Source organism: Pezoporus wallicus, unplaced genomic scaffold, assembly GCF_028554395.1.
Source record: "Pezoporus wallicus isolate ANWC-B61680 ecotype Strahan unplaced genomic scaffold, APGP_CSIRO_Pwel_v1 contig_10389, whole genome shotgun sequence".
Classification (NCBI taxonomy): Eukaryota; Metazoa; Chordata; class Aves; order Psittaciformes; family Psittacidae; genus Pezoporus; species Pezoporus wallicus.
The window spans coordinates 799157-865224 of NW_026637666.1; the positions used below are offsets into that span (position 1 = coordinate 799157).

At 48.8% G+C, this 66068-nt stretch overlaps 1 protein-coding gene across 1 annotated transcript; it reads left to right on the forward strand.

Annotated features, from left to right (window-relative positions):
- The first annotated feature begins 19858 nt into the window (after positions 1–19858).
- TBX4 (T-box transcription factor 4) lies at positions 19859–58147 on the forward strand. The gene is made up of 11 exons (XM_057407138.1): positions 19859–20129; positions 21458–21616; positions 22426–22520; positions 34295–34414; positions 36222–36369; positions 49278–49430; positions 53083–53171; positions 53739–53980; positions 55377–57308; positions 57341–57372; positions 57405–58147. Exons 2-9 carry the CDS (start codon positions 21461–21463, stop codon positions 55997–55999), a joined length of 1626 nt encoding a protein of 541 aa, XP_057263121.1. The 5' UTR covers positions 19859–20129; positions 21458–21460; the 3' UTR covers positions 56000–57308; positions 57341–57372; positions 57405–58147.
- The last annotated feature ends 7921 nt before the right edge of the window (positions 58148–66068 follow it).

A 66068-nucleotide genomic window follows, 5' to 3' on the forward strand; every position in this document is an offset into this window, starting at 1 on the left:
TCCAGTCACCCTTTAGATGTGTTTCCGGCTGCTTTTCATCTCACTCCGAGTTTAAAAGCCATCTCATTCCAGCGCTGCTGCTGCTGCCAGCTCCGGCATGGCTTCAAAGTAGGGCTGTGCTGGGACGGCCCCTGGGAGAGGCACAGGGAGGAGAGGGAAAGCTGCGTCCCAGCAGCACCTGCCAGCCCTGGGAGCTGCATCCTTGGCAGCTGGGAGGGTCTGGCCTCCAGCAACCCCACTGTGCACTGGGAGCATGTCTGTGGCTTCCCAGGAAAGCGTGGTGGGACAAGGCTGTCATCTCAAGGGTTCTCTTCCTCCAGCCCTTCTGTCCCACTTGCATGAAGCTCAGCCCTGCAGGGGCAAGTGGGGTCACCTCTAAGCCAGGGACTGATGGCCTCTCAGTTTTGCATCCCCTTTTTACATTCCCGCTTACCTAGATCTCCTTTTCTCCCCTGTGGAGCTCTGTGGTGTGGCCTGGGACCAGTGCCAGGAGCGGTTGGTGACACCCACTGTCACATATCCAGTTCTGGATGGATGCACTTCTTTCTTCTTCCCCCAAAGCTCATCTTGGAGGATGAGCAGCGAACTCCCCAGATGGAAACCTGCTGCCCAGACTATTCTCTTCTTGGGTTTTATCTGTTTGCCCAGCACCTGGGTATGATGTGATTCTCCATTTTTTTTATCAAGAGCTCTTGCTTCAGCAAATGCGTTGGGAGAAGTGCACTTACTGCTTGGTGACAAAATGCGTTCTTGAGATGGAAAAAGCTCTTTTCAGTAAAAACATGACATTTCAATGGAAAAGTAACTTTGCATGCTGTTTCTAATTTTAAAGCTCTGCCTTGGAATGCTCCCATGGACTTTGAAATCAGAGCTGGCTCTTATGCTTTCCAGGTTTTATCCACCTTTCCCATATAATTCCAAATTGCTGCCTTTGTTAACGAGACAGTCTTAATTCTGCCTTGCTGGATTTTGCATAGATTACTTCCAAAGTGCAGTTTCCCTTATGCCATCCCTTCTTTCTGGGAATTCCCCCCACACACACCTCCAAGCTCCAGGCTATAAATACCTTTAGACCAGACTATGGGAACTGCACAAAGCTCCGTACCTGGCTGATGACTCCTGAATGGATGAATGGATGAATGAATGCACTTCCTGGTACTGCTCCATACTAGGATTAACTCCTACAGCCACCTGCTTCGAATTAATACGTCTGCTCATTCGTAAAGCATTTCATCTCCATTAAACGTGCTAGCATTAATTTCTCCCCGTTAATCTGACCGGTGTCACGAGGGAGCAGTGCTGATATTTTTCCCCACCTCTATATTCTGTGTAGTTTAACTCTTCTAAAGCTGAGGAGCAAAACCGGTGCGAGTCAAGTGCTGCAGCTGGTTGGAGCCAGCAGAGGGGAGGCGAGAGCAGAGAGTCTCCTTTTCCCCACTTCTCAACGAGTATCCGGAGACGGGGAAAATGGGTACTGGCTTATTTTCACTATTCCAAAGGAAGAACGATCCAGTCAAGCTGTTAATAGGTGGTGTCAATAGCAATCGATCCAAGAGCAGGCCAGCAGTATCGGTTGGAGCAGTGGGGCAGGCAGAGTCTGGAGGGGTTTCCCCATTCCTTGTCCCCCAATTCAAAGGTCAGCCACAGCCGGCTGAGAGCTGCATTTCTCCTGCACCAGCCTGTGTCATCCCAACCACGGCTCCTGAATCCCAGCTGCCACCGCCTGCTCTTGGTGTGTGAACGGAGCAGAGGCGGCATGAACTCATTGCACCAGTGGCTGAACCTTCCTGGCTCAAGAGGGGACCAAAGCCACATCCTTCCCATTCCCTGTGGGACCACTGCCCCAGGCACCCTTCTCCTTGGCAGAGCTTCTGCTGGGGAGTGCCATGCTCTGGGAGAGCAGGGGAATATTTACACTGGAAGGTGCTATCATGGTGCTCCCATGGAATGCTTGTCCCATGGACAGCTCGAGCTGTCCTTTGAGGTGAAGCACAAACAGGTTTGTTTAAACAAGGTCACCCCTTTAACAAGTTTGAGTGGGTTTCACTGTAAAATGAATTTATTTCAACAGAACCTTTTTTGATAAATTAAACCAGCACCACTCTGTATATAATTTCTATAAACAATCTTCTCTAATGTTTACCTAACCTGGGCATGCAGAAAGTCTCACATGTTAAATATTAGATGAAAAGGAGCTATGAAAGCTTTAAATACTCTTTTTCTTTCTTTTAAGAAAGCCAGCATGCCATGGGAAAATACTTTGCTGCTTTTGAGCTGAGGCTGTCCAGGCTCTTGCCAAGGGTGAAGGGAAGCAAGCCCCTTGTGCTGCTATGGCTTTGTGTTGGGTTATTTTATGTCCAGGGCTGCAGCAGAGCTGCACCCTGATCAGCAGGACCTGCTTGGGTGCACGGTGCTGGCACCCAGCTGTGCTCAACACTGTGTAGCTGGAGGTTGGTAGTGCGACGGTTTTGTGATGTTTGCAGGGTCCTGGGAAGCCCAGCACTCGCATTAATTTGTGAATTAATGTTAAAGCATTAATTAAATTCATTAATTAAAGGGCATCAGCCCAGCCCTGCTGCGAGAGGTGAGAACTGTTTGTGATTTGAAGTACTGCAGTGTTTCAGGCCAGGTCTTTTGCCAAGTGATTTGGATGCTTTCCCTTGTTCACCCTGGTTGCAGAGTGCCACCGGAAAAGATGGATGTGACTTCAGTGAGGACAAACTGTCTGGCTCATAAAAGATAGCTGTGGTGAGTGAGAGATCTGCCTGCCATGAGAATAAAATTTCCTGATAGGGGATACGGAGGTTGGGAGAGTTTGGGTGATTTTGTGCTGTTTGCCTCCAGAAAGAAGGAAGGGGTGAGTGGGTTGGATATGTTCTTGTGGAAAGCCCCAGCTTGGATAAAGCAGCTCTCTTCCAGCTTTGCTCCTCAAAGGTAGATCGCGCCATTGCTTCAATTCCTTCATGGGCAAGGCTCCTGGGCCTGTGGGGAAAAAATCTTCATCTTAAAGGAAGTCCTTGCTGCAGCTGACTTTTCCCTAAGCCATCACCAAACCAAGTCCCAGGTGCCACTGTTAAGTGAAAATGAGGGGAATGTGCTTTGCAATGAAGCATATAGCTTAGGTGGCTTGGAGGGAGGAAAACAGAAGCATTTTTGCTGACTAATTCAGTATTTAGAGACGCCTTCACGACGCATGTCCTGCTCAGCTGCTCAGATCTTTATCTGGAGCCTGTTAAGCCAATGACTTTATGATGAGTTAAATTATTCAGTAATATATAGATTAAATTTGACCCCTTTAGGGTTGCCAGATATTAACAGAGAGAGCTGCACCACGAGGCTCTTTGCAGATCAATCAGCCACCGCAGCCACAGTGGCTCTTGCTGAGACTTGATGCTATCAGGGGATCACCCACTCCAAAAGCAACTCCTCTGCTTCCTGGCACCCAAGACCCAGTGACCCCTCTTACCTGGGACGCCCATGGCTCCATAGCTTTTTCTATTGCTTGTCACTAAAAGTTTCCAAAAATGTTTTTTGAGGTTATTTAGATGGTTTCCCAGTCTGCTCTGGCAGGTGACGAATAACCTGAAACACTTGGTGAGATGGGTGGGCTGCTCAGGGTATTAATGGTAGTGGCAAAGTGATGCACTGCGAAGCACAACTGCCTGCAGGAGAGAGAAATGATGTAAATGACACAGGAGATGGATAGAAACAATATAAAATGACACAGGAGGTAAGAATGATATAAAATGATACAGGAGATAGGACCGATATAAAGCAGACCTCAGCTGAAGGACTCATGAAACAGGGTGAGTCCCTGGCTGCTGGGGATGGGGTGGGAGCCTGCAGCCCCTAGCTGGCACTAGGACTTGGATGGGCTCAAAGTGGCTTTTATCACTGTCTTCAGTGCAAGTGCATAGAAACCCTTTCGCCTGCGGACAGGGAGAGCCTGAAATGAGTTCACATGTTTCTTTGGGGCTTTGTTGATACTGGGGTTGCAGGATCTGTCTAAAATGTGTGTTAAAATCATCTTGTCTTCCAAATAAGCCCCCAGAAATTCCAGTACCTCAAAGATATGCTTGGAAGCGATTTATTCTTTTTGCTTTTGGTGTTTCCCTGACACTTTTCAGCATTATTTTTAATGACACTGTGTTACCAGAGATCGTTTTGGTGGATAACACAGTATTTATGGAGAAACCAACAGCTAAATCTGGTTATCATTGACGTTGCTTATAAAATATACATAGCAATCAAGATACTGACCATGGCAGTAAATTGAAAATATATTGAAAACATAAAGCATTTTTTCAATTTATTAGCAACATAAAAAATATTTGGGCATTTTTTCCCTCTTGTTAAAAGGAAAGATATAGAAGCTGTGTTAAGGACATCTGCGGTAGTGTTGGTCCAAATGGTGGTGCGGTGCAAAGGGCAAGTGGTGTGCAGGGTTTTGTGGGCTCTCAGATAACACACAACCTTCTCAGGACACGCCACAGCAGCGCCTGGAGCATCTGCTGAAGGGCTTGTGGACAGAGCCCATCCTCCAGCAGGCGTTGTCTCGGGGTTAACATCAACTGCCCTGGCCCTAAGGGGTCTTGGGAGCAGCTTTAGGTGCTGCTGGAGGGCTGGTGGCCTTGCAGTGGTGGCATTAGAGTATGAGACTTTCCCCTGCTGGCTGCAGCCCCCCAGTGCCAGGCCAGGTCACTCCCCCTGCCCCACTGCACAGCACAGTTTGGGCACGTTGTTGAAGGGTTGAGGCCAGCAACTGCTGGGTAAGTGTAAAAATGTTAATAAGGCTGCCGTGGGTAGCCCTAACCGGGGAATTTATGGCGGTAGTCAAAGCTAATGTTTTGGATCAATGCAACATCCCTTCTCAGAATGAAAAAATAAATCAAACAGACTGTCATAGGGAGGATATGTAACCAAATCATTCATATTTATTGCATTTAATCAAAACTTGATTCTGTGAAATTTATTCCATATGATAGCTGGGGCAGGATGCACACCTAGCTGAGGTTGCTGGCGTGGCTCAGTGAGCTCTGAGCTGCTCACCGGAGGGAGGAATCAACCCCTGTGTCATTACATGTTAATAAGATTAGGGGTATTAATTTGTGTATGATGCTATAAGCAGTGGATGGGGTGTGCAAATATGTACCCAGGGAATCGGTCACAGGGGCTTTACTGGGGATAAATACGATGTATTTAGTCACCAATATAGCTCCTGCTCCTACTGCACTGCCCTGTCTCCTTGCTGCTCGCTGCATCGAAAGGGTGGGATGTGCTGCTGCTGTACAGCACGCTGGCCTTGCACCATACAGCCACCAGGCACCATTGATGGCCATGAAGCTAGCTGTGATGGGGCAAAACCTATCAGACACCCCGGCTGGGACCAGAGTGGGGCCAGTTTATAGTGGGCCAATATCCAGGCGATAGAAACAGAAGCCCAATGTGTGGCTGGTGTGGGACCCTGGCAAAGTCTCCTGGCCCACGTCATCCCTGCCCCAGCATGGCCTGGGCTGCTTTCAGCCTCACCACTAATTGAATCCACCCATTCTGGCCAGAGCCATCCATTCCTTCAGGAAGGGTCTTGCCACTGCCCAGCAGGAGCAGGTCCTCAGGAGCGAGGGATGTTTGCACCTCCCCTGCCTGCCTGCCTGCAGTGCTGCGTTCCCATCCTGGAAGGAGGATTCGATCACGCAAATCTTTCTTCTTCTTGAACTTACGTATTAGAGTTCTTCCTAGCTGCATATATAATTCACTACATTAATCTTCCCTTAAAACATGCTCCTTCCACAAAGCCCTTCTGTATTGATCCAACAAAGACAATTATATATTATGGGGAGAGGGGGAAACAGCTGAAATACTTGAGATTGGCCCTTCAGCAGGATTTATTACATGTCTGAACTATAGTGTCTGCCTATTTTTTATTCTAAGCCTCTATGACAGGGGTCATGTCTTCCTCCATATACCGTACAGTGCTGTGCACTCCGATGGGGCTATATTAAATACTCAGGATGATTAATCACACTGTATAAACATGCTTCTGTTGTGTTTGGAGGCATGCATGCGTGTGTACATCAGCGGTACTGCACAGCTGGAGCACCGTTTCCCGCGACAGGTATTGCTGCCCCATGCACAAGGCAGTCGTAGGGTCCTGAGCAATGTGGTCTGGCTTTGAAATGCTCCTTGATGTGTGCAGAAGGTTGAACTGGAGACCCCCAAGGTCATTTTCAACCTAGATTTGTTCTGGTTCTCTGTTTTTTCCCAGCCCAGCTGCTTGCAGTGACCTTTCCAAGCGGATGCAGTCCTAGGGCATCTTCCAAAGGTGATGCAGAACCTGGGGTCTTTTCTGGTACCCTGCTTCTGTGTAGGAGCTCATCATGCTCTGCCTTTTGGTGCATAGACCCAGGTTGTGAGGGTGCAGTGTGGATGCCCTTTAGGAGAGGGATCCTACTGTCTCCATCTGTACCCCAAAACAAGGAGGCAAAGCAGACAAGCTGAGAATGTCTGAGTCTGACTGGGAATGAGAAAATAATGAATGACCAGAACCGACTGTTTGTAAATGTGTGTGAGATTAATGAGCAAAGGCTCTCTATAACACAGAAGGCATGAAATCAATCCCTTGCTCCAAGAATAATGAGGGAATCAATAGGATTACGAGGTTAAGGCTGGAGTAAACCTGAATGACAGCTGCAAAATAAATTTTATTTGGAGGACGTGGCTGGGGTTAAATGAAATGTAATAAATAATGTAAAGTATTTAAGGGGTGGGGAAATGGTCCAGAGATGTAAGGAAGAACAGAAGGCCCCACAGTTGCTAAATCTGTCCAGTTTATATCCCCACTGTGTTTTTGCAGGCGTGTGACATACTCCATACCTGTAGCTAGGCTAGTGGCACTGTGAGCTTGTGCTCTCTCCCCTTGTTGTCCAGGACAGGGACAGGAGTGGAAGGTGGCAGTGGTGGCACCAAAGCAGGACCGGAATGTGCATGTCTGAGCCATATAACACAGACTGGGATGCATTCAGGGTGCGTTGCATGTGAGCCACAGGTTTGTGCATCCGTTTTTTGCTGGGTTTCTCCTCTGGTGTCTGATTCAAGAAAGCCACCATTGCTGCCATCCCATTTCCCACTGGCCTCAGACCCCCTGGAGACCTGCTGCAACGCACAGAGACCTCCATCTGCAGAGCCCACAGCTGCTCTTGGGGCTCACACACACCCCCATGCACCCATCCTTTGCACGCCATGGGCACTTGCAGGGACATGGACCCTTCTGGCAGCAAGTGCCTGAAGCTGCTCCACCTTTGCAACCGTGGTGGGCACAGCCTGTCCTGCTCTGTGCTCCACAGGGCAACAGGGAGCCCTGTGGCTGGAGGAGTTTGGTGTCCTGATGACCTTGGTTTTGGGGATAAAAGCTGTGCTGGTGGGTGTAGGGCCAGGATTTCAGGTGCTCAGGGCCTTCTCCTGTGTGGCTTTGAGGGGCTGGTTGTGGAAGAGCTCAGCGCCTGTCGATGCCTCAGTGAACCCTGAGCTGCTCCGTCAGGGTGTGTACCAAACCAGGCTGAGTGCTAGGTTGTGACAGTTGCATTGATTTTTCTTATGGGATTAATTCCTGGTCCTGCCCCTCCCTGCTAGGAGTTCTCAGGGAAGGAGATCTGGAATTCCCAGGATGTGGTCAGTGCTTTAGAGGCAGAGCCCAGCCCAGAGAGATGTCAGCTGCTTCTGCCTCCAAGAGAACACATATCCCATTCCAGGAGGAGCAGCTCTGAGCAGGGATGGGGAAGCAGAGGTTTTGTTCCTGAATCTCCATGGAAAAAAAACCCTGCTGCTTCCTTCTGTTGCTGGTTCCCAGGGGTCTCTGTGGGGCACTGCTTCCCGCGGATGCTTTTCCATCAGGTTATCCTGCGCTGCCAGGGCTTGTCCTCCCGGAGCAGACCGTGCGTGTGTGGATCAGCCCTGCTAATAAGGGTTGCATGTGTTTTTCCAGTCATTAAGCATATGACTAATATTGCTGTCCTGGCTGCTTAATGCACCCTGACAACAAGGAGCCTCAGAGGAGGGGAACAGAAACAGAGGAACATGAAGAAAATGTCTTAGATTCATCCCCGTGCCAGTAGATGGGTTTTCCCTATAGGTGTTGTGTCCACACCTTGCTGGGGCAGGAGCTTGGGGAGCCCTTTCCCATTACAGCTGCCTGCTGCCCTGTGTGTCTGTCTGTCCGTCCCAGGCCATTTGATGCAGCACAGTGGCTCTCTGTGCTGTGATCTACCCCTGGTGTGGGAAATGCTGTGTGTTCATCCCTGTAGGTGATGTCCCTGTGCACCCTGGCCCGCCGTGTGTTCGCTTCAGCTCTGGTGTCAGCAGGCTGCTAATGGCAATGCTGGGTGTCAGTAGTTTATCCCACTGTTGCATGCTGAGTGTGTGTGAGGAACGGTCTGCGAACCTCTGAATGCACAGGCAGGTCCCTGGTGTCCATGCATCTCTGCATGCCCCTGCACAAACATGCCTGGTCCAGGGGAGCACCTCCCCACGGGGGCCCTGCAGACCCACCTGCCTCCCACATGAGACCTCTCTGCAACGGCGTACAGAAAAATGCCTTCAAGTTTCCTTTTAATAGCTCCTGTAAATCTTATTCTATGCTAAAGACACATTTATTATTGTCATAAAGGAGGAAGAACTAGGGACTCCCTGCCTGGCCCCAAAGTGGGTGACTTGGGAAGAGCAAAGGCCATGGCGTTCCCTTGCCATTTGGCATATTTGGGGACATATCAATGACAGGAAGTGAAAACCTCCAGCTGCCCATATGGTGCAGACCCCCGTGCCTGGGATGGGCTCAATGAGTCAAGGAGCCCTGGGTGCAGAACATGGAGCTGTGGGTCAAGGCTCAAGGACCAGGCTGGAGATACATGTGTCCAAGCACCCAGGCTCTGTTTTAGCTCCAGCATCCTCCCTGCCATAAGGAGCCGTGCAGGATGTCTTTTTCTTTAATGTTTTTATTTAATATTTTTAAACCATTGCACATTCGATCTCAATCCCAAATCCCAGCCCAGAGGTCAGTGGAGAATTGGCCCTGCACCTGCAACCTGAAACCAGCTCTGCCTGGCTGGTGAGCCTCATGCTGCGCCTCTAATTAAGGGTTCAAGGGGTTGCTTTTCTTTTCTATTTTATTTTGAGACGCTGTTTTGAAGAGCACAGCCAAGAATGAGAATTTCATAGGGTAAACAGAAAAGCTGTTCTCAAGTTATTTATTGGTTCTGTTTTCCAGCACGTGGACTAGTATTGATCTATTTTGCAGCGTCTCTAGAGGCTTCTTCAAGGTTAAAATGTAGACATTGCATGTTAGGCTGGACTAAGTACTGGCAGGAAAACACATTTGGCTCTTTTAATTGGAAAAACATATTTCTTTTATCACCCTAAGGCCAAGACTCTACCACAGCAGCACAGGGAGGGCAGGGGAATGTATACAAGCACAAGATGCTCTGGTTCACACTTGCTCCAGGGGATTTGGTGGGAGCACAGAGCCCCTCACAACCACAGCTGGCTCTGGGGTCCCACTGGGTCTTGAAAGCAATTCCCTGGGGGATGTCCTGGGTGTGTGGGGGAGGCTGGGTATGAGTCTTCTGTTGACCAAACCTGTGTTGGTTTGAGGAGCTGCCATGGCCAAACTCAGTCCTGGCTCCATTTTTGCTTCTCTGAGCTCATCCCAATTGACTCTGGGGGCCAACCAGGCTCCTACAGCCTGGTGGGGACAACTCGGTGCTGGTCCCCCAGCCGCTGATGGCTGGGGTTCATTCCAAGTGGGGATGCTCTGCATCAAGAGCAGAAGAGACCCACACGTCAGCCTCAGACCTCACTATCCCCTGTTTTCAGTCCATACAGTTGGAACCATTATTCAGCTGGAGAAGGTGATGGAAAGAGAATTCCTCATCCCTAAGAAGCCCTTGACAGCCCCTTACACCCTCAAAGTGCTTTCCAATCCCCATACTGCTTCTGTTCTGCTTGTGTCCTCTTCTTTGGCAGGTTAAGGGACTCACCCAAGGCCGCAGAAGGAGGTGGTGTCAGAGGCGGGATGGCTGCTGCAGCTGTGGGTCCCCCTTCTCTGTTGCTTCCTTGCTGGTGGTGAGTGCACGCTGCCGGCGCGGAGGTGGGGAGCTCTGCTGGGAAGGTACAAGCTGAGGTTTAGGAATCATGATGTGTGAATTGAAATGGGAAGCAACGGATCTCGGGAATCACCGCAACTGCTACAAGGTGTTCCTGAAGCTGTCAGCAAGCCATCTGCCCGCTCGCCCTGGGTAAACACCGTGCTGCAACCAGCCCTCTTTAGAGAGCCACGAAGCCGAAGGGTCCCATGGGGTGAGCCCCGCTCGGGTGGCAGCGTGGGCTGGGTGGCAACAGGAGGGAGAGGGCCCCGCTGCGTGTGCGCGGAGGGAGCGGCGCCACCTCGCTTGCGCTGGGGCTCTGGAGCGAAGCCCTGGCTGCAGCGCTCGCTCCTCGTAACTCATCACGGGGACACCCGCGGTGGGGAGGCAGCGGCGACCGCGCGAGGACCGCCGGCCCCGGAGCGCAATTTATGGCTCCAGGAGAAGAAGAGCAGCTGGCCGGGGAGCAGAGCAGCGGCAGGAGGAGGAGGAGCGCGCCTGGGGCCGCGCTGCTGCCCAGTTTCTCTCGCACGGAGCTCGTTATTCAGCACTGACTCTGCCCTTTCACTCCCTTGCACATGCCGCAGCCACCCCGGCTGCGTGGTGGGTGCGGTGGGGAAGGTGAGGGGCATCCACGCAGCAGGGCACAGCTTAGGGCGCTGGGTGGAAAACCTTCCAAACTTCCATCCCACTGCACATGGCAGCTTGGGCAGTGGGGATGTCACGCTCCCCCCCCCCCCCCCAACAGGGACATCTGGATCCCTGATGCTCTTCACCATTAGGCTGCTACATGCACCGGTGCTCATGGTGAGCCAGCTCAGAGGCCACGTGGAGCAGTGAAATGGCCACGGGCTGGCCCCATCCGCAGCCCCAGCACAACGAGGCAGGCAGGCAGGCAGCCCTGAAGAGGCTGATTGGTAAAAGCTGGGTGACCTGGGATGAGTCAGTACGGCCCCAGGAATGGGCCCACTGGGTCAGGACTGCAGCATCGCTGCCAGCCCTGAGGGCAGGAGCAGGAAGAAGGGTCCATGGCTGAGGTAGACCCAGTGAGGGAAAGCTTGGGGGGCCATTCATGCTTCCTTGTGGGGTTGGGGTGCAGTCCTGGTTGATGCCCCCAGCCGCTTGCCTGCTGTATGCCCAGGACTGTTAGTCGCACCGTGCCTCAGTTTCCCCTCCCTGCAGGGAACAGTGGTGCTCCATGCCCAAGCATCCAGGGCAGTCTGCTGAGCTTTGGAAAGTTCTGGGACTGAGTGAGGTGCAGAAAAGCAAAACTGGGAAAGAACAAGTACATTTGTAAAACTGGTCAAACAGATGTCAATGTCCATCTGTGCCTGGCACAACCACATGGGGGGGGGGGGGGGGCACAGTTTTGGGGCTGAGCCCCCTTGCTGAGGATGCTGGGGTCTGTGTTAGCCCAAGGCTCCCCGCAGTGCCAGCCAGTGCTCTCAGACGTCCTGTTCACTCACAAATCAAAATAAATACAGGGAGTGAACACGACCCTGAGTGTAGTCAAAAGCTTTTAAAACTCTCCTCTAATTCTTTTAACTTCCCGCACATCTATCCTCTGCACCAGCCTCCTCATTTCTCTTCCTCTACAGTAAACTTATACTCTTTCTAAAGTGCCCAGCGAAGACGCTACAGATGAAATGTTGCTTTAGCTTGATTTCCTATTCCTAACATATGCTTTAATTAATGTCATTTGCTTTGATTTGCTGCCAGCATGCCAGTGCAGCACTTCCTTCGTTTCACAACCTTTGCTGTAACCTTGTGGGAATGAGTATCAGGTGTTCCCAGCTGATTTCATCTGGTTTAGGGCATTTATCTTGAGCTCTGTGGCTTTTCTGTGCTGTGTTGATGGCACCAGCACAAAGGCAAAACTGCAGAGTTGTTCTTCACTGTGTATGTGTGGTACAGAGGGAAGGATGCTTGCATGTAGAGCACTGATCAGAATTTCTTATCCATGTTTTTTAATACCTTGTAGAGCTGATAGCTCAATCCAGAGTGATAAGGGATAATGGCAAAACAGGGGAGAGGAGGGATGTCACTCCCAGCTCCTGATTGCTGTGCATCAGGATCACAGAGGTTTTCCTGCTGCTGGCCTGGGTGCATGCTTGTGGTGCAGCAGTGTTTGGGGTCTGGGGCAGAGCCCTTTTCACCCCCTCCCAGAGCTGGCTCCCAAATAAGTGTGAGGAATGGCAGGGACAGAAGCCCCAGGTCCCCCTCTGTAGCAGCAGTTGTGCTGAAGCTGAGTGGTGCAAACCTTCTCCATCCCACTACACCGAGCAACAGGGCTCCATGGGTGAGAGCAGCCTCTCCCCTCCTGCTGTGCCCACTGCTCTTGCTTCTCCCCAGGTCTCATCACATTGTTTTATGACAAGTGCAGATTGACCAAGAACCCCTCTCACTGTTCCCACTGCACGGCAAGAAGCTTGTGCCCACATCATTGAACACAGCTGTGGACATGAGATGCCCTCCCAATAGCTGGAGTTGCCCCGACCTCACTGCACCACCGGGTCAGTGCCCTGAGCTTCTGTGTAAGAAGGAAAACTGCTAATAGGGGGATCTTTTTCCTTCCCTTCTCCTGATGGAGCCAACTTGGTCTCCTGTTCCAGGCAGGAAAGCATCATTAAGCTCCCCACAACTTTCTGCAACTGGTACACTTGAGAGCAGCTCCCTGCACAGCAGAGCCTGGAGGAATATTTAGCAATTGTCTATTCTGGCCCCAGATCACTGGCACTTGCATACAGCAGGCCTGAAATGGCCCCTTTCCCAGACAGATCCTTAAGCAAGGTTTTCCTGTCTCTTTGTTTAATCAATCTCAGCCATCCTTTCTCTCCTCTCTGGAGCCAGGGACAGATGCTGCTCCAGCACTTCATCTCTCCCTTCTCTCCAGTTTCCCTCCTACCTGTGGTAAGGCTGGGGCCTCAGAGCAAGTCATGCCCCACAATAAGAAAATTCCCAGCTCCCAGTTGGCTATTGTTTCACTTCCCATTTGCTCCTGTTGAGAACCTCCCGCGGGGATGGGAGCGTGATGCTTTTTTGCAGCTCTTCTCCTCTTACTATGGAGGCAAACCCACACCAAAGGCTGATCCCTGCTCTCAGAGCAATCCCGCTTGCTGGATGAGAAGGAAAATGCCCAAAATGGAGAATGGCATTTGTCCCAGGCCTGGCCCTGCCCCACTGCAGCCTGCGGAATGCGTTTCATTGCCGTGTCCCAAGAGCAGGATGGAGGCGTGGGAGGGATGTGACTGAGCCGCCACATCCTGGAGGCTGCCTGGCAACGCAGCGTGGCCTCCTGGTGAACAGTTACCGGGAACCAACCCCAGCCCAAGGGTCTGCCTCTTTATGGGAGATGCTCAGCAGAAATCCCATCCCAGCGTCACGGTAGCAGAGGGATGCGATGGTGAATTTTGATGGGCTTTGCCTACCTGCTTCCTAGGAAGGACCTTTTATTCTGCCTTCCTTCCCTCCCTTCCTCTCTCCACACTGCCAGCTCCCCAGTGGCTCTGCAGCCTCCCAGGGCTGGAGCTGGCCCCACAGCTGCTCCCCCTCCATCTCTGGGGCAGAAACCCAAGGCCATCTTGCTGCCCTGCAAAGCAAAACCCCTCCCTGAGGTGGACAGCTTTGTACCGCAGCCTCCTGCTCCCCAGAGCCCGGAGCAGCTCCCTTCCTCCCCGCTTTCATCAGCCTCTCACCTCTCCTTCCTCCATCCTGTCTGGCCACCTCCTTGCTGCCAGCTCCACATCCGGACGCGTGTTTGTGCCTCTCCACTCCAGCCCAGGAGCCCCTATGCTCTGAGGCTGGCTGCTTTGCACTGCTCCCGCTCCCCTCCACCCTTTTAAATCACAGCTGCCTTCCCGTGTTCTGAAAGCCTTGCACTCCTTAAATCTGCCCTGGGTGATTTAGCAAGGCCCCAGGACATGGCTGACTCCCAGAAGCATGATACATGGCTATTGTAGGCATCTGGCAAGTACTTCAATCCCCAGGGTCCCTAAACTCCCATGAGCTCAAAAGAGAGCATGTCCCCTCACCCATCACCAGGGCTCCAAGCTCTGCTTTAATCCACTGCTGTGCTGCAGGGTCTGGTCCCAGCCCAAAGAGAAGATGTCCTCTTGGGCAACACCATAGGGGAAAGGGACTGGCCAAGAAGAGCCACAGGTTCTGTTGGGGAGCAGGGGCTTTTGTGTGAGAGCCTGGGAGGTGGTGGCTCTGCTGATGGCTGAGATGACCCTTTTGCCTAAATAGCGAATGAGACGCTAACACAAACAGCAGGAGCATGGGCTGCGGCATCCATCCCTAAGCACAGCAGTGCGCAGCAGGCACTACTGGTATACACTGGTGTGTTGTTGTGCTGCCTTGTTCAGGCTGTTGGTCAGTAGGGTTTGTCCCAGAGGTGAGGGTCCATGTTGGGGTTTAATGGTTAAATGTGGTTCTTTGACCCAGCTGGCCCTGGCTGCTGTGACAGGGCAGTGTGTTGTCGCACAGTGGGGACTCGGACAGGGTCTGCATCCAGCTTCAGGACAGACACAGTGCTGGCAGCTGGCTGCCTTCATCCTTCCTGCTGGAAATCTCCCACCCAGACCAGCATTTTGCTCTGTTCCCCCTGGGAGTCAGGGATTTCCCATAGCAACAACCCCAGCACAAATTAAACAATCACTTTGGGCAGGACTCAACCCGAACCCCTCATCCCCTGCACAGTGGTGTGTAGATGGTGCCAAGTACTCTGTGCAGAATCACAATGCGTTGATCAGGGTTCTGGTGTAGTTTTGTAATACCTTAAGGCAGTTTCTTGCTCTGATGCAAGGCTTCTGAGACAAGCTTCTCCTCTTTTCTTCCTGCCTGCTGAGAAGTGACTTGCAGTGTTGTCACTTGGTGGATTTATGTGTGTCTCATTTTTGCTCGTAGCGGGTGTGCTCAGGAGCAGCTTACCCAGGAGGTTCTTTGAGACCTCCTCCTGCTCCACTAAGGTCCCCACAGGATGCTGAGCTGCCCTGGGGCTGCTGTCCCCTCTCTGCACACACACCAGGCTGCCACCCTGATCCACACCGAGTCCCTTCTCTCCTAGCTTGTCCTCCAGGCCTTGGCCAAGGTTACTCGGTGGTGCTGGTGACCACGGTACGTCTGACTGGAGGCTTGTGCGACCAGAGGTGCTGACCTGCTGTAAAAAGGTGGTGGTGGCTGCCGCACGTGGAGCAACAATGGTAGGGCCTGCTCGGACCCTATCCTGGCAGCACCATTTTGGCTTGATGCAGGAAGCAGAGCAGAGCTGTGGCTGCTGTGGCGCTTGCAGCCCGGCTGTATAAAACACACAACGTGCTGAGCACTGGGTGTTACTCTGCTTTTATTCTTTAAACCATTATTTCCATCTTGGCGTGGCCCCGTTTGCCTGCTCCCATGCTCCAGCACGCTGTAGCTTCAGGGATCTTTCCGTTAAAAAAACAAAGAAGTAATTGCAAAGCAGATGGAGCAATTTCTTTTCTTTTTTTCCTTTTATTTTTTTTTAATATATGTTGAAGTTAAATCAGACCTTTGGCTAGGAAAGACCACTGGGGACTATCTCAGTCTGACGTTCACCAGGGCAGTGATCGCTGGACTATTCATTCTTACAAAGAGTTGCCAAGCTCACAGTCAAGTCTCTTCTGTACAAAATGTGCAGTGGAAATGACACGGTGTTTTTCTGGATGCTACTTCAAAAAAATACTGTCAGCATGCTAAAAAATTAAAATTAACGTTCGTTTTAAAGATTAAATCAATTTCACAACTGTTTGCTTTTATCTGTAAAATATTGCTTTTTAAAAATGTTTGGATACGTAAATATTCGTTGATAGTATAATTATTACTGGTTCCACAGCGAACATCGCCTGCTTGCGTCCTACACACAGCTTTGCTTGAAATAACCAGGGGTAAGTACACTGGCACAAAATGATAACATATCCCCCAGATATTTAAAATCCAATCGGAACATGGTTGTTCGTTCGATTTATCCGGTTTCGGTGGAGCTTGGTGCAAGGCTGAGTACCACATTCGTTTACAACCTTTAAAAGCATTCGTTAAAATATTTCCTTAATGATCTAAGACAAAGCCCCAGAGCTTGCAAACTTGCCCAGGTCGGGCAAATGCATGTGGGTAATTCGACAGAACGATTTAGAAGCAGAGAATCACTTGCAATTGAAACCGTGCATATTTTCAATACTCCCTTAGTGCATCTATTTAGGCAGATGCTTGAGATGAAAGGGCTGCGTGTCAGCCCGTATCTTACCCATGCTTCCTGTCATCGTTTCTTTGCGATTTAATTCTGTGTTTTTCTTTCAGCCTAGAAGTGTTTGGTACCAGTCTTTTGGCAAAAGAGCCTGAGGAATAGAAGGGTAAAGAAATATGACCCAGCTGCTATGCACAATGAGGTTTGTAAGTCCTTGTATGGTATAAATAAGCATACTACACAGTTATTAGAAATTTGGCACTGTCCCTGTTTAGAAGCCCAAGTCTGATGCTATGTAATTCCTCCCGAGCACATGCATAATTCAGTATTAGCACTCCATTCTTCCAGCCTTACTGCTGGCCAAATTCGGCAACTTTCTCTCAGTTTTCATCCATTCAAACTCTCCTCAGCAGTGTAAACCGGTGAGTTTCCGCTCAAGCCAATAAATCTATGCCAACCCACACGGCCGAGACTCGGTCTTGACTTCGCGGGGGCCGGGGTCGGACCCCGAACGGTTTCCCCTCCGCCCTCTGCGTCGCACGGGTGCTCCGAGCAGCGGCCGCCGTCGGGCAGCCCGGTACCGTCGGGTGTGGGTTCGGGGCTCGCTTCTGCCCTCGTCTCCGTCGTGGTCGGCAGGCTTTCCTTGGGGAAGTGGACAAGCGAAAGGGAGCAGCGCTGGCCCCAAAGGCTGGAGAAGCAGTGGAGCATCCCCGCAGGTCTGAGCCCGCTCGGTGTTTCCCGGCCCGCAGACTCAGTGTAAATATTGGAGAAAAACGACAGTAAACTTTTATTAATCGCCGGTGTTTAGGGCCAAGGCATGAGCGAGCTCGGTGACAGTGATGAGTGGTTTGGAGCGCTGGTCCCTGAAAGCAGGGCTTATCCTCCCCCTGCCTGCTCCTTTGACTCGGTGATGATGAGCCGTGAATAGGAGCCACCCTGCCGTCGGGGATCCGGCCGTTTATCTGCCGGGTGATGACAGTCGGGCTGGTTTCGAGCCTCGCCGTGCGTTGCCGAAGCCACCGGGAAAAGCTCAGAGCTGCCGCGGCAGGGGAGCTCCGTCCGGCAGAGCCGTTTCGCTCCGTCCCAAGCCGGGGATGATGAAATCGGCTGCGGCTAAGGGGCCCCGGGGGATCCCGCGGGCCAGAGCCCGCTGCGGGCAGGTGCTGCCCAGGGTTACGGCACGGCAGAGCCGAACGCGGACAGCGTCGGAAAGTGCTGGACACCGCAGCTCCGGCAGCCCCGTCCGCAGAGATGGGAAGGGGGTCGGGGCTGCTGGGAGGAGGGAAGGCTTTGGCTTTGCTTTAATTAAATCCTCCCCACCTGGGATGGCTTCCTCCACCTTTTCTTTCCATTATTATTATTATTATTATTATTATTATTATTATTATTATTATTATTATTATTATTATTATTATTATTATTTAAGAGGGGAGAAAATGCATTTAACGTAGGGAAGCGCGGGCAGCGTCCGTGACTCCCGCTGCCAAGGGCTGCGTAAGGAAAAGGTGGAGGGAGACTCACCCAAACAAAGCCGAGCGACCGGCACCAGCCGCAGAGTAAACACAAAAGTTCACCTTGCCGTGGAGCCCGGCCCTCGGCAGCCGCAGCGGGTGCGGGAGAGCCCAGCCCGCAGGTGGGAACCAGGGCGGGACCGAGAGGTCTAAGGGGGGCAACTGCGGTGCCCGGGTGCGCGCATCCTCCGCGGCTCGATGCGGGTTCTCTCCCCCCGCGGCGGTGGGGGTGCGGTACGGGGCCGGCTCGTGGCTTAGAGATAGCTGCTACCCGCGGAAACCACCTCGGCCGCCCAGAGGGCCAAGCGCAGCGGGTCAGTGGCAGGGAGTGGTGCTCTGGGAGACTCAAGCCGGGCTTTCCTGCTTCCCTTCCTCGCCCCTAGGCCCGCTTTAGCCTCTTCTCCATCCGTAAGGACGCGGGTTCCTCCTCGCCCCGGTGCCCCAGGCGCACGTCGGGGCCTGATGCCGGCGCGGTCTCACCTGCAAAGGGCCCCGGCCCGCCGGTTCCTGCTGGAATTGCTGCTCCCTCGCTCGCGTCCCCCCGCCTGCCCGGGCCTTTGGTTTCTTTCTTTCTGTTTTTTAGGAGTAGGGAAAAGGTTCATTAAGGGTTGACCCCAGTTTACTTTTTATTCTGCTCCTGTTCCCAATTTCGGCACCACGTGACGGTGGGAGTGAGTTTGGGTTTAAATTCACTTTCAAGAAAAACCTGATTAAAAATCCTGCCCCGTGAAGCCCCATGGCGGTGTCCCGGTGAGCCCGGCGCTGCCGGGAGCAAGCAGCACCTCGGCCCCCGGCCGGCTCGGGTAAGCGGCTCCTGCCTGCCGCCCTTCCGCGGGCGCGGAGTGAGGTGCAGCCCGGTCGAGGGGACGTGAAGGGGCACAACGCAGAGCTAAGCCAGGCGAGGCTGCGGCGATATACGGCCGTGTGTAGCAGTGGGGCTGTCGCGATAGGCATAGATAACTATAGGAGGAAGCAATGGTGGCTGGGCATGGTTTGGTCGCCGGTGGATGAGAGGGAGAACTCGGCACAGGGCGGGCAGCCCCGACAGCAGCACTGTGGAGGGGTGGAGGTGTGTGTATGTCTTGGTAATGGTGACAACAGAGCTGATGTGGCCCGGGTCAGTCGCGACAGAACTAAGAAATTCTCCTGGGGGGGGTCTCCTCCCGATCTGGGGGTTTAGCTTGAGGGTGGGAGCCCCGAGAAGGAGGTGTCCGTGGCCGAAGAGTGCAGGGGCTCCTGTCCGGGCTGTGCGGACCCGGGAGCTCCTCTGTGCCCGTCGAGCTCACCTCGGGCCGCCCCGGCAGCCCGGCCTCGCCGCGGCAGTGCCTGCGGCCTCCGAGCCCGCACAGCTCCTGGGTCAGTCTGTTGTGGCTGCGGGAGGACAAGGAGCGCTGGCTCTTTACCCGGGCTCTCGGGAAGACCCGCACTCGAAGGTCGGCCCTAGGCCGGCGGGACACGGGCAGTTCGGTTGCCGGTGCAGCGGGGCTGGGGAAGCCGCCGGAGACTGCGGACCCCTCCCGAAGCGTTGCCCCCGTCCGCACCCAGCTCTTCCCCATTTTCCCTTCCGGGAGGCCCCCGCTCCTGCTGCAGGGTCCAGCCGCCCGGTCCACCGAGTCAAGGGCGCTTCCAGCGCGGCCTGCGCCTACCGCGGCCCCTTCTGCCCTGCTGCAGCCCCGGGCCCGGCCCCGAGCCCGGCGAGCAGTGGGGAGCGCCGGGACCATCAGTGCTGGGAGGGGGCGGTGGGGCTGGGGGTGTCCTCCCCCACCGAGCTTCCCTCCGAGCAGCAAGAGGCTCCGATCGCTGCCGGGCCCGGCGCAACGCCGGGCAGGCCTGGGAAGGCCGCGGCTGGGCCCGGTGCGCAGGGACGGAGCGGTCGGTGCCCTCGGCCGGTGTCCCCGGGAGCGGGCCGTCGGACGGGAGCGGGGCTGGGGCGAGCGGGTCGGGCCGGGCGGAGCGGGCCAGAGCCGGTCTGTGGGGACGTGATTGACAGCGGCAACGTCAGCAACAGGAGGGGAAGGGAAAAGGGAGGGGGGAGACAAAGAGGGAGGGAGTCGAAAGGCCCCAAACTGGATCTTTATGGAACATTTTCCGCCAAGATCAAGGGAAAGTGAATCCGCGCAGCAGGGGATGCCCCGCAAGCCGCTGCCATCGGGGGCCGCGGAGCCGCGCCCGGCCTGAGCGCCCCGCGCAGCCGCCGCGCTGCCCCGCGGATGCCCTTCATGCCTCAGCCGCCCCAAGGCGAAGCCCGGAGCCCCCCGCTGCGCCTCCTGCCCCCCGGCCGGCAGTGTGAGTTCTGGGGTGCGGAGGGAAGGAAGGGAGGGAGGGAGGGAGGGAGTGCGGTTCGTGGGTACGGGGCTCCCTGCGGCCTGTGCCGGGGCGATCGCCGCAACCCTGCCCCGCTGCTCCCCGGCCCGCCACCCCTTCCGTCCCCGGGAGCACCGGAGTTCCCTTCCGCGGCCCTCGGGGACTCCCACCTGTGGTCCCCGGGGCACCCGGCCCCGCCGTGCAGGTCGGCCGCCGGCAGCATCCGTGCCTCGCCTTGGCTGGGGTTGCCCCATCCCTTCCCTCCAAGAGGGGTAGGGAACCGGTGAGCTCGGGGCACCGGGAGATCTGCTGCCGCCGGGGGCTGCGGGGCCCTGGCTGCCCCGGGATGTGCAGCGGTGCAGGGGGGCGTGTGCGTGCGCGCCCGCGCAGAACCGGGCCGGTGTCCGTCTCTGTGGCTGGAGCTGTCCTTGAAGCTCTGCTGCCACTGGAACTGCGGATCCCAGCCTCGCTCTTTCCCTCCACCGGCCCGGACTGGCGGCTGGACCTCAGCGGCACCGGGCAGGGAACAGGAGCAGAGCAGTGCTGTCGGGGCCACGGGTCCGGGTGCTGTTAGTATTTCCCCTTGGGGACCTTCGGTTTCCGTTCCCGGGGCTGGGACCCGCAGCATGCTCGGGATCGCTGCCCGTCCCTTTATCTGTCCGCCTGTCTGTCGAGCGGGGAGCAGGGCGGGCGTCCGCGTCCCTCCGCGCTGTAAAAGTCGGGGTTGATGCGCGGCAGCCCCGGTGGAGCTGTCAGCCCTTATCTTTATTGGCTTTTCCCAGTCTCCGTCCAAGTTTAAGAGGGGCCCTTTTATCTCGAAGACCAGCACTCTGCCTGTTTACGCCGCTCCACTCCGCCGCAGCTCTTCACCGCGGCACCGAGAGCTGGTGTGGAGCCTCCGGGAGCCCCGACGGGAAGGGACAGAGAGACCGGCCGGGTTGGGCTACCCTCCCTGAAGGGTAGCGGCTCCGAACGGTGGCAAAAAGCGGGGAGGAGAGGTTAAAGGCTGGGGGGGCTGCGGCCACATCTGAGATGAGCTGACCGGGCCTCAAGCGGGAGCGCAGCCACGCGGGGGCGGCTCCCCCCGGGACAGGCGGGCCCGGCCCCGCTCTCCCGGGCTCTGCGGCTTCCCCCGGGAAATGTCACGTCCCAGTGAGGCCGAGTGTCGCCGCCTGAGGAGGGATCGCGGCCCGGGCAGGGAGGGCCTGACCCCGCAGGTGGCAGTACCCAGGGCCGGGCGGGAGGGTGAGCAGGGGCTGGACGTGGCCCCCGGTGCTGCGAGCTAACGGTGCGCCTCTCTTCCCCCCAAGGAAATGCTCCAGGAGAAAAGCCTGTCTGAAACCGAGGAAGGGTTTCCAACAGCCCCCGCGCCCGGCCATGCGGACTCCTCCGCCGGTTCCCCCGTCCTCGGCGTAGCCGGGGGGAGCAGCACGCCGCTCAGCAGCCCACAGCTCCCCGATCCCGAGCAGGTACGCACTGCCCGGCCGCGTCCTGCCCGACGGCTTTGCCCCTCGCTCTCTCTGCCAGCCCGGCCTCCCGCGAGGAGATGGGGGGATGCGAGGGAATTCAGGTTTTTTTATTCTTCTTTAATTTTCTTTTTTAACCATTTTTTCGCCCTGCAAAGCAGCGCCTCAGAGCCGTGGCCACGGGGCCCTTCCTGTGGCGGGGCCGCGGCAGCTCCTCCCGAGCAGTGCCCGGCCAGGCCGTGGGTTTCATCGTATATTTTTTCCCCGCTAAATAAAAGGCCCGAGGCCTCTGAGCACATCGCGGCTTCCCTGCCCTCGCCCCCGAGCCCGGCGTGGGCCTCCACCGTGCCCCCAGCATCCGCGGAAAAGGAAGGGCTCCGCGTAGAAACCGCGGCCCCGGACGTGCGTATCGTTCAGCGGATCCCGTGTCCACAGGGATGATCCTGGCGCCGGTTTCTGGGAGTCACAGGGCGATAGCGGGACCCGTCTGCCCCGTTGGGGCACGGAAACCCCCACGGAAAAGAGAAAAGAAAGGGAAAAAAAAACCTTTTGGCCGCTGTGTCCAGCCCTGGTGTGAAAGTCGATTAAACCCGGCCTCAGTTTGTTTCTCTTATTTTTGGCAGAGGGCAGTGGAATTTTTGGGACTCCATCCTCCTCCCGCACAGGCAGGCCCGAGGATCGTGCAGATTCGCCCGGTGCCTGCCTGTGGCCCTCGTCCTGGGTGCACCGCCACGGAGCCCCTGCCCCTTTCAGCCCCTCTCCTGGGTTTTTTAAGTAATTTCTTACTGTTCTCATGATCTTTCTTTTTCCAGACCATAGAAAATATCAAAGTCTATCTCCATGAGAAGGAGCTATGGAAGAAATTCCATGAAGCTGGCACTGAAATGATCATAACCAAAGCAGGCAGGTTAGTGAAAATTCCTCACGGATGTGTATTGCTTCTGATCTGTACGAAATGTTCCTGTTTGCCAAGACTGGGTTCTGCAGAGCTGCAATCAGTGGCATTAAAAAGAAACGTTATTCATGTGATTGTAGATTGTGATATGATCGGGTTTTTTTCAGTGTAAGCTGTTCGTATGTTTGAGCATGGCAATGAGGTTATGGGCTGTGGAGTCCTTTGCTACGTTTAGTCCGATTTTCTTTGATAATTCTTCCTGTATTACACATATATTTTTTAAGATGTTGGCATGGTTGTGGCTCTGTTCAGACCCCACTCCCTTTCTCTGCACAGTGCACTAAGACCTGTGCTGGGATAGTTTGCACCAAAGGTTTAGCAATATGAAGGCTTAGGCTCTGGTTTTAATCTCAAAACTGAAAGAGAGGCAGGTAAAACTTTTATCCTGGTAGCTGTGGAAAAGAAAATCTGCCTTCCCTTGGAAACTAACGATGGTTTCACCAAATCGGAGCCCCCTCAGCGGGCACACCGAGGCCCGTGTGGGAAGGAGAGAGCGGCTTGCGAGGGCTTCTCTTCCCCGGAGAACCCATCTCTGTGCCCGCCCAGGGATCCCTTCCCACCCGGGCTGCTCTGGTGGGCGATGGGAGAATTAATGTCAGAAAGATAAACATCGGAATTAAACCTCAGCCCATCGCCAGCCCGGGAATCCCGACAAAACCAACGCAGCTCCCACTGCGGGCACCGGAGCAGCTGTCCTTGACTTCTGCGGCTGCTGAAAAGAAAAGTTGCCAGCCTTAGGTATTAAAATCCATTTAATTCTAACACAGCTCTGTGGCTCTGCCAGCGCTGATTTTATGCAGTGCTAGAGAGCTGTGGAGGAGCACACTCAAATAATGGGGAGAAAGCAGAAATAAGAAGTCTTTTTTTCACTGTGGTCCCTGATTGTTCGAGCAGGGCAGCTCGAAGCGGGGCTGGGTGTGTGTATGTGTCTTTTCTCCCCTGTTTGCTGCTCTCACTGCGAGATTCAGATCCCAGTCCCCCGCTTTGGGGGTTGATGAGCGGTTTCTCTATCTTTTCCCCTGTCCCCAGCTCTGCGCAGCAGCTGCCCAGAGTAGGGCAGCTTTACTCTAATAACCAAGATATTCTCATTAGTCCCCCTGGAGAGGGGGTGTATGTCCCGGGGATCTTCAATTTGTTTGCTGTTTGGCCTGTTTATGAAGTAATTGTGCAGGTAACTGTCCTTATCACACTACATTTTGGTGTATAAAACCTTAGGGCTTGTTCTGTAGCATTTACTGATGTGAAGAGCCGGATTCGTTTTGATAGGTCTGCTACCTAAGGCAGCTAAGACTAGGGGATCAAGACCTCAAATATTTCACCCTTAATTTATAGTATCTGAGTGTGTCTGTGCGGGATGTGTAATATCTTTACCAAATTCTAGACCCTAAGCATCCCAAATGTGCATGTTATCTCTTTGTAAGTCTTAACGTAGATTGTTTAAACAAATCCATATGTATAGGGCTCAGTCCCACATTCTTTGTCCGGTGGAGCTGGCAGCGCACACGTAGTCACCTTTCGTGAGCATGTGGTTGGGACCGAGGAGATTGAAGTGAAGATGTAAAAAACTTCGGTTTTTTTTTCAGTCGTCCAAGCCAAATTCTGTAGTTGTGAAAATCGGTGCAGCACCATCCAACCAACGGCGGTTTCTAAACATAGCTTTTAATTAGAAACAAAAACAAGCAAAGAAACAAACAAAAAATCATACAAAACCCCCCAAAAGGAAATAAAAATAGCTGAAATGCTAAGAATACCTGAAATGAAATGGCCACTCCATTTCTTTCCTCTATGTCCAGCTGCAAATGGTGGCAAAATACAGGGTAACGTTTTAATCGGTGTTAAAATGGAGCGAGATGGAACAAAGCCGGTACCGGGCCCCGGCAACACCGAAAGCAAACCATAAAAACCCAACTAAATGCACAAAGCGGTTAGAGTGAGGCTGGCAGAAAGCTCGAACAACTTCAACCCCGTCATCGCTTAAATTCTCCTCGTTCCCACAGAGTGCCAGCCTGAGCCACTCGAGTCCGTGCTGCAGCCCCAAAGCAGGAATATGTCACTTATCGGAACGCAAATGAAGGGATGCAAATTAGTGCTTCATGCAGATTTTACTTTACCCGAGCTGTTTAAGTAAAGGGTAGCAATAATAAACCTCCTCTTGACCCAATTAAATAAGTGATGGTTAATGGAGGTTTGTGTGCACTTGCATTTAGCAAGGGGTGGAGAAAAGGGAAAAGAGCTAATTGCAGGCATTAATTAGGACTCTAAGCCCCTTCCCAGCGGGGACAGAGATGCCCCTGAATACAGTTAGTTGAAAGCACCTAAAAGTCGGTCTGCCTGACCTCAAGGGGCACAAACGAAAAGAAACTGAAGTCTGATTTTTCAATTCCAAACAACAACAACAAAAAGTTACTTTAATGACAAGCTCACTCAATGGAGAGGAAATGTAAAGCTCAGCGGAAGCGTTAATTCCATGGCAATGGTGTAAAATAGCCTTTTTGTATAAACAAGGCAAATATTGATAACTTAGTAGGGGGGAGAGAGGGTGTCATTTATTTCATTCTTTGGAGAGCTCCACAGAACGAGCCAACTATAAATTATCGAGAATTTAATGCTGAGAATTACTTTGGGGGATTATTACTCCCTCTTAGGACTGATCTGTAGGAGATATTAGGAGAGCACAGCAAGCTCAGCATTGAAAGAGAAATCATGTTGTTGCCAAGAAAGCTTGATTTATAAAGTGGAAACATCTTTAAAATGCACTCGCTATCTTCTTAATGTCCGACTGGTTCATTGTGGGAGGGGGAGAAAAAAAAGAGATTATTTTATATTAAAAGGATCATCGAAAGATAAAAAGTTTATGTTAGCGGAGTTCGCATAAAAGCGCTCGGAGGTAGAACCCTGCCTGGCGGATGGGACGCCGGGCTCCATAAATCAGAGCCTTTGTCTCGTTCCTCCGATTTGAGGTTTGCTCTAATGACGAATTTCGCCTCCAGAGGATTTTCCGTTGATGGTGTTTGAAGGCTGAATTACGCCCAAGTGCAGGAATCGCCCCGTCTCCGCCGCCGCCCGGGGCTGGGGGTGCCTGCGGGCTGCCTGAAGCCGAGGGCAAGGGGAAGAAACGCGGCCCCGTGGTTGCTCCCGGTGGCAGTGGGCAGAGCCCCGCTTTCGGCAGGAGCCGTGGCTCGGCCGCTGCCGCCGTTCGCCGGTGAAACCTCGCTCCTCCGAGCCGCCTCTCACCTCAGAGCCCCGGCGCGGCGGCAGCGGCCGGTCCCGCTCCCCGTTCTCCCTGTCCCGTTCTCCTTCCCGGGACGGGTGGATAAGCCCAGCGTCCAGAGGGAGCTGCGCATGCCTGTGCTAATAAATAAGGTTATAATTGTTCACAAAGCCCCCCATTTATTGAAGAAAAGGGCACTTTCCCAATTGTCCTATATTTTTTTCAGTTGTCCGATTAACCCAGATGACTAAAATCCATCACATGGCGGCAAAGGGAACAGGTTGCATTAGGGGGTGGAGGTGCAGATGTTTACCCGAATTCCATCCTTCTCCAGCCCTGCTGCGCGGTGCACGGCTCTGGCCGTGCCCGTCGGGCTGCTGGCAGCCGCAGCCTATCCTAGCAAGGCGCACACCTTTCCTGCTGGATTTTAGGAATTCCGGAGCGATGAAGTTGTATGAGGGGTGGATAAAGCGCAAAGCAAAGGAGAGGCTTCGTTATAAATCTTGCTTTCCAGTTGCATCTTCTTGCTCTCGTGTGCTATTATTTAACGGAACAATTGCATTTTATTTTTAACCTCGTGGCAAACCCCACTTTGCCTCTCATAATCCCTTGCGAAATCTCGTCTTCCAGCCCTTATTTCTTCGGGAAGTGAATCTGAGATTGCACAGTATTCCTGCCCCAGGGTTTCTTTCTTTCTGGTCGTTTTTATTTAGCTCTGTCTGTTTGCTAGTTTTTTTTCCAAGGTGCCAACCTTCGCAGCATTGCAGTTTCTGCTCAGCTATCACCAGGGACAAACAATTGATGAAGCTGATGGCTAATGAGTGAAAAATACCAGCTCACAGCATGTTTGGTCAGAGTTTTGTGAACAGTTTCTGAAGAGAAAACGTTGTGTCATTTCCCTATGGTAGCACAACCATCCCAGAGATGTGAAAGGGAGGCTCAGGAAGCTGGAACTGAGTTTTCGCTGGAGTAGGATGTGCATAGGTACACAGATAGATTCAGTCTTTGTGGTAGCAGGTTTTGAGAAGCATGTGTAGGAAAATATTGCCCGGGGAGAAGGGGTGTGTGTGGGGGGGGGGTGGGGGAGATGGGGCACACCAATAAAGCCGCCTGCATGTGCGCAAAAGATGCAATCCCCCTTTAGATGTTCAAGTTTCATTTTAAAAGTGGCTTATTTCAGTTTTAAAAAATCTGTTCCTAATCAACTTTAGTAAACCAAAATAAAACTAGTTTTGAGGACATCAAGGTCTGAAGAAGTATAAATGCTTTGGCTAAGCTGGTGCAGCTTTCCTCTGTGAATAATCCTTTAAAAGTTAAATTTTCCATGGCTCTGTAGGGCATATGGATGCCCAGTTCTCATTACAATTAAAGGGAAATATTTGTCCAGAATCTTTTGAGGCATTTACAAGAATTTCTGCAAAAGGTTTTTGATCCAAAAGCAAACCTTAATATCTGAGATCAGCAATGGAATGTGAGCCATCAATTCAAAACTTGGAAATAAAATAGATATTTAAGGAATGTTTGATCTGCTTAATCCTAAATTTGGGGTCCTAGAATTACCCTATGCGGGCAAACTCCTGCTTTTAGAGAAAGGCTCAGGAGCAAACTCCAATGGCTATTGGCAGTGCTGCTAAAGATGTCGACAGCTTTGGCAAGGAAGACAGAGCTTATGCACCCAGAGTAGTGCAGGGATGGGATTTTAGTTTCTAATATAATTCTCTCTTCAAACAGCAAATCTCGGTTTTAGTTCGTTGAAGACATGGAATGCTCATGGTTAAGGGTGTTCCCAAAGCTTTCTCGCTTGTGCTTAGACCAGAGCTGCAGCAGTGCTGGCCAGGGCTGCAGGGGAGGGTTTAGTCAAGCCCAAACCAGCTAGCGAAGAGCCCCACTATTGCTCAGGCTCTGCCCCTGCATCGAAGGCTCCCGGGCACAGGGGCTGTGGATCATCTCCTGCCCTGTGCTGATGGGCCGGTGCATGGCCTGGCACTGATGCCAAGGCTGCCTGCGGCTCCTCTGAAAGCTCTGTGGAGCCCACACAGCTGGAGGGGCTGCATTGCCGAGGGAACCAGGCTGGAGAGGGAGCAAACCTGCTCTGAAATGCTGCGGTGCCGGGTGGTTGGCAGCGCTCTTGCACAGCTCCTCTCTGAGGTACCTTTGTGCTGTGCTCCTGGTGCTGCTGGAGCCCACCTCTCCCATCCTCTGGCGCGCTGGAGCCTTTTCTGCTCAATTTCAGTTGCAGCAAAACGAAAGCACTGGAGAAGCATCCCATGGCAAGAAGCCTGCCCATGTTTCAAGTTACTGTGGGGCAAAGAGAGGAAATGTTTCTAGACCATGAAAGCAGCCACCCAGCCAACCACGTTCTCAAGTATGTGAGAAACAATGTTTTATTTAAAAATCAGATGTGCTAGCCAGAAGAAAAAAATACAACCTCACCATTCCAAAATATAAAAATCCCTTAACTGTCTGACCTTCTCATCACTAGGTCATGGTCCTGCCACCAGATAAATCTCTCCTATCTGTCCATAGACTGAGGGTTCAATGTTGCTTGTGTTAGTGACAGTGAATTTGGGGCTGAAAAATGAACTACTGATGAGAACTCCTGTTGAACCTGTATTGTTTGTTATTCTGAGGCAAGGATCTGGCATGGGCTAATCCAGCACTTCAAAGTTAACTGCTCTTACTTTGTATACAGAGAGTCATAGCGGAGTGGCGTGGGTGATAAGAGAAATAAGGGACTGAGGGTTAGGATACACTGGGAAAATGGGACCCTGTTGAGAAAGTCTTTGATCTTTTTAAAGTATTTTTTGAAAGCAAGAATCTATCAAAAAGGAAATGCCGTTTAAAAGGCTAAAAGAAACAGCTGACATCCCCAAATTTGTTTGAATCTGCCCTGGAGAATATTAGTTTTAAAGATGCGTTAAGTCAGTGGAAGAAACACTTGTCAAAAGAAGGGGAATTAGGAAAAAGAACAAAGGTCATCAGAATGGAAACATGGTTCTTGAAGCCTCTGCACACCATTCCTTTCCCTCCTAACAATGAAGAAAAGGAGAGGCATCCCTAGGCAGCCATGGCCAACTCTCAAGAAGACTTTGGAGCCACATTAGTCATTATCAGGGATGCAGGCATGCCATCTACCTCAGTGCTTTGGAACCACCACTGGAGGCATCTCAGCATGCCCAGCAGCTTCTGAGGAGTTGGTCTTTCAGCCATGATACGGCTTCTTAGCCAAGATGTTGAGCGGTTTCTTGTCTTTCTGATCCTTTCGCAACCTGATGTGTAATAAGCATCACCTTTCCAGCACCATGCAGCACCATACTTCTGAAAATCCAGTCATTGCTTTCCTTGACCATCCCAAAACCAAGCACTGTAAAAGCGTAAAACCCTTTGTCTTATTGAAACTCCTTCTGAAAACAGGACTTCATCTGTTGAGGAGATGGGGGACATTTTACCCCCTGGAAAGGGCTTGGTAGTATCTGAAGCACCATTCACACCACAAGGACATGCAGTGAGCGCCAGTCTGCACATTTCCATGGGCTTCAGAGAACAGCAACAGCCTTTAGTGAGGACATGACTTGGGTTGCTCCAGCAGACCCAGGTGTCCTGGTTCCATGCAGTTTTTTCTGTGGAAGTACTCATTGAGTTCTCCATGGCTTCCCTGCTGGTCAGAGAAACCCCTTCCCAGCCAATGCATCAGTAGGGGCATCAGAAATGATGTTTGCATCTAAGCGAGGAAGGTCGGATCCGATCCTTGTGAGCAGGCAGGTGCTGACACCTGAGGGGGTTGCAGAGGCCACTTTTTGTCACTCAGCAGTACCAAGGCATGAGCCAGTGTCCCTGGGACACACAGGTCCTGGCATGCAGGACAGGGCAGTTGGTGCTCAGATCAGTGTCTTGAGCTCTTTGCTGGTTTTGATGCTCTTGGCTACTCTGCTTACTATTCCCTGCCCCAAAACCAAGACTTCATTGGACCTGGGAGCCCTGTAGTTGCCCATCTCTCCAGGACCAACCAGGCCTGTCCCTGAGGATTAAAACACAAGTAAGATACCCAGAAGTGGCCAAGCCTGGAGAGCCCAAGAGGCTGGGAACTACTGGCCCAAACAAAAGCAAAGCTTTCCTCTTATCACTCACTTCCAAATCCAACCAACCAATTAGACATTAATTAAACTTTGTTTGAACATAATAGAAGCTTTGGCTCTGTGTCAGTAACTGCTCCATGGTTAAGGGGATTGGATAGTAATAGGATAAATAAATAAACAAGAGATGCTTATTCTAACAGTTCATTTTAAAACAATTTGTGAATATCATGTAGAGATAAAATGTGCCTAGCATAAACTTAGCTAAGCAATGACTGCTTCATTATCAGAACAAATAATTCACTCACACATCATCTTTGAAGCTTGGGAGGGCTGCAGAATTGTGCTGCTTGTTTATTTTCCTGGCTTTTACTGGTTTTGCTACATTTCATCTGCACAGAGCGGTGGGGAAGGGTTTAGCTGGGGCTGTGGCAGCGCAGAGCCCCAGCAATGCCGGCCCCGCTTCAGTTGCCCCTGGTTCCCAGAGCCAGCTCCTCTGCCCTCTCCAGGGCATCCCCCTGCCCTTCAGCCCCCAGCAATGGGGTGCCAGACCATGGTGTTTTAATGCAGTATCAGCTGTCCTGCTCGCACAGGAGGGAGGCACAGGAGCTTTTCTCCTGTGATCGCTTTCTTTGAGGGCAGCTTGCTCATGGGAACATAAAAACTGATTGAAGTTTTTCACTCCAAAGGACACTGAGATCTGCTGCCGTCACACAACAGCGCTGTGCCCCTGCCAGTGCAGGGAGGGAGGTAGAAATGTGCCTGTCAATAACCCAAAAGAGGGTTTTGAAGGGTGCAGGAGACCGTCAAGAGAGTGCTGAGGAGTATGGATGGTGCCTTCCTCATTAGCTAGAGCTGGAAGGAAGGAGGAGTGCGGTTTGAACATGTCCAAAACTGGAGCCTTGCTGACTCTGGTTTGCAGGAAGGCTGTCGGGGCTGATGCTTGGCTGTTTGTGCTGTATCCCCTGTGCATCGCTGCATCCCCTGTGCATCACTGCCTGTTGCACTCTGTGGGCTCGTGGGTGGTGCCTGGGTGGGCAGGGGTGGCTCTGTGGCTCCTGCTCAGCAAGTGGCCCTGCTGACTGCCCTTAATGTGTGCTGGAGGGTTAGACACACACCTTGCTTAAAGAGCAGAAAGGGGAAGAAACTGGTTCAGTCCTGGACTCTCCTACCGCAGGGATGACAGCGTGTTTGCATGTTCAGAACACTATCTGACCAGGCTTTGAGTCTGAACAAAAGAGGATGAGGCCAGGGACTGCTGCTCTTAATCTCCTGTTCACTGGTGGCTTAAACACCACCTAATGGTTTATGCTGTGCTGCACATGTGCCCAACGCTTAACCTCGCTGGGTTCCCTGTTTGCACAGCCACCCTTGGCTCAGGAGGTGTCAGTGAGGATCAGGTGCTGCTGCTTGGACACCTTCCCTGGGAAGCCCCGAATTCCCCGTTCTTGTAACTGGTTTCCATGCAGGGAAGCTCTCACGCAGCCTGGAGTTGTGTGTGGCAGTGGGGAAGAGCGTGGGTAAAACGTGGGTCTGCCTGGTTCTTGCTTCAGACCTCCCACCGAAGCCAGGTTGAGCTTTCCCAGAGCTTGGCAAGGTGCTGGCAAGTCTTCCTGGCGGCGCTGGTTATTCTTCTGCCACCGCTGGTCACCGAGCACTAGATGATGAAGCAAGCTATTGTCAGGGAGAGCTGGCCAAAGTGAGGCATTCTCTATGGAGACGCCCATCCGCCTGAGAGCTCCTGCCTGCAGAGATTTGGCAGAGGCACCCGTTATGCAAAGCTACTACTGCACATAGAGCCGTGGCTGTGAGTAGTGCCATTGACCTGTAGTAAATTTGGGGGAAGCAGGCAGGTTTTTGGCCCCTTCCCAGGGCTGACGGGGAGCTCTATAGACCTACTGTAGGCACGGCCTTGCTCCCGGGCAGGGCTGGTGCAGCCCAGCGCCTCCGTCATGGTTTTCTGCTCCCCTCTTTCAAATGGGACATTTAATAAGGGCCAGGACACGGCATTAAGTGCTCTCGCTTGCCTTCATTTGAAAACCTTGAAGCTGTACGACTGCATTTTCTTGGACCCAGCTCTTCTTGTCATGCCTTCCCATCAGAAATGCACAACCCCTGCTTGTATGGTATTGCAAAGAGATATTTTCTAAATGAGTCTCTGCCAAGGGGTTGAGAAATATGTTTTCATTAAGAAAATCAAACTGACAAGTCCCTGGACAGCACATTAGTTGCCTTTTTCTCTTTTTTTTTCATAAAGCAAACTGCAGCAGCTAATAATAATGATGAAATGTCCGCGCACAGCCAAATTACTAAAGTCTACCCCATGTTTTCCTGGAAAAGAATGCTGAGAGTTGGCAACCTTGGTTGTAGCTGGGTCTGCCGACCGCTGAGTACAATGCTACCACTGCGAGATAGCGAGCGGTTCGCAAGTTAAGCAACACCTTCAATCAGATGCGAGTCCCCATTTGTTATCCTTAAAGAATTTCAGCTGTATATATTATAGTAGTACTTTGGCTCTTTGTATTTATTTTAGAGGGCTATACTAAAGAACATTATAAACTCAGGCATGTCCATGCTATATGAACTCCATATGCTGAAGCTTAATTTTAAATGCCATTAAAAAAGCACTTAACATTTACAGTATATCAGTCGGGCTACTTTAGCAGCTTGGATGTCCTACAGTAAATGAGATGATGGAGAAAAAAAGACATTGAGAAGCGAGATGTTATAAAAATCCCCAGTGCAGGGCATTCACCTGGAATGATGCAGGATCTCTCAAATTGTGTCCGTCTCATTTCTGGGTTTTAATAATTTTCTCCTCTTTTTTTTTTTTTTGTTTCATTTTCAAGTGTAATTTTAAGGCATAATTAAAGGGAAAAAAATCTTGGCATTCAGATCGGATTCCTCGCGCAATGTTTTTTTCAATGTGTGAATTGGGCTGTGTATTCACAGATTGAAATGTCCTACTGTATTTATCCAGGTGCTCACCTGTAGGAGGACAAGGTTAAGAGGAGTGCAGAGTTTATGAATGAAAATCAAAGACGGACATTGGTAAACCACCCCTTTTTAGTCCCAGCTAATTGCATGGTAAACATCTGGAGTTTATGCAGGGTGGTTAAAAGAGTCAATTGAAATGGTTTTGAACAGGGCCCATTTTGTTGCCTTCTCCCAAAGCAGGGACAAAATGGTGCTGCAGACCTGGGCCAGCTCGGCCGGGCATGGGGGCAACAAGCAGGGGGTAAAGAAGGGGCAAAGTGGCGAGAAACAACATCAGGATTTGGGCCTTTCTTAATGAGGGTAATTAGAATGACTGTGGGATGTAGCAATTCTCATCCTCTGTGCCCTTGTCCTGGCAGAAAGGGGACTTCTGTCCAGTTGCGTGAAGGCCGTGGTGAGCTGGTTTGCTCAATCGACTTGTTTTTCACTGGATGAGGAGGAGGCTGGGAAGATGGAGCCAAGAAAACAGTCACTCTGAGGATGCAAAGTGCCTGCTCCTGCAAATCCTGGCTCCTGATGCAGTCTTGAGGGCTCAGGAAACCCATGGCTGTGCCCATACTCATCACGGTCATCTCCTTTGGATCGCAAGACCAGACATAATGGTTTCATTGTTCTAGCTTTATAAAAAGATATCCTTTAATATTGCAGAGATTCTTCAGATACATATGAGCATTCTTTAGTGATATGCTGGTTTATGTGACGTTCCCTGTTTGGTGTTGGTTGCTACGTGTCTGCTAAAGTCCATGCTAAATCCATGGGATGGGCACATTTGCAGTGGGAGCTCTGCAGTGCTCCTGGCTCCAACAAGGATTAATGAGTGTGCTGTGAATGTGGGAAATTTGGGAAAGCCAGGAGAGCAGTGGCTGGCTGCACCACTGCAGGGCTTAACCCTTTGTCTCCCCTTAGTTTTCAGTCTGTGGAAAGGAACACAGGTTCAACTACCACATAGGTGGGAGTTGGTGTTGTGGACATTGGGAATGTGTGAATGAAACAGTCTCCCGTGCTTAGTTTCTCCTGTACTCAGAGCTCATGACTTTCATGGCAGCAAGAAATGTGCATTTTTGAGGTTGCCATAAGCCAGCTGGAGCCTGCTGAGGTAATGGGGGCTCCCTGCCCGAGCCTCCTATAAGGATGAATGAGTTGACCCCCACCCTGTATCTCTCTCTGCAGCCAGCTTTTCCTGGCACTGGCCCACAACCCCCCTCTATATACCCTCATCCATATCAGTGCCCCATTTTGTGCTGGCCCTGTGCAGCCCGTGCTCTGGAAAGAGTAAGTTTAATTCAGGTGATGTATAAGCAGCAATAATGTTTTGTAGCTCATTTGTCCTAGCATGAATCCATCACATGGTGACTCTGTCTCTTGGGGTGCTGCTCCAAGCTTCCATCAGTTCCAGAGCTGCAGAGGTTGCTCACTCACGTGTTAACCCTTTTTTATCTCCCAAGGAGGATGTTTCCTAGTTACAAGGTTAAAGTGACCGGAATGAACCCCAAGACCAAGTACATCTTGTTGATCGACATCGTCCCAGCTGACGACCACCGGTATAAATTCTGTGACAATAAATGGTAAGAGACCATTTCTGTTTGCCCTCTTTTCCATTAGAAAACTGCAGTTGGATCAGCCGTTGGCTGCTCAAGCTCAGGAACCAACATAAATACCTTCCCATGGGAGGGATGCCAGCTTCCCAGAGCTCTCTTTGGCGGAGCAGCAATAGGCACAAGAGCCAATGGCTGGAAGTTAAAACCGGACAAACATAAACTATTCTCAACAGGCTGGGGGTTAGCTGCTGGAACAAGCTGCTGATGGAGGTGCTGGATTGTCCATCTCCAAATTACTCAAGTTTGGGTATCTTCTCAGAGGAGATGCTTTAGGCCAAGCATAGGTTATCTGGCCATGTACGAGTGTGGGAGGATAAAGCTACAACCTGCATTATACCAGAGGCTGGACAAGGTGATCTAATGGTCCATTTTGGCCTTCAAAATTAGGCATTTATGCGAGCTAAGTCTTAAATTCCTTTCTTTTATAGCAATATTTTGCTTTTAGGAGATCGGTTATAAAGAAAAACATGGGGCGGTTTACTCAAAGCTCTGGTTCAGCCATGCTGATCCAGCAAAGGGAGCAGTGATCCCCCCTACGGCAGTCCAAAGCCAGATCTGGTTTAAAGCTTTTGTTTTCTATAATTCATTCTTCCTCTGTAATTTCTTCCTCTTCTGTTATTCTTCCCTGCCCTGTGCCTTTGATAGTGAAGTTACTTACCCAAGAGGCGTCTATGATTTTGCTTTCTGACAAAGGAAGCATGTTGTTTCCCCTTTTGCTTTTTTACCCCCAGATACTCTCAGCAGCCTCCCTCACTGTGACTATGTACTGTGGTTTTCCCCAAACCCTTCCACTGACCACTGCCTGCTGAAAAGATGAGCAATGGAAAATTTCATAGTCATCTTAATGGGAGCGAGCCTGGTGACATTCTATAAAACACTAAGAATTTACTTGCACATTAGGCCTGCTCTAGTTTTAAAAGATCCCTTTTCCGTTCACTTTTGTCCTGCAGTGCCGCTGGGTAAGAGGAGAGGACTGAGGGCCTCTGTGGCACGGCGGCCACTTTGTGTTTTAAGCATTAAGCCTTAGATGATGGATAGTTGTTAGCTCTGTTTAATTTAGCTTTTGCCAGCCCTAGAGCTGTTTCTCCTTTTCCTTTTATTGCTGCTGGAAAGTCTCTGTTGGTTTTGGTAATATTGCTTTTATAAGAGGAGAACAATGCGCGGTAATGAGGGAGTTGCCATTAAGGGATGTCTCATGGTTTGCTTTTGTGTCTGTGAGAGCTCATTTTGGTGTGGGGGCAAGGGGAGCTGGCAGAAGGGTATGAAGAGCAGTACCATGCGCCAGCATGCAGCTCCGGAGCTGGGAGCAGCCTCTTCCTACCGGAGCTGCCTCCAGGCTGGGGGCTGCGGGAGCCCTGCATGGCTGCAAAGGGTGCACGCACGCTGGTACCCACTCCTGCTCACAGGTACCTTCTCCTGGGGAAGTGTGCGAGACCATTTCCCTTTGCAGAGAGGCCTTTGAAGGCTTCATCCTCTCCAAAAACCCAGATGAGATCTCCTCCTTGACCCGTGCCAACACAATTGCCATGTAGAGACTCTGCCCCAAGCAAATACTGTGCTGGAGCACTGGGTTACTCTGCCAGCCTGTGATGCTGAAATGAGGACCTCTGCGACTTCCATGAGCAGCAGGAGCCTCTCGAACCCCTGGGCCCCAGTGCATCTCCCCAGGGCTGCTGGGAGGATTATGGGGTTGAGTTCAAGGACAGGATGCTCTCCTATGTCTGGGCTGGTGATTGCTGCCGAGGTAATGCCATGTGTTCCCCTGTGTTTGCAGGATGGTGGCAGGGAAGGCAGAGCCAGCCATGCCGGGGCGGCTGTACGTGCACCCTGACTCACCAGCCACGGGAGCGCACTGGATGCGGCAGCTGGTGTCCTTTCAGAAGCTAAAACTCACCAACAACCACCTGGATCCCTTTGGACATGTAAGAGAGATGTTCTGCATGGGTTTTGGTCAGAGGTGGGCCTGGGACGTTGAATTTGTGTCTGGACTATGATGCTGGTTGGGATGTCACAGATAATTATGAGGAGCAGCACTTACCTGGTGCTGCCAGTGAAGCTGTATGGGGAAACATTCAACACTGAGGGAGGGGAGCCACCATTCCTGCCTGCGTGCTTCCCCTGAGTGCTCTTGGAAATGCAGCCTCTGACTTGCTCAGTTGTGTCCTGCTTGACGGCATGGGCCTTTTATCTTCTGCCCAGGATCTTTGCAGGCAGCGCTGTGGGCTCTTTAGCCCTGCTGTTGCTGTGCGTGGTACACACAGCTCACAGAAACAGGTTGCATAAACTCATTGTTTTCCAGGCTGCTTTTGTCATCCCTATAAAAAGTGAAGGATTTTATTTGGAAAATCTTAATTCATGTGTATTGTGAGGGCAGAAGTCTGAAGTACACAGTTATCTACCACAATGCATTTAATAATTCAGAACAAGGGCCCTTCCAGCCTGCCAGGCAAATGAGTGTTCAGAGAATGTATGTAACAGTATGGACCTGTCTGGTTTGCATGTAAAAATACACAAGTATCATTGACTGGAGGGAGGGAAGATGGAGTTTCAGGTTTAGTGCCATCAGCTCCTCCTAGTACCACAGGTAAGAGAATCTACTTTGTGTCATCAAATGTGGGTTTTAACCTGCCACTGTTTTCAGCAGCAGCAGCAGTTCAGGGAGTAAGGGGAGCTGTGAAAAGGTCCTGAAGAAGGGTGCAGAGTGAGAAGGGATGTATCTGTCTTGCTCAGAACGATCATACATCAAGCCTCTAAAAGCAGGTTTCATGTGGAGTCAGTTGTCTTGATGCCGCTTAAAGCCGTACAGAAAGTGTAATTCTGACCCAGCTAAATCAGGCTTTGTGGGGTTGACTCCGGAGGGAGGAAATCCCAATCAGCTTAAAACACTATAAAAAACAGGGATTTTTTTTTCTGTATTCATGGTTTTCTGCAAGCTTTGAGCTTCCCAAAGCAAAGATGCCGATCCCGTGCGTCGCTGCCGCGGTGCCGCGGCAGAGCTGGGCTCTGGCACCGTGACACAGTGATAACCCAGCCGCCAGCAGCGCCGGGAACTGACCCCCTTCCCCAACCTACTGACCCCAATGAAACATGTGTGAGCTTCAAAGACTAATCAGGACCATTTAATGCTGGCATTATTAATCACAGGCCATCTCTCCCCTTCGCTCTTCTTTAAGGGGGAAAGCACCGTGGAAATGAAATGAAAGCAACTGCTTTAAGGGTTGCACAGTAAAAGTGACGTAAACCCCACAAATGCTGATGTCCCGGTGCCAGCAGCCTTACCGACCTGCTTGCTTTGCAAGTGGCATTCTTTGACTCCTGTGTTTTTCCCCTTGGTTAACTGTGTAGCCTAATATACGGCTGTTTACACTGTAAAATGTAAACCATAAAACATACAGGATGTTCGATGTGGCCGTAAAACAAACAGGATGTGCAGTGTTGGTTTTGCAGCTTTAAACGTTTGGCTTTTCCTGACTTTGTCATTTTTTTAACTGTGATTTTAACACTGCGTTTTAACAGGGGAGATTTCCTCCTTTTCCATAAACAGCCTGGTTGTCCTCTCACAAAGCTTCCCCAGTGACACAGAGTGGACTCTGGTTTGCATTTTGGGGCGATACCCGCAGCATGATGTAGTGGCCATGCCCCAGATGAGCCCTGCTCAGTCCCCTCGTGCCAGGCAAGCCTTGTACCACAGCTCCTGCACTCTGCCTTGCACTGCTGGGAACATGCCTGAAATAACCCGTTTTGAGTGCCCAGGTCACGGTGTGGTTCAGGCACTGACAACCTGCCTGGCTAAATGGGATTTAGCCCCGTCTCAGACAGTCCCTTGCTAGGCTTCCAAATTAATCATCTCCTTTAGAGAAGTGGTACCTCAGTTTTGCTGTGCACATGGAGGAGAGCTGGACTCTGTACAAGGCGAGCATGAGTTTTCCCCTCAGCTCATGCTGAGCACTGCTCTGCTGTTGCACGAGTGGCCAATGTCCGTGGGGCAGGCAGTGCCTGCGAGGTGTGCGCCTGGCACGGCGCAGTCCTCACAGCAAGGGCATGACGTCAGGAGTAAGAACCGTGTCTCATTTCTAGGAATACGTTTCCAGCGACTGCAAACACTCTCTCAAAGCTCCCTAAGAAAAACAAGTCAGAAACCCCACAGGGTTTGTTTGCCCTCTCGTGCTCCAGCGAAGCCTCCCTGCCATTTCCTTTTGTCTTTGATTTTCTCCAAACCTCAAAACCACTCGGAGAGATGATTTCTGCAGGCTGCCACTGGTGCTTTTTTCGGTGTGTGGGCAGCTGTGCAGCTAAAGCCGTGCTGATTCACCCTCCCTGCCACCCTCGGCTGCTGCGGGTGCCTGCAGGTGCTGCAGCATTGGGCTCCTTACCTGGCTGCCACTATCCCAGGCTCCAGCTCCTCATGACATCCCAAAATCCCACAGCAATTTGTGAGCAGTCCTCTCCAGCCCCTGCCACGCTCCAGTGTGCAAGGCTCAGACAGAAACCACTTGTTCCTTGAGGACAGGAGGGGCAAGGAGGCAGGGGAGAGGCACACAGTGGGATACGCTTGCACTAGATACTCCTTTTTTGGATTAACCAAGTTTTTGTTAGATGCTTATTTGGGGACAAAAAAAACCCTGCTTGTTCACCTACTGGTTAAGATCGAGTATGGGGAGCTGATCCTGAGGTCAGGCTGGAGTGTACGTGGTGTTACAGGGCTCTCACAAGAAGGACGTGATGCTCATGGATGCAGATGCAGCGGGGGCATGACAAGCTACTGGGCTTTATCCCTGTCCACAGCTGCGGTGCATTCTGGTGGTGAGATGCAGTTCTGAAGGGCAAACACGTCACGATGTGGGGGTGCAGCTCCTCTGAGCCTGGCCCCTGGACATCTGGGATCTGACCTGAAAAACAGACAGGCAGAAATTTCACATGATTTCAATGAATTCGTTTATAAATGAATCCATGCCAGCTCTGTGCACTGTAACAGCTGCATAGCATCAGGGACAAGCAGCCCGAGTTCATAAAGAGAAGTGTAGGTACATTTGAGGCTTAAATTAAGTAAATTAAGCATCTTAATTAGCATCCACGGAGCTGAAGCCCTTGCTGCAACCACAGAATTAGACTGAAGATTGTTTACTGTGCTGGCAGGAGGGGATGCTCTACAGGAGGCACTGGAAAGCCTCGCTTTCTGACACCCAGCCCATAAAACCCAGCCACCAATCATTCCCCTTCAGGCCCAAACCCTCACTCCTGCTCCTTCCAGTGGCCGGTTATCTATTGTGGTAAATTATTAGTTCCAGTCAGAGGCATGGGAGGCATTTTTCAATGCAGAGACATAAAGACATGCAGATTTTAAACAAGAACAAGTGAGGCGCAGAGCTCTGTAATCTGCCTGGAACCCCCCCGGTTGAAGCAGGTTTTGTGGCAGGTAAGCCAGTGCCCAGCTCACACACTACGGACTGAAAATGTGGGCTGTATATTTTCCTCTTGGGGGATTTTTTGACCATGAAAGGCTTCTTTCACACCAGGCTTAACAACTGAGAAATGCTCATGTTGACAATGGATTAAGAAATCAGCAGCCACTGTAACATTTAGCTGCGGCAAGGTCTATCTGATCCTAAAGAAAGCATTGTAAGCCACCTATGCTTAGAGTAAAATCTTAATTTATGTATTTTCAAATCTTTACATGCAGAGATAATCAGCCTGACAGAGCCTTTGATTTATGTGGGGCTGGTGAGTGACGGGTTAGTGATTCTGGCAGAGCCGATGCTTTGCGCTCCAATGCCATGTGAATAATAGGCAGTTGCACACAGCCTGTCTGTGGAGACTAAGATTCTCTCTTAAATGGCAGGAGCTGGGCAAAAGTGGCACATCCTGTACCCATTCCCAGTGTATTCTGCCTGGGAAGTACCTAGCTGTGTTTTCCAGGTGAAAAATGGGAATGACTCCTTCATCATGAATCAGGTTATGTCGTTTCAAGTGATAGCAGACGGGTTAGCTAATAGCAGCCGTAGACGATGTACAAAAATAACCTCTTCGTTGGAAAGGATAACGTAATACTTTTGTTCTCTTCAGAAGGTTAGTTCAGGGCACGTGGGGAAGTATTGAGTGAGTATCTCTGTAGTGATAGATGCTCATGAATGGAATTCCACCTTCTTCAGAGGTCTGAAGTATGTAAACAGCAGGGTGGAGGGTGCCCGTGAGACGGTCCTTATGGCCAGTGAGCTGCGGGGCAGCACAGGCAGCTCCAGCTCCCAGCCCCAGCAGGTGAAGGATGCTCAGGGCGAGTGTGAAGCTGTGGAAGGGGCACAGGGAGGTTTGCTGAGGGGCTTTGGCTCGGACCCATGGTGAGGTTGTTCACTTGGGCAAAGCATTTCAGTTAATCAGGCTCTTTTGTTGTTTTGCTCTTTGGGCTTTTCTTCATCTCTTGACTCCAGGTATTATTTAAGCAGCTGAGATTTGCAGCTCTGGCATCCTTTTCTTTCCTACTTGCAGTGTTGAGCAGTGCAGCATGAGTGCCTGGGGCACAGGTAGCTGTGATAACCCATGGAACAGCTCCTCAGCCCTGGCTCCCTGAGACCCTGCAGGTGCTGCCCTGGGCAGTGGGCAGAGCTGCTGAGGGTGCAGAAGGGACCCTGCTCCCATGGGACTGTGTGGGGCACAGGGGCCATCTGCCCCACAGTGCCCCCAGCACGGGGTGGTGTGCAGTGCCTGACAGTGAACAACCTCCCAGCCCAGCCAGCTTTCCTGCTCATGACACATAATAATGTATGACACATAATAATGTAATCAAAGGTACATCATAATGTGCATAAAGGTACTTAATACACTTTGAGGGATGGTGAGGATGACCAGCAAGGACTAGAAACCCCCCAGCACAGGTGAAGTAGTGTTCTTAAATATGAGGGCTGCTGAAAAGAAGCAGAGGATGTTGTTTAGGGCAGACTTTAATTTGGTTTTACACTCTGCCCATGATAGATGGACATGAGGATGCCCTTCAGTTATTGGCAAAAGGACAGGCTGTGAAGTTTTAGGTACAGTGCTGGGGAGAGCTGCAGGTTGGTGGCTCCTGAGCTGTCTGCAGAGATGCATTGGTAGTGCAGGAGCCCAGCTGTGCTCCTGAAGACTTTTTTGAGTGGGTTTTTCAGTATCCAGCAGAGCTAAAGGTGAGCTGGGCAGCAGCTCTAAGGAAGCCTGTCTCACCAGACACAGTGTATCTGGAAGAAAACCCTATCCTACTGTTATGCCCCCTCTCCTGCTGATTTTAGGCAGGCTGTGAGTGCACAGGGCCACGTAAGGCCAGTGCTTGCAGGCGTGGAGTAACATGGAAAACAGCAGAGGAGCAAGCACATCACGTCAAGGGTTTCTGCTTTTGTTGTTGCTGTCGTTAATGACTCCACTGAAATGAAACCTCTGCCAGAGGACTGAGACGTTCTCATGGGCCAGCTTGGAGAGGGTGATAGCATCACATTGGTAGTAACAAATTAAGATTAGAAGTGGCAGTTGTGACAAATAAAAGTAGGTTTTTCACTGAATTGCCCCCAGCACAGCATTGCAGAGCTTGGTTACGTTACATACCTTGTATCTGTCTTGCTTCTTGGTGGCTGATGGTGCCTTTTAGTTACCATAATGGGCTTTACCTGCTCTTGAAGTGTGGGGTTATTTTAGTTTCTGAGATATAACCTACTGAGGTTTAAAGCTACAGGATATCATACGTGGTGTGCCACTTGTGATAGCATTTTAAGTGATATTCCTGGGTCTCTTGACCCAAATCTGCTACTTACTGGCTTCACTCATTAATGCTGATGATTTTGTTATTTCTCCCCAGATTTATTATTTACACATTTGGTTTTATTTGATTATTACTGAAAGACTTAATTTTTCTCCTAGTCTTGGGGTTTTCTCTCATTTTTCTATAACCCGATTTCAGTATTTTCCTGTCTCTTCTCGTCAGGCACACTCAGGCACTTCAATGGGGTTAATGGCCCAGTAATCTCATAAAAAAACCCTAAATATTATTTAGATTTATTTTCTCTTTTTATTTGTTTGCTTTGTGACTTGTGGCCAAGCAGTTTCCTCACTGGGGGCTGCTAAGAGGTTTATGTGCTGCCTCGGCAGCAGCCTCCCCACAGCCCTGATGTGGGGCTGAGGATCGCCTGCGGCCGAAGGGATGGGGCTGTGTCAGCTCCAGGCAAGGTCCTGCCCGATGGGAAGAGACTTGCTGGCTGCACCCTGCTTGTTCTCAGTGAGAGCAACACCGCAGTATCTCTGTGGCAAGAGAGCAGTTTCACATCCTTATACTCAGCTACAGATTTCTTATATTAAATATATAAGATTTGTTATATATTTATATATATATGGTTTCTTTTACAGACATATGATTTCTTTTATATATATATGGAATATATAATACGTGCATATTTTCTTATATTTATATGAAAAAATAAGAAATATACCAGAATTTCATATGCATACATTTCTCCTTTTACTAAACTAGCTTTTTTCACAGTCCATCTAAAACTTGAAAAACCCTCTTTTGTCTAGCCCCAGACATGAAATCCATTTTTTTGGAGCATCACTAAGTCTTCTGCTGAAAGAATATCCATGAAAAGGTTATTTTCCTTCTTTTTAGCCATCCATTTTAGGAGATGTCTTTCAGCTGATCTGGGAAATAGTGGGACTCAGATAAATTATGAAGTCCAACATAAAGTTTTACATTGTCTGCTTTATTCCTGCAAAAATAAAGGAGCAGAGCTGTGTGCTGCTGGGAATGACATGTGTTCAGTTTAAATAGCTGGGTGACAAAGAATCAGTGGAGCTCTTGGCTGAAAAGAAGGTTTACATCTCTTGGGTTAAACCTTTTTGTTGTTACGTTACTGGTTTATATGAGTCAAATGCAGTGGGTTTTAGTAAAGTTTAAGTAGAATCAGGTCCTGAAATTGCCTTTCAGTCTTGGGTGGGGAACTGGTCTGGAGAGGGGCAAGCAAAGAGGTCACAGCTTGCCAAAGGCCTGTTGTGCCCATGGGTGCTGTGGGGCCATGCAGTGGCATGGGGTGTTGCAGGAGACACTTTGGCTCACATACCAGGGGATGTCCCAGGGTCACACACCTGGGCTCGGCATGTCTGGGCCATTCAGATGCTCTTGAGCTTGTGTGGAGATGGACTTCTCCTCCACACCAAAGCTGCATCACAAGTCAGGAAACACGATGAATTTCAGCTGACAGTAGATGAAAAAGGACCGAGGAAAAAAGGTAAAAAATCCCAGCTTTGGCAATCTCATAAGGAACAATTTGTCTGAGCTCATGCTGAATCTTTTCCCAGGATTTTCCAGCCTTTCTTTTTTTCCCCCATTGTGCCGACTGCCAGGACAAACGTGTGGGTTTGGGAGGCTCCTCCTCCGACAGCGCAGCAGGGAGCAGCCTGGCTGGCTTCAGGAATGGGGCTGGCTGGAAAGAGCCCCTTCCCACCACCACTGGGGTACTGCCACACAGCTGTGAGGCTGCCAGGCTTTGAGCAGAACAAGGTGATGTTTCCTGGATATGACCGAAACTAAATTGGATGAGGTTTACGTTGTTTTAGAGCTAGTGTTTTAGCTGCTGTAGAGGTTGTCTGGATGCAGTGTTTTATTTGGTTGAACTTAGTAATCTTAACAAGACAAGGGGGAATGGCTTTAACCTGAAATAAGGGAGGTTTAGATTAGATATTAGGAAAAAATTCTTCACTATATAGATGGTGAGGCCCTGTCACAGGCCTCCCAGGGATGCTGTGGTTGCCCCATCCTGGCAGTGTTCAAGGCCAGATTGGACACAGGGGCTTGGAGCAACCTGCTCTAGTGGAACGTGTCCCTGCCTGTGGCAAGGGTTGGAACCGAGTGAGCTTTAAGGTCCCTTCCAACCCAAAGCATTCTGTGATTCTTTCCAACCTAAATGATTCTATGAGTTTAACTGCTTATTTTAGGGTGGTGCATCTCTTTGAGCTCCTGAGGTGGATGCAGCGTTGCACTCCCACCATCTCTCCCCTGGAGACGTCACCTCCACCCTGGGCAGCATATGTGGGGCAATTCCTGTGCCATCTACTTTGTAAAGTAAAGTTAGGTTTGGGATGTCTGATGCTGTCAAATGTGTTAAATATTAAGAGATAAACTGCAGCAGTGGTTGTGATCCTGGAAGAGCCTTGTTGATTATCATAATCTTTTTTTTCCACATGGGCGACTGAACTGTTGGGTTTTTGTCTTGGTCCTTTGTGCCCCTGCTCATTTTCCCACTGTGGGACAAGGGCCAGCCTCAGCTCAAGGGCTTTTTCACTTTGAGAGAATAGAAGGAACGAAGAAAGAAGCAGAAAATATATTAAAATGAGAGATTTTATATTAGTTATGTGATCCCCTGGGAGCAACCATAAAATTATGTGGCTTTTTCGTAGCCATTTACTATTCAATATAAAAAGGGTTGTTGCCATAACAACCACTGCATCATATGACATTTGATACCTTGGTGAAACGGGGAGTGCTCTTAAATCAACTCCCCAAATTTCATATGAAAGTGAATACATTTTACTGGTGATTTCAAGGCAAGTTTGCATTGCGTAAAGTGATGTGGTACCATTACCCTGCTAAGCTTCTGGGCCTGATCCTGGAAAGTGGCAAACGTCTTCAAGCCCCGAAGCCGACATTGCTCAGCAGTGGGTGAGATTAGATGCTACAGGAGTATGTTTTCCTAAGTAAAATTAAATGGAAGGAGCAAATGACACCTTTTTTTTTGACATTTGTTGCTGATTGGGGAATGCCAAAAAAATAAAGAAGTGGGGCTCTATTGGAAGCCCCGGCTGCCAACTGTGTGATCAGCACAAAGGAGGGAGATGGGGAGGGGGGTGTTGTTAAAAAAAGATGTTTGTGTAAGCTCACATTTGCCTTTGGAGTTCGTCTCGCTGCAATCTGGTCCGCACGTGCGACACTGAGGGGGTAGAAGTGACATCACCCTCGAGATCCGCTTTGGCTCCTCTCTGGCCAGAGTAATGCAGCTCTGCTTCACTGCAGGGGGTGCATGGGCCGGGGGGGGGCATCCTTTCCCTCTTCGGGCTGATGACTGCTGTGACCACCGTGGAAGGCAAGAGATGTAAAATGTTTATCAAATGATAGAGGAGCTGTTTGGGTCTCACCTGGCACAGCTCAAGGAGGGTCCCTGTTGTTGCGGCCCTGATGCAGTGGAGTTGGTTAGTCACAGCCGTTTGATGCCATCCACACTGATGCACATAAAGATGAAGGTTGACATCATTAACCACATGGGTATTTTTTAACAGCAGTTTTGTTTCTTGAAAGTGGGTGTTTTCCAGGCACTGAGAGTGCTTGGGTGGCAGTGGTGGAAGAAATTTTCCCCACGGGGGCCTGGGTTGAGGTGTGCACTTCCTAAATTGGGGTTATCCATCTAATTTGAGGATTATGGTTGGGACATCTGGTTTTGGGGTTTTGTGTTTCAGGCTTTTTTTTTTTGTTGTTGTTTTAATACAGAAGAAAATGTATTTATTAGACATCTAAATATGCTGCCATTTCATGTAAGCTGAGCTGTTTCTTTCATAAAGCAGATGATAGACAAGTTCACCAAGCTGCAGAGAAAGGCTTCGCTACTAAGCCGGTGTGCCTCAGTGCCACCCAAGAAACACTGTTTTCCAATTTCCCTCACTAATTTTATATCCTTGCCTGCTATCACATTAAAATTCCCCTCTAACCAACACACCAGTAACTGTTTTCAGTGGCAAGACAAGGCAATCACCGTTTCTTTTTTAGTAGCTAGCCTATTTCAGACTATCAAATTGGTAGCAAATTTGTACGAAAGCCAATTTAAGAACGAGTGTGGAAGCGTTTGAGAGTGGCTTAATCTCCCCATGCCCTCACAATGAAAAAGGTAAGAGCGGGAGAAGATGAAGTTGCTGTTTTAGCACTATCTTCAAGGCTGGGAGCTCCTCCACCAACTTGTGTCCTGGTGCTGAGGCCCTGCCTGCCCAGCACTGCCCAGCAGCTCTGTCCTGTCAATTAAAATGCTCCTCATTTTTGACACAATTCTTTAAGTCAATCTTTCCCCTGGTGTTTGTCATCGGAGTGGAATTTACATTTGTTTTGTGTATTTTTAGCCAGCGACCAGTTTTCCACAGCAGCCTTGAAAACTATTTAGCCTGAATTACTGGCATTTCATTTTGCACAGGCAGTGCTTTGCAGCTGAGGACTGAGAGGCTTTTCTGAATGACTTGTGGGGGGTTTGAACGCACAAGGAGGATGCAGCTCCAGGCACAGCCTCTGTGAAATGTTGGAAATGCAGAGAGTGGTTGCTCCCCGCTGAAAAAGATGTGAGAAATCACCTGTGCAGCTGGCAGGGATCACAGGGAGGTGTCTGAAACAGCACCACGACTTCCCATTTTCATCCCCAATCTGACATGCTGGCTGCTCTGCCAAATAGCTGACAGGTTTATTTCTTCCACTGTATAAGAATGGTGTATTTTTATGGGGCTTTGCTTTACTGGAAGCTATTCCCCATCTGTGTCTGCGGACACTGACTTGGTTAACCTCAGAGCTCTGCGGTTCTCATGTCTATCAATCATGTTTTGTGCTCAGTGGTGGCCGTTAGGCTTTGATCTGGCACATCTCAAGGAGGCGTCCTTTCATGGCTGCGCACTTAAAGAGGTCCGGCACTTCCCAGTGAGTACTCACACTGAGACACATGAGCAAATACTCACTTTGGTGCAAGGGGCAGAAATGCCCAACCTGGTAAATGCAGTAGCTAAATTAAGCCATTTAGGTTTTTTCTCTCCCCCCCCCGCCCCAGCATCCTGCAAGTACCAAGCAGTTCACGATGAACCTGTAGGCAGGTTTGCAGCCATAACTGTAACCTTGAGCAGCTGTCAAAAATTCCCTCCTGAATGATCCTGTCAGGTTCTCAAAAGCTGTATCCTGTTAATTCTGGAAATTGTTTGGACTCCTTGAGTTTGAAGATGTTATTTAAAAAGAAACCCAAATTTTTACAGGGTTCATTATAGCCCAGTGGACCCCACTTTGGAGGGGGAATACAGGCTGTTCATCCAGAGTGCACTTAAACTTGAGCTCCTAATTTTCCCTTTGGAAATCTCAGTTTAGAACTGCTTTCTTCATCCTGCCGTTGACTTGCTCTGACTCTGAGAACAAGTCACCCACCCTGGCCAGACCTGGGCAGTTTGGGATGGGGGCACCCCAGCTTCTGCTCCAGATGACCATTATTTATCAGCTTGGCTCAACTCTTAATTGTCAAAAACGAAAATGCCCCTTATGTAAGTCGCAGCTCTCTGGCTTTATTCATCTTGGCTTTGTTTTACAAGTGGCTGATCCGTGAAAGCAGAGAAAAGGCTCCAGCTGAAAACCTGAGCCGACCCTCTCAGCTCTACGCCCTGCACATCAACAGCCGCAAAGTGGTTAAGAGACTTGATGCAAAGCTGATAAAATGCCAAAAATTCCTCATTCTCTCTCTTGGGGAGCAGGGAGGGTTGTCTGGAAAATGTCAACAATAAAAATTGCATTTAAGTGGTATATAATGCAGCCAGCTACTGTGGGCAGAGTTATGTGCAGCCAGACGAAGGGACTTAAAGAGCACAAGCTCCGTACGTTACCTCCCATCCCAGTCGGAGCACAGAGAGCAGTGCTGCTGCTGCGAGCTCTCCTCGACATGGGCAGGGACCAAATAGAAAGGGTTCCTGAACACAAAAGCCAGCCACAGAGCAAATGTCTTCTGTTTCTTGGTAATTCTCATTCAAAATTGTCTAAATCCACAGCTAGTGTAAAGTGATGCATTGTGTACATCCGTCTGTCCATCCATCTATCCCTCCATTCATCTACCCATTTATTTACCACAAGTTGAAGACACCACCCACTGCAGCCTTCTCTACTTGGCCCTTTGCCAGTGTCTTCATCAGAAATAGACACGACCTTGCCAGATGCTTTGGGCACCCCAGGAGTGTTAGCCTGGCTGGAGATAACACCAGGACCAGCTGGGCTTGGGGAGTACACACTCTCAGTTTAAGAGTGGGAAGAAGAGATTGAAAGGGGTTATGCCAAGAAAACAAGCAAGCAGTATTCCTTCTTTGCCTGGCAAAAGGAACAAAGGCTTTTCTTAAAACCATCCCAGCTCTTAAAAGAAACTCCATTTCTTAAAGCCATTTTCTTCTGTGACATCTGGGCACGTCCTTCTTTGTGGAAGATTAATGCTGGGATGGGCAGCCCTCCCTGGCCTCTAATGCTCTGTTGAGAAGCCCTGCAGTGGTCTGAGAGCTGCCTGGACCCAGCCACCTCCAACACGGAGCCATCCACAAACGGGGGGGGGGGGGGGGGGAAATCTGCTTTTTTGTAGTTTTAGCAGCAGATAAACCAAAAATAACTGCCCTTTCCCCCCCTCCCCGTGGTTTCTGTGATTTCTTTTTTGCCCCTGCTAAACTGTGTATTTTTCAGCCCAGTAAAGTATTTATTAGGATTCTTTACGGACCAGTCTGCTCGTGACTTATATTGCGCAGCTTCAGCATGAGCTTGGGAAAAAACTGCATGAGCTTTTTCCACCCAGACTGACTCTATCCAATAGCAATAAGAAAATGAGGGTTTACCAGGAAAGCTTTAGTTTCAGTTCTGCTTGCCAGAGCAGCAGATACCTTTTCTGTCTTGGTTCCTGGGTATAACGTAATTTTCCCGTCTAGTTTGAAAGCAAAGCTCAAGCTGAGCACTAGTGAGCTTTGGTGTCCTGCGAGTAAAAATATTGTGTCCAATAGCAATGGCTTGTCTTTTTTTGTTCTTTTTCTTTGAATTGGATTTTTCACTTCAGCATCAATTGTTTTTCAGATAATTCTTAATTCAATGCATAAATACCAACCACGACTGCATATTGTGAAGGCGGATGAGAACAACGCTTTTGGGTCGAAGAACACAGCCTTCTGCACCCACGTTTTTCCAGAGACATCCTTTATATCAGTGACCTCCTACCAGAATCACAAGGTATGCTGCTTTTTGAGCTAAAATGGCTTAATTTCTTTTCATGGGCTTTTGCTGCCAACAGCTGCAAAATGATCTTCCAAATTGCTGTGGCACAGCAATGTGAGTGCTGTGCTTTGATGAGCGGGATCTGTTTGCTTGTAGGGAGGGGGGGAGCCTTTTATGCTGCTATTGTGCGGCTGAAATGCCTGCTTTAGAAGAAAAGTTTCCATCCCAGCATTAAGGAAGAGCAATGAGCCAGAGGATGCAGTTAAGGAGCAGCACGGACATCACTGGCTAACTATACCTTGGCAAACCCTGCGAGTCCAAACACTAATGAATTGGCGTGCTCATAAGCACTAAAATGTCATTCAAAACAGCGAGCAAATCTAATAATGACTAGTAAAGCTTGCTCATAAATCTACAGTGAAAAGTAATTATAGTATGTGTATTTAGTGAGACATACGAGGAATGTAACCATAAAAATGCAGCTAAGAGCCTGCTCTGTGGTTAGCACGTGAAGGCAGGAGGGGTTTTAGGTTTGTTTTGAGGGGATGTAGAGTACAACGGCTCGGTTCTGTGCTTTGGGTGTGTGTCCTAGGCACCTATGTGTTGTAGGGTTTGGCTTCTCTTTGAGCATGTCTGTAGCCACAGCAGTAGGTAGTGTTCTGTCTGATGATTTTACTAACCCAGGCTACCAACAGGATGACCAGCAACGTGACAACTAGTTGTCACCTCCCTGTGACAACGGGTGATCTGTCACCAAGGCTGGGAGAGGAAAGGATGACAGGCAGGGATGGCACGGCTTCCTTTTCAATCCTGCTACTGATTTGCTTGCCTTTGCACAAGCTCCTGCTTCCCCTGCAGTTTTCCTTATGGTGAAGTCCAGCTTCAGGGTTGTATGAGGATTAATTGGAGTTTTCAAAGTACATCCGGGTTCATAAAGCAGTGCCGGAGCCCTCCGAATGTGAAATCTGCCTTGTGTTACTGTGCCAGCTCCGTCTGTACACGTTCATAGGAAAACACTACAGGAACAGGAACACATGTGAAATTCTGCCTCCCCAGTAATCTGACCAGACCTTTTCCTCCCAAGCAGGATGCCTGTCTGCCCTTTGATGCTTGAAGAATAGAGTCCTTGCAAGAGTTTGCAATTAGTAAGCCAGTTAAAAGACTCAGAGCAGAAACATGGATGTGTGTGTCATGTGGGGAAAAAAAGCCCAGGAGTACCTGTTTGGACACTGGAGTGAATCCTGCTAGAAGAGTTGTAGCTGTTGGTGTAAAATGACCAGTTGCTCAAACACGGTTAACCAAAAAGACTCGAAAGAGCTTATTTAATACCTATTTAAAGTGCCAATAGTGCCTTTCATCCCTAAGGTTCCCAAAGGGCTTCATAAACTTAATACTTCCATCGCCATTGCCATTCAAAAACTCCTGGGGGGAGGCTGGTAGCTGGGTGGCAGCACAGAGTGGACCTGGCCCATTTAGGGAAAAAGCCCAGAATAAGCCCTAATCCTTTTCTGAAGACCCCAAGAGGAGCTGCCTGGTACTGCCCAGCTCTTGCTCTGGGACCTGCACACGGGAGGGTTGGATGCTGCCCCAGCGCAGAGGAGCAGGAGGCAGAAGCTCTCACTACAACCTCACTGCAGTCTCAAGAAAATCACAGCTTCAGAGCAATATCTGAATGGTTTTAATTATTCCCTTAGGCATTCACAATTTAAAACTTGGTCTGGGTATCTTTCAGAAGAACAAACCACTGAAATACTTTGAGCTCAGAAGTATCCAGCTTGCAAGAAGTGTCCTTGTGAATAACTGTCTTTCTAAACAAAAAGTGAGTCTTGGTTACAGAGCTGACTGTGGGCTCCAAGAGCTGGAAAGCTGATGATAGAAGCTACCCCTGAGTACAGACCAGTGAGGATAGCTAACCCAAAACTCCTTCCTCAGTTGGATGAAGCCAGGGGAAGGTGACAAGCAGGTATCGAAGCCCTGATTCTTCTCATGTCAGAGGAAAACCTCAGTCACTAAATAACAAAACTAAACTATAACGTATAAACCTGATGTGGGTTAGGAAGGGCTCTACGCTTCTTGTGGTTTATCAGCTGATTGGGAGCTACCCTGGAGCCACTGCAGGCTGCGGGAAAGAGAGGAAAACCTTGAGCCCTTGAGGCTGGTTAAATTCATGTCACCACCTTCCTTCCCTATCGCAGACACTGGCCAGCTCTTTTCTCAGGAGTCTTTTGGTAAGGGATATTTTTTGTAGCAACCCTCTTGCAGATTCATCTGAATACAGAACTTGTTGGTTATCCTCACCGCTGAAAGCAGATGCAGGCTGGAGCAAGCCTGCGGCTGGCTAGCAAGGGGAGCAGGGCTGTGCTGCCTCAGACAGAGAGGGGACCCAAGGGCAGTGGGTCTGCAGAGGCACACGTGTCCTCACCTCCCCATCAGTGCCCTGCCACGCTGCCACCTCCCCTCCTCCTGGAAAAGGTCTTTTCAGTGACAGCTGGATGACCAAGGAGATGATTCTGCTCACTGGTGTCCCTTAGTAGGGAAAGACATTACTGAGACCTGGTTCTGTCAGTGACATGTGTTAGATCTGTCTGTACCCTCACAGTCAAAGGCATAGACACATGTACAGGAGGTGGACAAGGGGTATTTTTAGGAGATCCTGTGTCCCTACAAATGTTCTGGTGCTGTTCTGGCATTTCCAAGCTCCTGAAACTCTCTTGGGGATCTTGGTCACTACCCGCTTGTCTTTACAAAATCCTTGTTAAAGAGGTGGTTTATTTTAAGTTTTCACTGGACAACTACCTCTTTCCAGCATTGCTGACCATTGCATGGCTTTGGTATGTACCTGCCGTGTAACAGTCATACCCAGAGTTAAAGGGAAGGGATCAGGCAGCAGGGTTGGCAAAGGAAAGCTGTGTTTACTGGGGCTGTAAGATAGAGGAACTAGTGAATACGTTACAGGAAATTTCACACATCATTTTTTTAACAGAATTTTCATGAAATGGCAGAACCTTCATAGCTTCCTTACAAAAGCTGAGCTCCATCAAAATTAAGTCTACACCAAGGCAATTTTAAGGCATTTTGACCCTTTTAATACGCTGTAGCTCTTGCGGGGAAAGACCCTTGCAAAAACACAGCAGCTTTCTCTTGCCTGAAGATAAAGCACAATTTGAGTTATGATCATTTTCACAGAGGAAAAATGACTGAATGATGGACATAAAGATAAATAGAATTGTTGTGGAAATGAGGGCAAGCCATGCCATAAGCAATAGGGCTCTCTAACATGGAAACATAGGAGATTTTCTTTTAAATCACACATATATATTCTCTAACAAGAGCCCAGAATAAGAACACAGCACCCAGAATAAGGCCGAGACTCAAGGAAATTCACTTTCCTGCCCTCATTTATAATTGACAATTCTGTCAGCTTTAAAAGCTGCTTCTGCAAGATCTAGCACTGAACCTCACAGCTCAGTTTCACTCTCAGCGCTGGAAACAGAGACACTGCCTCTGCCACTACAGCTTTAAATGGCTGAAACTCTCGTGGACTCTGCATTTCACGGGGTGTCACACAGGACAGGACATCTGGAGACCTCCAGCCTGATACGTGCTGCTGCACCTCTGCATGTGACCTGTTTTCAAATGCTTTGTGCTTGGTTTCATTCTTTTAAAGATAACCCAGCTGAAGATTGAAAACAACCCCTTTGCCAAGGGATTCAGGGGGAGCGACGACAGCGACCTGCGCGTGGCACGGCTGCAGAGGTACGGCTAAGGGGTGCCAGGAGGGGTGGTGGACGGGAGGGGTGATGGCAAGGAGGTGCTTAGCGGGGTGGCCTCCTGCTCATCAGGATCAGGGAGCTGCTGCAGTGTGCAGGCTTGTGCTCATGTGTATGCATGGGTGCCCTGAAACCAAGCAGCATGGGTAGACAGGCAGTGACCGACACGCGCCCTTCAGACCCGTGCCCTGTGCAGAAATACAGTCTTACAGTGGAGCTTTCATCCTTATTCTGCTACTAATGTGCTGAACCTCTCTGGAGAAGTTCAAAGTGTCTATGCCATGGGGCATCACATTTGTATGTGTTTGAGGGCATTATGGTTTTCAATGCCATTTATACCCCTGAAAAGCTCTTCCTGTCATTCAGTGACACACTCTGTGTGTTGTCGGAATACTTGCCCCACCCAGCAGAATGCAATATGAGTTCATCACTTTTGGCAGAGGGTGTTGAAGATATTAGATGGAGATGCTCTAGAGAAGCCAAACTATTATTTCATCTTTCTGTTAATGCTGATTGCTATCTATCTGGTAATTTTTTTTCTCACCTCTTTCAGCAAAGAATATCCAGTAATTTCCAAAAGCATCATGAGGCAGAGGTTGGTGTCCAGTCATGGCCAGCTTTCGACAAAGCCAGATGTTAACCCACTTCATGGGAATCACCAGGCCCTTCAACATTATCAGTACGAGAATGGTGCTCACATGCAGTTTGCAGCTTCAGATACTCAAGATCTGCCACTCAACACCTTCACAGCACAGAGAGATTCAGGGCTCTTCTATCATTGCCTAAAGAGAAGAGGTAACTTGAGTTTACAGATGAAAAAATATTACAGCAAATAAACCTAAGAGCATGAGCACTGAAAGCTTACTGCTAATTCTAGTTTGTTTTGGATTGGTCTCTCAGGCCTTGATCTTCAAAGATACTGATGTGATCAAAGTGGTTTGGAGGGTCAGGGTCCAAGGGCTGGGTTTTGGGGCAGTTCTTAGTGGTTTGGTCCCGTAGAAGGCAAATTGAGACTCTTAAGTTGAGAGACCCACCCCAAAAAAATGAGAATGCATAATTCAGATGGCACAAGGCTACACTGGAAAATTATCCATTGTTAGACTCAGATGAATTAATAATTGTTTGGAGGAGCTTTACCTATCCTGAGATGTTCTGACACTGCTCATTAGCATTAATGGAGCTATAGACATTCAGCACTTTTTCAGGACAAAGCCATTAGCAATTCTCTTGATGTCTGCACATTACTGGGACCATGGTAGCTGTGTGTAAGCTTCCCTTTCTTCTTACCCACTAGTTCACTAGTTCTCAAGTCTAAGTGAGCTGTAACTACATTCTCTTTCTGCTAGCCCAGTATCAGATGAGACCATGGAATGGTTTAAGTTAAACGGAAAAATTCTGCACAGAAAAAAATTCCTTCTATTTGCATGTCTCATTGGCCACTAATTTACTTAAGCTGTGAGAATCCTCTGATCATGGGCAAATGAAGAATCTAACAGCACCAGTAATGAGGACTGCAAGGCAAATGTGTAGTTTTAGCAGATGTTTAATGTGCAGATGAATTCACTAATTCATCCAGAGAATACTCCTAACAACTAACAGAAAGCTGCTGGTAAACACAGCCACAGTCATCGCAATCTGCAGGAGAGGGGCTACAGCTTCTCAGTGTAAAGCTGAGGACTGATGACTGGGAAAGGGCCCCTTTATCTGGAAATATTTCTGCAGCTTTTGACATGAATATCTGGGAAATGTATGGTCATTTTTGTAATGACAGGAAGGCAGGCTGCGATAAGACCCTCTAAGAGACTTCTTGAATTTGTCAGGAGTACCACTGCGAGAGTGTCAGGGACCTCTGTTATCTGGATGAACGTGAAGTAATCTCTGATGTGAGAATAGTAGCCCAAGTCTCTCACTTAACCTGACAAATGTCACCAGAAGGCTTTGAGGCCAAGGGGATTAGCCTGACATTTGCAACACAATGTCCTTTTGATGTTGTACACTGTCTTTCCAAACTAAAACGGTTTAACTGGATTAATCTGAAAAAAGAGCACCAGTTGTTTAGTGAAATGGTCACAGACTGAATGCTCAGCTTCTAAGGGGACTCCATAAAACCACCCCAGGCTCTTGGCAGATTGCTGTTAAACACCATTGCTCTGGGAGCTGCTCCCGAACGTGCATTTCTTTTTGCTTGCAGAAAGCGCTCGGCACCTGGACCTGCCCTGCAAACGCTCCTACCTGGAAGCCTCCTCTTCTGTAGGAGATGATCACTATTTCCGTTCCCCACCTCCGTACGATCAGCAGATGTTAAGCCCTTCCTATTGCAGCGAGGTGACTCCGAGGGAAGCATGCATGTACTCTGGTTCTGGGCCTGAAATTGCTGGTGTCTCAACGGTTGATGACTTGCCACCTCCACCTCCCCCCTTGAGCTGCAATATGTGGACTTCTGTTGCACCTTACACCAGCTACAGTGTTCAGACAATGGAAACTGTCCCTTACCAGCCTTTCCCTGCTCATTTCACTGCCACCACCATGATGCCACGGCTCCCGTCCATCACGGGTCAAGGCTCTCAGCCACCAGGTAACAGCCACTTCAGTGTCTACAACCAGCTGTCCCAGTCTCAGGTTCGGGAGCGCGTTCCTTCTTCATCTTTCCCAAGGGAAAGGGTGCACCCGTCTGTGTGCGAGAGAAAACCCCCCTCTCCGCACCTAAACGCGGCGAACGAATTCCTGTACTCACAAAGCTTTTCCTTGTCGAGGGAATCATCGCTGCAGTATCATTCAGGGATGGGGACTGTGGAGAACTGGACTGATGGATGACTCTGACGGCCAAGCGATGCCACAGACAACGTTACTGCTCCAGGACAGTGTTCAATCAGTGTTGATACCTGTGGGTAACTTGCACTTCGGTGAGACAAATGTGCATTTCCAGAGGGATTTGTGTGGGTGAAGAGCTTGTATCTTCAGACACACAGAGAATTACATCTCCTGTCTCAGTGGGCTGGATTCATCAGTCTCTTACTGACTCCCGAATAAATTAATCCTCACATCTTCATTACTGATCCAGTAGAAACCATCTTCATGACTAACAAGTGAAGTAGCTAGTCATTTTCTTTTATTTGTAATATTAAACATCCATAAGCAGATTTTGGCTATTTGGGAAAAACACGAGCTTCACTTTCATGGTACTTGGTTCATGAAGTCACAGCATCCCAAAACTGAAAGGAAAACGTGACCTGTTCAGTTGCATAGTTCAAAGACTGCCGTAGCAGCACTTCTTTAGCTCTTTTTATCGGTAGAAATTACTTCTTCCTCTGGAAGTGATGGAGTCATAGGAGCACAGGGGCCAGCGGGGAGGCTCGGCGGTGGGGTGAGGGAGCTGCAGTGTCGCTCCAGTACCTCCCCGGCACAGCGCAGGGTTCTTGCCATGGTGCGGAGAGAAGGAGGCACTGGTGTACAAATGTCTCTTCTTCCCCCCACACCACCATCATTCGTGGCTGTGGGAAACTAAGGAAGTGAAGCGTTATGCCCGAGGCCAAACAGCAAATTAATTGCAGTATTAGGAACAGACTCAGTGTCTGCAGACTCCCATCTGTTGATTGAATCACACTTGCTTATTGCAATATATTTATGAAGTTTAAGCTTAAAGTCGCTAATACTTTCCAGAAACGATTTCTGTATTTGCTGGTCCTTGATTTCTTTCATATTCAGCTGAAACGTGCCTTTTTGTGCTATGTTTTTTCCTTTTGCAGCTAATTTGGAAAGAATTGTTTTCAGCATAAAGGAGGCATAGAGGAATATTTTCTTACTTGTGGGGTGGGAAGAGTTCCCATTACCTGTCAGGCTTTACAGTGTACAAATATTTGTAGAACAGGTAAAAATCTGTAACCAGTGTATACATTGCTACTATTGCTTACTGTGGAAGTATCTTGACCTGACTCCTTCAGTCCTGGCTTTGCCTAATCGAGTGTCCCTGTGAGATAAGGAGGGATCCCTCACTCAACAGCCATGGCGAGAAACGGCCTCTTGTGGGAAAGCAAGCTGCACTCTTTATGGAACAAAACTACCATTACCAAGCTAGGTTGTGTCCTACTCTGGTCTGTGGTGTGTCCATCCTGCTGGCTCCCAGGTGATGCTGTCCCAGGGGATTGGAGCACAGAGGTGATGCTGTCCCAAGGGATTGCAGCACAGAAGTGATGCTGTCCCAAGGGATTGCAGCACAGAGGTGATGCTGGAAGTTTGATTCCACTAAAGAGTGTAATACTGAAGCTTCAGTCATACACAGGGGGCTTTTCCCCCCTCTCTTCTTCCTGAATGGGCAAAGGCAAAAAGCTGAAATACAGATTTGGAAGTTGGGAGGTACTTCTGCATTTTGATGAATCCATTCCAATGAAGAGAGGCTGATGGACGAGGGTGGCTGCTTGCAGTGAGATAGCCCTGAGGCCACTGAAGTGGAGGTCACGTTTCAACCAGGACAATCTCATACAGCCACTCAGCAGACCATGAGTGTGACTGGTGTGGATTTCGTAATCAGATTTTGGAAGTCACTACAACTTTTGCATGCTGAATAGCTATTTATATACATATATATTATATATATATATAAAATATATATATATCACAAATGCAGGCCACATGTCCAATCCAGCTTTGCTTTTTACAATTGAAATACTTAATAAAAATGAATGTTGCAAGGTTGTTTTTTTTTTTTTGAAAGACATCTATTTAAGATTTTTTTATTACACACCTTTGATGTAAAAACTAAGAATTGGTTAGATAAAAAAACGTATATGCTACAGATAAATCTTTATTAGAAACCACATTAGATACAGGTGGTGTGGAACGTTTAACTGTTTGTTACATAGCATGGACATTTTATTTTACATATCAGAACATAAAGTCATTTTACTGCTATAAGCTGTCTCTGGGTGCATTTCAATAATTAGTATAAAAATGTACTGTGGTGAATTACTGATGCCTCATCTCTCTTCTGTCTCCTACTGTCCGATTTACCAATCTCACACTTCCCCAAAGGGCACACTTGACCCTTTTTTTTATCATTTCAGGGCTACACTGTCAAACTGTAACTGCCCCTAGCAAGAGTAAGGGGGTTTGGTTCCTTCATGATCTCTCATGTTTCTTTGTTTTAATGGACACATGAATTGATCTGAATCCATTGAGCACTACTAGGCTAAGCTAAAAGCAGCCCCTAGCCTGATAACAAGAGCGCCAGAATCATATTCCTGCACTTATGTGCAGATCACTTACAATGACAATAGTGAAGAATTAAAGGTTGGAGGTGGGGGGAGAGGTCTGAGGGTGTCACTACCCACAGTTTGAAATGCTCAGTTAATTTCTCATAGTGACACTGAATCAACACTAAGCGAGACGAATGTTGCCACTATAACCTAAAAATTAATGGGGTCAGCAGCCCAGAGCCCAAATGACAAGCTAGACTAGATCTTTTGCCTGTTTTACAAAAAAGATTAACAGAATAACAATGTCACTTTAAATGAATAATAATTGCCTTTATTTTTAACCACTTTTCATACATCTTCTGCTCATCAATGCAGTATTTATTGATTTAAGGCAGTTTAAAAAGTGACTCCTATAAAAATTGTTTCAGCAGCTTTCAGCTAATGCAGGGGATGTAGAGGAGACTTGAATATGTAGTTGATCCAAGTTCTAACTTATGAGCACACAGCAACACTGCTATCAGCCTTGGTAAAGGGCACAGCCAAGGCTCAATTTCAAACTGACCAACAGAGCTAAGCAAGTGCCCTGTGAAACCTGTGGCACGTAACAAGCTGTAAGTTATAAAAATAGTGTGTGATATTTGTGAGTACAGGACCTGATTGTAAAAGGCTGAACTAATGCACAAATGTGCAAAATATGGATATAGGCTAATCTGGTCATCTGGGCTCCTTTTATAGTCAATGGAGAGAGATCAGACCTTTAGATTAAAATGGGATGAATCATTCTCTAATGATGATCTTTTTCCACTCAGAGAGGAATCTAGCCCAGCCACTTAGCCTACATTTCCCATTTTTAAATGGCTAAAGTTAAGTTAGCGTGGTGTCCCTTTCTATGTGACACTGATAAAGGCATTTACATAGTATTGAACAACAGTCAGCTTAGAAATCACATTCTGTCCGAGCACAAATCCTTAGCTAGCACATCCCCAAACAGTGTGCTGGTTGTATTAATTTATGGAACGCAAACGTGTTGTTCTTTTCTGGCTTATGTTTTTTGCTTTTTTCAGTACAAAATGTCTAGCCTGTTAATGCATCCAATCCCAAGAGCAAGCTCATGGGCAAGGTGAGAAGCACTGGTCTGGCTGAATGAGGGATGCCACTTCATTTCTTCTGCATTTCACATCTGGGCAGGTTTGGCAGCTGCTGAGTGTGCGACTCCCTGACAAGCACCCGGCTGTGCAGCATCATTCCGGTGACGCTGGCCTGGCAGCGTGCTGCCCAGCTGTGGGTGTTCAGAAACAGAGCGTGCAGCAATACTGAGGTACCCTTGAGGATATGGTCTATTTGTTTTTCAAATCAGAAACACTAAACTGTGGCCATCATTAAAAAAAAAACACCCAACAACCTGCACAGCATTAAAATAGATCAAGCCTGCTTACTCTGCCCGGGTTTGATTTACTACAGTTTAAACAGCTTTTACTTCTCAAGAATGTGGAGAACTTCACATGTGTGGAGGCTTTTACAGCTCTAGCTCTGGTTAGATGGCTTGTTGCATTGCAGTGGGGAACGGTAAGCCAACTACAGGAAAGCTAGGTCCGTTTCAAGTCAGATTAAGGCAAAAATTAGCAAGCGAGGAAAACTTGGATACACAAGGTCTGTTTTCCATTGAAGTGTCCTACTCTGTGCTAAAAGGCTAGGGGACTTTTTTATTCTGTTTTTCTTTAAGGTAAGTGTCCAAATTTAACATTGGCTCAAGCAAGCTGAGTTCCACCGAGTCCAACAGCACTTACGCCAGCACTGAGCTTGGACTCCACTCTAAATAGAACAAATATTTGTGTCAGCTTGCTGACTATGTGAGTAATACGAATGTTTGCCAAAATTTAAACAAGCTAAACTTCAGTCATGCCAAAAGCCCCACCATTCAATTTGGTATCGTTGGCAGCTCACAGGCTCAAGAGAGGCCTAAGTCTGGAAGAGCTGGGGTGTTTCTGGCAAACACTAATTGTTTTTTTTCTCTCTCTCCACATTTTGGAAAATTTGTGCCTCTCTCTATTAATTTATGATGTCATTAAATAATTCTTTTTGCAGCTTGTATAGAAAGAATGTTTCTTTTGAAGATGAGAACTCCCCTGAGGATGGTTACAGTGAAAAATTCCAGCCGGAGGAAAAAAACCTCCTCTCTCTTGGCCCCTCATGTTTCTGCAGCACCGTTTGAACAGCAAAAACATCTACAGCATTTGAATTTAAGGACCTGCTCCAAAGAGGTGCCATGCACTTCACTGTGACAAGAGGCAGCCTAAATTCAATGTGATTTGAGGGTTTTTACTGCTCTGATGGTAGGCGGGAAGAGAAATCATGAGTCTGTGACTTGCTGATCAAGAGCATAAGGGTTTGAACCAATTTTCTTTCCACACAGTACAGGATCAATATTAAAAATGAAAGAGGAGAAAATATTGGGAAAGGTACAACAAAAGCAAAAAACCTTGTCCAATATGAACTGTATTTTAATGTGAAAACACTGTCACGAGAGAAACTGCCCCTTGGGATCTGCCTATAAAACTGTCACTGTAGACACTGGCATTTAGATGGCAGCTTCATGCTAGGTTTCACAGCCAACCCTTGCACTGGCACTGTGCAGTATAGACCAGCCTGTGCTGTATTTAAACCAAAGTGAAGTTTAATTTTAAACTTGGCATGGGCTCCTCAACCCTGTTGAGAAACTGCTTGGGTAACAGCAAGGGAAGTTAATAGCCTTGAAGCTTTGTGCCGCGGTGCTGGGTGGTTACAAGCCCACGTATCTTCCTTCTGTCAGAAAGACCATTATTCCAGTCATGACCAGCAAACGTACCTGTGTGACTGCTTTTGAGACTAACATTTCAAATGCCATGATGCACTTATGCAGGGTGTGCAGCAAGTCACCACTGGGCTGAAAATTGTACTCTTGAGCTTGAGTCCACCTTTGTAACCAGGTCCTGGGAGAAGGAAATAAAAAGTCTATTAATGAGTGTGAATGCTGGTTCAATTGAAACCAGGGTAATTTTTATTTCTGGTCATTAGAAACTTGTTTAACAAACAAAAAGCAAACCCCACTGGAATGAAAACAGGAGGAGTAGCTACAACAGGTCTAAAATTCTTGTTCTGCCCTCAAACACTGATGTGTAAGAGGTTTGAAGGAGCATTCTGCAAACATCTTTCACCTGGGTTTTTTGTTGCTGTTTTCTTTAGTTTTCAGCAAACACCAATGCGTGGCTTCCAGCCACACACTGTTATGGTTTTGGTGAATATTTTCAGCAGGGTTGTATTTACAAACTGGAGGAAGTTTTGTGGTTGGTTGTTTTTTTTGAAGAGAGCTCTGTGGAATGTTGGCACCGTCTGCTTGGACAGCAAGTCCTTCAGCAATCCTGAAAAGCAAAATTTGACAAATGCAGCTTCTAGTTGGGAGGTTTACACTGATAGCAGGAAACTGGGCCAAATTTGGGTAATTAGCCTTGGACACTGCCAGCTGTAATGGATGCATCCTTTAACAAGTACTGACTAGAGAACAACATGTGCAGGGAACAATATGTGCAAAACTACTATTTCCCCTTAGCAGCCTCTTATCTTACATCAGGCAGACAACAATGCACGCTGCAGTTCAGCACTCAGCAGAGATGAAAAAGAGTATTTTTGTGTTTTCTTGCCAAAATCATAAGGCCAATTCCTGTATCTGTTGAAGCCAATGGGAAGCTTTTATAGAGTTGAGTATAGCAAGACCAGCCCTCTAATTTTCTTTTCAGCAAGCCCAGCATGCAGCCTTGACTGTGTGGTGTAGCTTAGGTGTGAGGCACAGTGTGCTCAAGCTTGAGGGGCTGACACAGTGACACTGCAAATTGCAGGTTACTCATGCCCAGTGCATCCAAGCAGCTTCTGAGAGAATAACACATTGAGTCTAATATGCAATATTGTATTTAATATCAGTTGTGAATCTGATACACAAATAGACAGCTCAAAATGTAAGAATAACAATCAAACCACTGATTATCCCTATGCATCCAAGCACTCATTTTAGCCTGAAACATTAAAGCAGCTTGCCCGGGACATGAGGAATCAATCATGAGACATCCTGGAAAGGTGATGAACTCACTTTGTGCATCAGAAGTAATATGAAACAGTCAGCATCAATGGATACCTAGACTGAAAGCAAAGGTGATGGCTACTGAGCAGCTACGTGCAGGACAAAAATGGAAGTGGGGATAGTAACTGATTCACTTTACAGTAAAAAATAAAAGCATCCACAATGTCTCACCTGATTAGACATCTTTGGAAAGGATTTAGTCTAAGACTATGAGAACACCAACGGTGCTCAAGTAGAGAAAAATACCAAAGATCTTAGCCATATAAAATTTCTGTTTTAAATGAATCTGCATTCTTCCTTCTCATCCTTCTTGAGACACAACCAGTTCAAAGCCTAGACAGTCTTCCCCCTCCCTTATACTTTCCCTCCCACCATTTATCATTATGAAGGCAAGCAGACAGGTTAGAGGCAGGAAAGACTTCCACTGGGATTTCTGTCCAGTATCACAGCGAAGGACTAGATTTACATTCAGTGTTAGAGCTGAGCATGTGCCGGTCACAGAAATGTTTGGAGGATGTGCAGTTTTTCTACATTCCCTCATCAGTAACATGTAAGGAGAAAGGAGTTTCAACTTTTGGCATAAACATTGCCCAAGCACCTTAAGACTGGAAGGTATCAATGCAAGCAGACTGAAGGGGTGTGCTTGGGAAAGCAAGAGGGCAAACCTTATACTTCAACATAGGCAGGACATTTAGAGTGAAGCAACTGAGGGTTGGAATACTGATGTCTTGATGGATCCACTAAGCATCCTACCCAGAAACTCAGGAGCAGCAGAGACATTGAATCAAGAACCTAGAAACAGTGATATTCCGATGCTCTGAGAACCCAGGGGAAACAAGGACTATGCCTGCACATCCTGAGCTAGGGCACATGCCACTAAAGTGGAATAGCATGTTCAAAGTGTGACCGAATGTGCTGCCACTAGCTTATTGTGTGTTTTAATGTCTACTGCAGACATAGTTTGCTCTCCGGACAAATGCTGAGTTAAAGATGCAAAGAAGCCGTTACTTAACTATCATTTAGATCAGCTACTACGTAAATCAACACACGTGAAGCTAAAAAACTATATTTATGTTCCTCTTTGCTGTGGTTTCAAAGGAGAAAATAGCTCTAATTGCAGGCTAAGAAGTCCAGAGAAATTCAGGATTTACAAGCTAATACCCACAGCAATGATTCAGTCTACAGCCATCAGTGAACTACTTGCTTCTCTCAAGCATAACATGAAAATAATATTCACTCACCTCTGGGAAGTAGTTAATTGGATTGCTGGAAAATCAGTTTTCATCCTATTAACAGCAAAAGAGGAGGAAGCAGGAAACCATCAGCCAGGAATTAAATACAAGAAAAGCGCGAACTGGAAAACAGAAAGGAAAGGGTGAATAAATAAATAACTACATATATTTGTTGAAGAGTAAAAGCAACTGGCAACATGCAACTGAGTTGCCTGAGGACCTGACTGTCCCTGGTGAATACATGCACTTGTGCTTACGTGCTGTGTGAGTAATGCAACAGTGCAGTTATGCTCAGTGCGTAAGCTGAAGTTCACAGTTCCCTATAACTGAAACTGGGAGCCTAAATTACCACCAGTCACATATTGCAAAGTTTGACAGCATTGGATGAGTTCAGGAATTGCCTGCACTGCAGTATCACTTAGCATGGAGTCAACAGCTTCAGTGGTCTCTTGTTTTAACCACTTAGCATGTAAAAAGCTGTGGATAACACAGCCATGCTCTTCACAGTATGAAAAAAATAGGTCTCTGATAATGTGTGAAAAAAGAGAAAAGTAACTTTTATCCTATTTAAGACACACTAAACATCCCCTTCCCCTTCCCTCTGGGATCTCTTACTACTTTGGTTAAATTTCATTTTTACAGTCTTGATCATCACATCAGTGCTAATAAAAAAATTCCTATTAATTTCAGTTTATTCTCCTACCACATGTACCGTATGACCCTTTTGTGACAGGCTAATATAGTAATAATTCCTTACTAGGCTCCAACAATGTGCTCAGATGTTTCCTTGGAAATATTTTGTTCCTTTCTGTTGTTCCTTACAGCAGACTGAGATTCTTCGTGTGGCAGTGGTTCCTTGAATTGGTTTTCCACAGCCTAGCTTCTTTTGTGTCCTTCCCAGTTTTCCTTTCCATAGACACTAAAGTGCACCATTTCAATGAATCATGCTTTCTTCTTATAAAATGTTATCCGAGTTCAATGCCAAAGGCCACATTTCTAAAAAAGAGATTCAGAATGAGCAATGAGCACAGCAAAACTTATTTTTCTGTTGCTCTGTAGTTCCCCCTCCCCTCATTTTTTGGGTGTCAGAGATTCCTTAGAAGATCAGTAGCATTAGAGGAACTCAGAAACTCATTGCATCTGTAGTATTTTATATCTTTGGGCTCCTTAAACCTTTTCTGGTGCACTCTATTAGCTGCATAGGCTAGGAATTGTTTTCTTTATGCTCCTGAGCAGGGCCATCAAAAGCTAGTTCATTTCTTGGCTCAACAAAATATCTGTCCTCTTATTCCTCTGACCTTTCCCAGCCCCAGTTCCTAAAGCATACTGACAGGTAGCCCAGAGGCAGCTGCAAAGGGTCACAGTAGAGGGGAAGGAGCAGGGGGCCTGCAGGGTAAAAGACTTTTCCTGAGCCCTCCAGGCCCAAGGGAAATGGCTCTGGTTATTCCTCTCATCTTTCCACCTCCCTGCTTGGCAAGAAGGGGACGCAGCACCCAGTAAAATGTTTGACCAAACACTCGACACAGAGAAGAGCTGAGCCAGGCTTCCTGGCAGCACACATGGAGAGCTTGGAATTAGGGATATGGTTACTGGCTATGAATAATAATTACCCCAAGAACTCTTGCGTACAGCCCATCGTTGCCAGCAGGTAAACAAAATCCATTGGTTCAGGCATTGCATAGGGGGCTGGCTGTGCAACAAGCTTTGGATATCACACTGTCTAAACAGGGAGGATCTTCAGATCTTGAGGGTATCAACAACATCTTTTATGTGTTGGTACAATGAGGAACAACTGGGAACTGCCAATATGAAGTGATAATAATGGCTGTCCACGCATTTCATTTCATAGGGTACATGCCTTTTTGTAATATTACTGAAAATCACTAACATATAAATGAAGTAAAACCTGTTCTTTTACTTACTGCTAATAACAGCCAGTCATACTGTCCTTGATAGCCACATATGAAAACCACTCAAGAAACATTTTTAAACAGCTTGCTCCAAGGTAAACTGCTACACTATCCATGAGACTTCTGGAGATGTTACCTAAATTAGTCTTGCTCAAATTCCTTTGTGATATTTCATCATAATAATAAAAGTTAGAGTGCTTTTGCTTTTCCATCAGAAACTGGCCTTATATGTTTTGTTAGTCCCAGCTCTATACTGGCAACGTGATGTCGTGGTGTATAATTTCATAGACACAAAGACACTTCGCTACCATAGCTCTCATTATTAAACAATATATTTTAATTGTCACCACCTTTCTCACACAGACGTTGGCCAAATCTAGCCTTATTGGCTTCAGCTGAGCTACACAAGGGATGAATTTGGCTCAATATATAAAAAAG

Coding starts and splice junctions, on each gene's coding strand:
- TBX4 (XM_057407138.1), top strand. CDS start 21,461: ATGCTCCAGGAGAAAAGCCTGTCTGAAACCGAGGAAGGGTTTCCAACA. Junction 22,521..34,294: donor ATCATAACCAAAGCAGGCAG/GTTAGTGAAAAT, acceptor TTATCTCCCAAG/GAGGATGTTTCCTAGTTACA. Junction 53,981..55,376: donor TCATTGCCTAAAGAGAAGAG/GTAACTTGAGTT, acceptor TTTTGCTTGCAG/AAAGCGCTCGGCACCTGGAC.